Source organism: Pipra filicauda, unplaced genomic scaffold, assembly GCF_003945595.2.
Source record: "Pipra filicauda isolate LSUMZ 115617 unplaced genomic scaffold, ASM394559v2 scaffold38_size3968069_pilon, whole genome shotgun sequence".
NCBI classification, from domain to species: Eukaryota; Metazoa; Chordata; class Aves; order Passeriformes; family Pipridae; genus Pipra; species Pipra filicauda.
The window spans coordinates 1,765,661-1,837,749 of NW_024104520.1; the positions used below are offsets into that span (position 1 = coordinate 1,765,661).

The 72,089-nt window shown below is 38.7% G+C and overlaps 1 protein-coding gene across 1 annotated transcript; it reads right to left on the reverse strand.

Moving 5' to 3' along the window:
• Positions 1 to 7,242: 7,242 nt before the first annotated feature.
• NWD2 (NACHT and WD repeat domain containing 2) lies at positions 7,243 to 60,141 on the reverse strand. The gene is made up of 7 exons (XM_027746757.2): positions 59,618 to 60,141; positions 38,692 to 38,780; positions 33,487 to 33,603; positions 16,969 to 17,172; positions 15,331 to 15,475; positions 14,449 to 15,038; positions 7,243 to 12,882 (listed from the first exon to the last, which is right to left on the reverse strand). Exons 1-7 carry the CDS (start codon positions 59,766 to 59,768, stop codon positions 8,950 to 8,952), a joined length of 5,229 nt encoding a protein of 1,742 aa, XP_027602558.2. The 5' UTR covers positions 59,769 to 60,141; the 3' UTR covers positions 7,243 to 8,949.
• Positions 60,142 to 72,089: the final 11,948 nt, after the last annotated feature.

Sequence of the window (72,089 nt, forward strand, 5' to 3'; positions counted from 1 at the left end):
AGATTTGAATTGGCTTTTGACCAATGCTTGTCTTAGCTCTGGTTTTGGGGTAAAGAGAAAATTATTCCAAACTCCTGGTAGCATTTTCATTTTTATGTTTACTTGACTTCTCCAAAATTCAAGAGAAAAGTTCTCCTTTAGGTTTCCAATTGTCTCAGTTTCCAGGAACTTCTCTCTTTTTTTTTGGTTATGAGCAGGAAGTATTTGATTTATGTGGATTCCCTATGAAACAACACTAGATTTAATTCTACATCGATGTGACAAAGCAAGAGAATAGGTTGGCTTGTTTCATTAGAAAAAAAGAAGAGCAGTACAAATTCCTTTACTAAATGTAAAATTGTGGGTATAAAAAACATCTGAACTACTAGTACTAGCTAGCAAACATCTCATTTATATTCCTTTCTTTAGGAAAGGAGTAAACGCTCCCCCTCATTCAATGGCCACCTTTCTGGTCACAGAGTAATAGTGTGCATTTTACCTTCCACCCTACAAAGCTTTACACTTTGTGTAATTAACATTCAACAAATTTAACTCCTGAGCTACTAAGAGCTGGTTTACCATGACACACCCAATTTGTACAAACATTTCTTAGAAGAAGCTGGCCATGGCAGGCTTTCTTGGTGTTTCAGGTGCAATGTTCCTCCTTGGTGAAAGCCTGTGGTTGGCTGTTTTTTGGGAGCTGGTGTGTTCCTCTCACTCCCCTGAGATTTAAATGTAGTTTAGCAAATAAGGCCCTTATCTACAAGAGTTTCTAAATAGATTTTTGTAAGTAATAAAAGTTCAGAGGTCAGTTATAGTAAATGCAGAAGAGTTCTTTAAAGTGTAGTGGCTTATTGCTACACTTCCCACCAGCACAGTTGTGAGTGACTCTATCAGGAGGCTGGTACAATTAGTTTGATAAAAAGACACTTGATGTCTCAGGCTGATCTAGGCTGATCATACTTGGGTCTTGGCCCTACTCAGCATAAGACCTATGTTTCAAGGTGGGCATTCTGAAAGTGAATGACAATTTTTTGAAGTACCACTGCTAAACTTGTTTGGACTCAAATTTATTTTAAATACTGGTAATGACAAAACTATTTTTTTTCCCCCAAAGAAAGTTAAGAGCTTGTTGAAGCAAGTTGCTTCAGGTATAATTATTCTCTACTTCTTTTAGTGTCTCCTAGCATTTTGTGTGAAGAAGAAAAAGAGATGTGTTTTATAGAATAAACTGCGAAAAAAATACATTGTCTGCAATCACCACCTAATCATTGTAGGAGCAAAACAATAAACACTGTTTTTGCTGCTTTTGTGCAGTGGGAATCCTTAGGGAGTGGAAATCTTATGATGCATTAGAGGTCTTTTAGTAAATTTGGATTCTGTAGCTCTATAGAATGTAGTCTTTAACTGAATTCCTATAAAGAGATTAAAATGCTGAGTATTTAAAACATTGTCTGAAAACAATTACAGTTTAAAGAAAAATCATGAGAAAAAGATCTTTGTGATGAAAATGCTAATGCTCTACACTGGAAAACTCCTTCAGCACTAGTAAAAAAAATGAACTCCTGCAATACTGCCAGCAATTGTCAGTGAATCTTAATCACTCCATGTGAAAACTGATGTGCTTTAATGCAATTTAAATTCTTGCTTTAAATAAAGTGATTTTAACTGTCTTTCCTCAAAGTCCATATTTTGTAATTTTTTCTCCTTTTATGGAGCACTGTAGTATTCCCCATCTGCCTTTCATTTGCTTTTGCAAGATTTTATTTTTAAATGTACCAAATTCTAGGAGGAGAGATCAGAAATCGTGTAAGTACAATGAGGAACTGAATCCATTAAAATACACTTTGATTTGAGTGACTGAAACAATGTGCAATTCATGGTAAAGTTAGAAGAGTTCTAAATCCCTTCGTTTCAGACATCAAAGACATATTAACTCCCCCTTTGCCCCACATACTCTAACACAACCCTTTCAATAACTAAGAAATCTTAAAAAATATTACTTTTTAAATAGAGTTGGCTTTAAAATTGTTTTTGTTTGGATTTCCACTGAGCCAACTCTGTTTCTGATTGTAAAAACAATACTACTCTACAACAGGTGGAACAAATGAGAACAGATATTTTCAGGATAAATCTCTTAGGGTATTTTGAAAGGTGCAAAAGAAATACAGTGCAAAATATGTCTTATAAACAGTTTCTCTAGAAAGCACAATGTTACAAGTTTAAAGGAAGAACTTTTCCTACCTGCAGGTTTTGTGTGGATCAGGAAGTGTAGCTTTTTCTGATTACAATCTTCCATGGCTTAGCTCGGCTTCTGCATTTGAATGTTAAATATGTAAGAATGCCTTGTTTAGCTTGGGAGTTTGCATGACCTCTTAATGAGACACTGTAGTTAGTGTCATTGGGTATTAAGGCATCATGTGACTGTAGATGAAAATAAAATCCTTCAAAGTTTGCATTTAATACTTCCTAGAATCTGTAACCCTTTACCTGCAGGCTGGATAAAAGCCTGATAGAGCTCACCATTTTAGGGTCAGGGTTAAAAAAAGGAGAAGTAGAAGAGCACGTGCCAAATAATTCCTTTCCTCGGAGGCAGTCACAACTACCACAACAAAGTCCGAGCCTGCCAGTGTATTCATGCTGCCATTTGCATATTCTTAAAATTAAATCTCCCCATATCACAAACAGTGCTGGAGGGATTTGGCAGCAAGTTCCTCTCTTACATGTTGGCTGGCAGTGTTTATTCCCCACTATTTTGGGTGATTCTCTACGGAGAAACTCAGCTCTAAGGTATATTTGCAGGCATCACATCACGTTTACCTGTGAAAGCTGCTGACTTTCCTGGAATCATTTTGATTCAAGTGTGGTGTTTCCAAAAGTGATACAGAAGGTATTCTACTGCCACAGCCCAGTTAAGAGAGTGTCCCCTGTGCAGGAGGAGAGATTTAACTTAAACATGCAACTGGGTCAGGTGTGACCTTTAATATGTATTGATGTACCTGGAAACTAAAAAAAGCCTCCCGTAAAGAACGGGCACTCAGATTGCGTCACCTGACTGCCTGTGTCACAGCCAGGGGGTGCCGATCAGGAATAACAGATCCTTCTTGATAGTACTTTGGAAATGTTCAGCTAAATCCCTTCTTTGTTACTTTTTTTTTTTTTTTTTTTTTTTTTTTGTGGTGTTAAGCCTCATGGAAGCAGTTGTAGGAGGTTTGGCTGCTATATTGAGTAGGTGTGCTGTTGTCACTCTAAATAATGCCAGATTTATGGTTGCCTCCCTGCTTTGCAGGGGTTGCATCCTTGCCTTCCCCAGAAGGATGGCATGCTTCCACTCATATCTGCTCTGAGCTGAAGCTGAGACTGTCAAACTCGTGTCAGCAGTGGGCTGGGGAAATCAGGCAGGTCCCGTGCCTGGGAGCAGAGACCCAGATACTCCGCCTGGCCCACCCTCCTACTGCAGGAGCCAGCACACATGGGGAGTGAAATGTCAGATGCCAGCAAAGAAATTAATAAAAGCTGCTTTGAGTATGGTTATTTTAAGTAGAGGGCTATGTCATAACGTAAAGACCAAGTATCATTTACAGGCTGTGAGCTGCAAAGCTCTGCAACAGCTCTTTGGCAAATTTTAAATTTTTTTCTCCTGCAAACAATTAGTGTTAGCTGAAAATGGACTTCAAGAGCCAGGAAGTTTCTTAGTACAAAACCATCACTAAACTCTCCAAAGGCTCTCTGGTCAGTAAGTGAAGAATTGTTAGGCTAACATATCCCCAAGCTGTGAGAGGAGGTGAGGGAGGTAGGAGATGCAAACAGTTTGGGGCTACCTCTGCAGCATGGAGTCTGATGCTGTGTGCAGCCTTGTGCACAGTGTGTGTTTGTACCTGGCTTACAGCCCTGCCACTCTGGAGCTAACCCCCATGGGCCAGCTTGGCTGTATTTTGCCTGTGGTATTTTGCCATTGCACTCGTGGCTGCTGGGCTAATGAGGTGGGCTAATAGGCTGAGAAATGTTCCAGTTGAAAAGCTGAGTCGTAAGACAGGAGGCCACTGGAAACAACCTCAGGGAGGCTGCCTCCCCTCTTCTCCTGATACTTGGCCTCCTTCTCAGAGGTTTTCAACGGCTACTGTATTTTTTGTTGTTCCTCAGACTGTTCATTCTCGTGATTTGTCGAACCTACATCCAGTATTTCTGCAATAGTAAAGTTCTGCCCCAGCCCCTGCAATCCCAAGTGTGCTGTGCTCCTGAAAGCTAACGTTTTCTATGAGTATGTGCAAACTGCTGGGATCTTTTTGGGATGATTGCCTGACAGGTTTTCACAGATGTGTTCTGCAGGAAATGATCACTTGTCTCACCAATCCATAGTCCTTGTTCAAAAACACGGGTGTGACAACATTTTTTTCAAAGGAAAAGTATTTGAGACATTCAGCCTGCAGAAATCCTCTTTTTCCTTTAATCTCATTCTTGTATCTATTTTGGCTGAAGTTTTCTGGAGAATGTTCCTGCTGAGATATAAGGCTACCTTGAAAAATTGCAGCCTAAAAGGTTAACTTTGTGACTTCATATACTATTGTCAACATGATATTAGTGGGACGTGCTGGGCAATTTACTAACAGGCAGTGGGATAACTTAGACAAATGGCAGCAAACCACCCTGTTCTGTTTTCATCTGTGCTACATGATGTCTGGATTTTTGCAATTTTGTGTATTTCACTTTAAATATGCTGAATAGATCTATTTCAGTCTAGAAGCTTTCTCACATCCACTGAAATGCACATGGAATCAGAGATTTATGGTAGAAAAGCAGGCAGATGATTTTATTTATACAGTATTGTGTGGTGAAAACTCTGACAGTGGGAACGTGAACAAAAATCCGTTTTTGTATATTCACTGCTGAGGCTGGAGAGGAGATCAGTGAGCTGCCAAAAGGGCAGGTGCTGCAGCTGGAGACTGTATCAAGGCTGGGAACATGTGAGGGGCTTTGCTGAGGATGGGGGCATCACTCACCCTGGTAAGCAAGAACTGCATGGGCCTGGGATGATGGGACAGTGGAGACAGGGAGAAGGGCTTGGTAGGGGCAGATTTTAAATGTCACTTTGGGAACCATCTGTGATTTCAAGAGCATGTTACGCTGGACTGGACATGTTGGGGGAACATTCCCTCACACTCTTCTGGTTATTGGCCTGGGTTTTCGAGTGAATTGAGCACTGTGTAGCTTGTCCTTGATAGTGAAAGGCCCTTTTTCACAGAGGGGTGGTGGTGCAAGCTTCCCCTTCTGGAGAAGCACATGATAAAATGCCTCAGCCTGCCTTGGGGAGGCTAGAAAGGCAAACCACAGGAGAAAATGTAGCTCACTACTCTCCCTGCACCCATGTGGTGACCCAGGAAGAGATATGAGTAATGTCCACAGCAGGGTACAAAAACTTGAAGGAGGTCATATTTGTAGCATAAAGGCTTTATAGGGATTCTTAGTAACAAATCCTTGCTAATGAAACCCTTCCAAAGGCCGTAGTCCATATTTGGCTGATTACATAATCAATTTTATGGTTATATGAAAAATAATGTGTAAAAAAGTAAGATGTCTTTGGTTTTATAATTAGGAGAAATAAAATTAGTCTGTCCTTTTCCAATATTAATAGTTATATTAAATCAGGTATTTTTTTAATCTTTAATCAACAAAATAAAACAATGCAGATTGTTGTTAATTGCCTAATAGTAGTGCCCCAAAGGACTGACTTTATGATGTATCATACAGACACACATATATAGTTTTTGACAAAGGGCAAACTCTCAGGATTTTAAGATGAAACAGTACACTCTGGATATGAACACTATTTTAGCAATCAATATTTGCTTTAAATTCTCTTTGCAAGATGGCTAAAATTTCTGTTTCCACAGGTAGAGGGCTTGAGTCTGCAGCATGGAGAAATCAGGGCGGGGGAGCCACTGAAACCTGAATGCCCCCTGAATGCAGAGTTTTCAAGGCTAAGTGTTAACTCACATTCTGATGTTATCTGATAATAATGTGAAAAAAAAGTCAAATGGCCACAGGCAGTTTGAAATGAAGTCACGGGCCGTGCATTCCCCAGCTGTGGTGCAAAGGAAATGACTGATAAAAATATTTTTTCTAGCTGACCTCCGGCTTACCTTTGTCTGCCAAAGAATTTCCGGCTAATTCCGCTTTAAAGCTTTCTTGCAGCTACAGCCTATTCCTAAAATCTTCTGTGTCAGAAAACATGGACCCCGTCTGAACCTGTTTACTGATGCACTTTATCTAAAAAACAAATGAAAGCTTTGTACTAAATATGCAAATAGTGCTCCTTAACAGAAAATAAATTGCTCTATTCCTATCTAGGGATAGAACAGCACTTGGCATTTGGATGGCTCATTATTGGAGAAACTACTTAGTCTCCGTACCTGTGGATAGACATACTTGGGGACAGATTTGTGAGGGGCTATGGAGCACTCACTCTTGCAGTAACAAGTATTTGGACACTGAGCAGCCTAATGCCATTCAGTAGCCTGTGCCTGCCTCTTAGGCACAGTGTGAGGAATCTGACCCCTGAGAAATTGATTCAGAAAGCTGGAAAGCTGAATGAGATAGGTTAGGCACATGATGTGATTCTTGGGGACGTCCGGTGAGGGACTAAGAGTTGGACTCGATGGTCTTTTGTGGGTCCCTTCGAACTCAGCATATTCTGTAGTTCTATTATTATTCTATACTTCATTGCCACCCAAAGTTAGCCACTCTCTTGGCAGATACGAGATGTATTTTACTCTTCCAAGATAATGAAAACACTAACTTTCCAATATTACACAGGTTATGCACAAGGAGTTCAAGGCTGAAATGTGTGTTATGCACTGCATTTGAAAGAAGGTGGAAGTTGTTTACCTTCAGGACAGGATCCTGCGAGCCGTGGTTCCCACAGGTCCATAGCTCCACAGGTCTGAAGAGAAGTGGGATTTCAGGTGCTCCTCTCTCTTCTGTGCTTTATCCTGGGTAGTTTACACAAGCCTTCATGTCTGTTGACTTGCATACCAGCAGTATGCAATCTAGTCATAAACACCACCTAAGCATGGTGGTTTTTTGGCAAATCTCATTGGGTTCTTTGAATGCTTGATTTAGTCAAGTGAAAGGGGAAAATACTGAAATTTTTCCTTATGAATATAGCCCTCAGAAATTATTTAAATACAGGCCAAAGGGAGCTGTGAAGGCCTTGTGTCCCTCTGCCAGAGTGAAATTTCCCTGAAATTAAGGGACACATACAAGTCTGCTTCCATAGTTTATTAGTACAAACAATGCATACACAAGACTGTATATTGTTTGAAGACTGCAATAGATTTCTAATTTAACAACTTTGTAACAAAATTTAACTAAATTTGACATTTATGAAAATATAAATCTCTGATTGGATAGGTTTTCCCAACAATACAAAGTTTACATAAAAACATTCAATATGATCTATTAGTTGCAAACAAGTTAGGAAAAGTCATTCAAGTCACTTAATATACTATATTGGCTTTTACACTGAACATTCACACACTACATTAAATTCTAGCTTAGCATTCATTTCTTGGAAATCTGTGACATGGGGTTCTGATTTTAAAAATAAAATTATTCTGTTTAAATAATTTGAAAATATATCCACAGATGTGCCATCTTTAAGATATGTAAGGGGGGGAAAATTTTCTTATCCTTTCAGATATTGTCCAATATATGTTTTTACTTGGGAAAATGTAAATTTTTTACAGCATTTGTAGTTATTTCACAATTTCTCCCTTGAAACGGTAAAACTGTACAAAAGGCTCAAAACAGTTCTAAAGCAGAAAGTGAAGCTTGTACATATGTGGAAGTAAGAAAAACCCATTACAAATTGGACCAGTAAAGGACCTTTGAACAGCCTTTATGTGTAGTGGAGGATTTCACCACATATACTAAGTGTCCCAGAGTGTTTGGTCATTTGATCTGTATTTATCATGGGAAAGAACAAAAATGATAGTAAGGCAAATGTTATAAGGATTAATATATGGCAGATCTGAAAACTATTAAGATTACTTTAGGGACATAGGAGATACTTTAGATTTTCTTACAACAAAACAGATAGCAACCTTTTAACATAAAGAAATTAATGTGTTTAACTGTTCATCTGTAACGCTCTTTGTCTTTGAAAAATTTTCATTATGACCTGACTAATACACACTATGAAGACGAAAAATTTCCCTAAACCAAAAATAAAACCCCAATCCCTATACTTCTTTTACAACTTAGGATTTTTTTCATTTTATCACAATACAGAAATCTGAAATCCCTGCATGCAGTTAAAAAAAAAAAGCTTTCAGTCCATTCATTAAGGTGAAACAAATACTTGTTGCCTCACATGGTGACATGTTTACAGCTGACTGGCACCTACTCCATTCAACCCAAAGAATAATCCCAATTAAAAAGAAAAATCAAAGTAAGCATTTTTAAAATGATGATGGAATGTATCAAGTGTTCCAGGTTGGCAGGTGACATCTTGTCATTGCACCATCAAGCAGAAAAACGCATTTTTGCAAGTGGTTATAAAGCCGACTGTTAGCTGTAGACCCATCTAGGTGACTTGGAATATAAAACAGTGGTCTGACTCTTCTCACCAATCATGTGGAGGTTTAGTTCTAGTTAAAACAGTCTGTCAGACCCAAATGTGATCACCTGACTTCTGTAATAGCATAACAATTTTGACAGTATTGCTAGAAATTTTTAATCAAGGCCCTGGTGAAATTCTGGACTGAACCTTGTATTCTGAAATTAAAAAAAAACCCTGCAGCCCATTTATATTTACTTTTATGTTTACATAAGTGTAAGACAGAAAAAACCCAGCTGGTCTGCCCTCTGCTGTTTCTATCTGTCTTCCAAGAAACACACTGATTTTTACATGAATTCAGAAAACATACCTATGCAAGTATACTATTCAGATAAGCTCATCCAGATGGTTAGTCAGTTGTCAGAGGCAAAACTGTGTCCTCTGCAATCTATGGCTGAGCACACTTTCTCATAGCAATAGTTGTGTTTTTTGGTTGGTGTTGCTTCACTCACCTCAGGCTCTATAACTGTAATGGGGCTATCCCTTGCAAATACTTCTGTTGATTCCCTCCAAATGCAGTCTGCAGCTGCTTTGAAGCTATAATTGTGACATTTTGGCCTAATCACTTGTGTTGTGTTATTGAAAATCTGACGGCTGTTTGAAGTAGCAATTTTGATTTTCAGTGCAGCATCAACTCGATCCACTACAGTGTAAGTACCTATACTTCCATCATCAAATCCAATAATAATGTTTAAATGTCTCTGTGAGAGTGTAAGAAAAGTGGGAGTTTTATAAAGAGAACAGGCACCAATGTTTTTGCCATCAGCCAGCCTCATTACAATTAAGCTGGAGACCGCACCATTATCATCATCTTCCTCACCACGACAACAAATGTATACAAGGTAGCGGCCATCACGAGACAGCCTCTGCCGCCAGATGACACCTGGAGCGTGAACCACACGGAGTTTTCCACTGTATAAATCAAGCACATTGATGTTCTCATCACCACGCGTTATAATTCCTAGCTTCCCATTTGGAGATATTTCAAAGTCTTCCAATTTTTTTAAGAAATTGGTAGGCAACTGCACACGCTTGCAGATGACTTCTTCTGTTAAGCTCCAGATATTCACGGTTTCAGTAGATGTTATAAATACGATAATATCTGGGCAGTCTGGTATCAACTTAATATCCACAATGCTTGCACCATCATCACAGCAAAACTTCTTTGTTATGCTGCCTGTCCAGAGACTGACAGCCAAGACTTTGTTCTTTGCCATTCCGACTACGAATGTATTTGCAGTTGTTATAAATGCATTCTGTAAGGCAACTAAAATATTGCAAACTCTATGTCCTGTGGACAGTCGCCACACTCTGGATGCATTTTGCTCACAGAGAGAGACTACAAATTGATCATTATGAGTAATCATTAGTTCTGAGATTTTCTGTCCATTAATGCGGAAGATATTTTCACCACTAACAGTGTGCCATACGTACTGGCTGCATTTGTCATCTGATGTAACCATTATCTCTCCAGAAGAGGTCAGCACGCAGTTTTCAACAATACCTTCATGCTTGAACACAGCTTCAATGAATCCGGTGCTGAAGTTCCACTTATGGACAGAATCTGATCCGTCTAATGTGTATATTAATTCACCTCTGGCTGGCAACACCAGCCTTTGGATAGGCTTGCCAGATTTGTCAATATTGGACATAGCAGTTATGATGTCTATATCCCAAATAGAAAGGACACCACTGGTGGATAAGGATAGCAGCATGTTATGATGATTTGATTTAATTAGCCTGACTATAGTTCCTGAGATTTCCTGTAAGCTTGCCATACACTGTCCAGTATCTCTTCTCCAAACAAAAATGGCTGAGGTATTTTCCATTGAAGCAATTATACAGTTGCTATTTTTGGACAACACGGCAGATATAAAACGCTCATTGTGTTTAGCTCTAAACTTTTCAGCCACCTTCCACACACGAGTGTCAAGAAGTTCAATGCTGAGAGCCTTACAAATTAAAATTGCACTTTGGTCTTCAGAAAGCTCTATGCTGACAACTTCACTGTCTTCCCTTCTGCAGTCAAAGTCATCTGTAAGCTGGGGACTTGCAATCTCCTCCATATTCCAAACAGAGAGGCTACCCTCATTGTCCACCATCACCATTTCTTGGGCTGTGTCCAGAATTAGAAGGAATTTCACAAACCCACTTGAAAATTCAGAGGTCACGGTGGTCAGCTTCTCTCCACTGCCCAAGTGAAAAATGGTTGCAGTGTTCAAATACTGTCCACAGAATGCATAAACTCCATCTGGAGAACACTGCACACAGGTCACTTCGTACCAGCAGTGGAAGTGATAGAGAGGCCAGCCGTAAAGCAGATCTATTACCGTAACATCTTTGCTGGCCTCCAGCCAAGCAAGTGCATGGTTGACTGATAATGTAAATCCATTTATAAAAGTGGAGCCCCCAATTCCACAATGTTTTGATCCCTTAATTTCCACCTCAGAGAGAAGACAGGAATTTATGTTATCATATATCAAAAGAGTGTTGTTCGTTGTAGCCACTACAAGATACTTTTCATCACTAGTGAGCTTCATCCCTAAGATAACGGACGGAGCTGTTGTAATTTGCCTTAGTAACTGGCGGGTCTCTACATCCCAAGTGCTAATGGAGCCATTTTCTAAAGCAGCAATAATTGTGCTGGGATTAAATGTAGGCAAAACCTCAGTGACATGCATGCAGCTGGATGACAATGGCAGGCGCTCAGGGCTGTAAGTGACATCCATGGAAGAATGCAAAGGGACGATAGAGCAGTACTTGGGTCCATCCTTGTCACATTCTAGGAGGAGATGTCGGAGTTTGGGCAATGAACTTACTACTGGGAGAAGCCTCTGCTGCAATTCAGCAGAGAGTGAACCTGGGTATTTTACTACTTTGAACTTTATACTGCGGAGGGTACTGGCCAGAAATTTCAGCTCCTTTTCTTGAGAGTAGGTGTAAGCCAGTTCTATGTCAGAAAGTGCTTTATCAAACTGCCCTATTCTAATCATGGTGTACAGCCAGCTGAAGTTCATAATGACTCCATACAGAAGATCATCAGTTCTTCCACATCTTGTCAAGTGATGAATAAGCTCCGTCATTTTTCTGTGATTGATAAAAAAGATATCAGGTTCTAATGGATTACACTGAAAGACCCATGGCTGATCTGGTGCCTGCCTGTCAAAAGCAGTCTGATCCATGCAATGCTTTTCATCCTCGTTCAGGCCTCTACTGTCATGGTCAGGACAGCCACTCAGATGTTGGTCATTGCTGTAAAAAGGTTTTCTTCGTCCACCAGACCAAACACCAAGGAAATACTCTGCCATGACTGTGTGCATTTCACGTAAGTCTTCTTCGTTGTGCAGGTACAATTTCTGGGCAATTAGTTGCAAGTGCCTATTTGCCCAAAGAAGCAGTGTTACATTTTTCACCTGTCGCTCTATTAAGTATCCTTGTAAGCCCTCCTTAAGCCTTGCAATATATATATATGGAATTCTCAATGGATTACTGTCTCTGACGCTCTCATTCAGTTCATACATAACACTGTTGTCAAGGGCTAAAATATCTTCCAGTTCCATTTCACTCAGGCCAGATCTGGACATAGTAATGTAGCCAAGTGCTCTTGACAATAGTCTTGATCCACACTTGTTTTCCAGTGACCAAAACAACTGCTCTATGCTTTCATGGACAGTGACACAGAGGGAGGACTCATCCACATCCTTGTGTGATCTCCAGTTCCTGACCTCTCTGAAGGTTAAGTTCACAAACATAGGCAGTGTGCACTTGGAGAATGCCTGATTGACATAGATTTGTTGCCCTGATGTTACTTTTCTTTTAACTCGCAGCAGTTGATGTTTCAGTACTTGACTACATGTCTTTCTGTCCCTTGCAGTCAATTCAATATAGTTGCTTTCTTCATGAATAAGGCACCTCAGTTTTTGCAAGATCCCATGCTTGTTTGGCAGTGTTGACAAAATTATCCGTACTGAGCGGGGAAGGTGAATGGGAAGCCACCAGAGCTTCCTACCATCATCACTATCTGTTAGCTGTTCTAGGGCATCAAATATTATAACCAGTGGCCTGTGAAATGAAGACTCATTCAAGAGATTTATGAACAAGTCCCGAAGGTCATGAATCTTTTTTGGGTAACTTTGTACGAGGCAACGGTAGTTGACTGCTAGTTGTTCACAAATGCTCTGAAGTATATTCTTCAGATCTGCACTTGTTTCAGTGGATCCCAAAAATCTTATAACTACCACAGGGTCAGAATCTGGTCCCATCTCTTCTTGCAACCAGGAATAGGCCTAGAATATAGAGCATAATTTAGTTATATCTCAGTGAAGCACAGTAACAGAGTTTATAAATAGTGATAGCCTGTATATAAATAAATCATTTAAAAATATTACTAGTTGAATAAAAATGCTTTCACTTGCAGAGTTCGAGGTGGGTTGATTTATGTGCACTGAATGAAATTCAAAGCATATATCATCTTTGTTTAGCATAGATAATATCTCAAAACACTAAGACTCAGATCCACAAAAAGTCTTATGTCAAAGGGGACATGACTAGAATGTAGTCCATGAATCCCAGGGTATTCTTGGCAAAATCTGTGTCACTTCAGAAAGTAAGTAGGTAGAGTGTCTTATAAATAAACTTCCTTAGACACTATGCAATGTCATCCTTGGTCAGCCTACCACCAGAACATGTTTAACACGGATTCCCAGCTGAATAAAAATGAATATCTCTAGAGGACAGGGATCAGAGTACAGGTTGCCCTTAACTAGCTGGTTACCTTAAACCCTGGCCCACAGAACTACACTCTGCCTTGGTGTATCTGTCTTTTTCTCTAAAACACTGCCACAAGGAGGAAAAAGTATCTGTCTTTTGGTTAGATCACTCTAAGCAAGTGAGGAATGTGGTTTTAAATCTTCCCTGTCTGTGGAGGCTAACAAGCTCAGTTCTTTTATTTGCCACATCTTTTCACCACACTTTATGTTATTACAATATTTTAAAAGAAAAGTATAAGCAGAGTCTCTAGGTTGACTTCTGTACTCAGATCTGAAAAAAGAGCTTAATTTGCAAATCCCAATTTCATATACACAACTAATGTCACTCTATAGGAAGTAGATACATTATAAACAGTACTGTTCCCTTCTCCATTTCTTTCTGCCTGATATGGCTGTTTCCTAGCCCACTATGCTAAATTCTCTGACCAGCCTGCGCAGAACTCAAAGTTGTGACTCCCAGTGAAGAATTAGGCTTAGAGATGCCAGCTTGGTCTTTTTCTGCATCTGGTCCCCCCTGGCACAAAGTGTTTCATTCATTTGCCTGTAGTAATCAGCTCAATGACTTAAACAGCATATGTCAGATAAATAAGTACAGGTATTTTTGGAGATTATTTCAGATAGATTTGTAGCAAGTGTATTAGACTAATTCTGGAATAATTTCTGATGAGAACATGAAATGGCATGACTTGGAAAGAAATACTGCATTTGCGTTTAAGACTAAAACCAGCACATGATGTTTAGATGGTTGCAGATTCATAGGACCTCAGTGGAACAAGAGGGAGAGATCATTCTACAATACACATTGTTAATTAAAAATATATTGATTCCTATTAGGCTTCTAAGAGCTCTGTTAACCTTTTTTTGTTTTGGCTAAGCACATGATACAGATATGTTATTATCGGAAGGTAACTATTTTTCTGCATATGTGTACAAAAATATGCTGAATATACCTTTTATTATTTTTATTTTATATATTGAGGGCTGATATCTGATCTGTTGACAAAAGGAAGAATGAAAACAAAGTTGGCCTTTACACACAGTAATACTCCCAACATGACATTATTATGTAAGGTATTTATTTACCTTCTTTGCCGCTTCAGCTAATAGAAGAGTCTTCCCTGTGCATGGTCCTCCATATATGATAAGAGGGTTAATGTGTCCTATTTTGCTAGGTAAAACATACTTGTGAACTATGTTTAATGCCTCACATCTATATTCATAAAAAGTGGAGTACGTTTTACACAGCGATGAGTGTTGAAGAACTTCATCATACAGTGTATCTGTCTCCGTGTCAAAATTCTGCTGCACTGTAGCTTGGATTATATCAATCATGTCTTCATAGAACTGTTTACCAAGTCCTTCAATGTAATGGTTCTCCACTTCTTGGGAGTAGCCCAGTTTCATGTCACAGTGAGTGACGGATGTGTACACTCTCAGATTGGACGATGCGACAATGGTAGGAATGAATTCGTCCCTGAGCTTGATTAGTTTCTCATGGGCTTCAGGATCTCGTAGAAACTTCCCTGCTGTATGTACCACATCCATGTATTTTCCCATCTCTGGAATTTTAACGAAGCGCTCAATGTTGGCAATTTTCCGAATGTAGCAAACACACTTCTTTAGGAAAGCTGGTGTTTGTTTACCCAAAGCAAAATCAAGTTCATCTTCAATAGCTGAGGATGAAAAGAACACAGAGTCTCTGTTAACTTTTCTTTATAAACATGCCCTACCCCCAACAGGCAGACTCTTAAATGATTGCATCTGTTTGTAAAAAACTAAAAAAATGAAAAATTTGCTGGGTCCTTTTCTATGGGTTTTAGTCTCAAGCAAACATAACAAACCTTTTTTCCCCCCTCTCTTTAATTATATGAGAAATGCCAACAGAAATATATCTTCATGTTTGAGAAAAGGTTGACAGAAAAGACAATAAATGGATAACATAGAAATTGTTAGTGGGAACTTTACCAGAGGAAAGATATCTCTTTGCTTGGCTATGTTTCATTTTTCCTTTCTCATACAGCAATTTCACAGCAGTCTTAAAAATCTTCTTAATCTCTTCTGATATATCTTGCCATTTGTTCTCATTCATAGAGTTTGGAGAAGATTCCATCTTTTAAAAATATCCACAGTTAAACAGTAGGTATAATACACACATCTACAACTTCAGAAAGTAACAGTCTAATATTCAAGGTCAAAAATAACATAGTAACAGAGAAACACATACACTGAAAAAAATAAATAAGGGTTAAACTTTTTATACTGAAGGTGATCATAATGTAGCTACTTGGAGTATTTTGTGAATTCCTAGTGTAGGCAGTTAACGCAATATTTTTCAAGAATAAGGCCAATAATACCTTTATAGAAAGAGGATTTTGAAAACCAAGCCTGAAATAAAAAAGCCACAGTAATACTGCTAAAATTATCACTCCTTTAATGAGAAGTAATAATGGTAATAATTTAAACTCGAATATTAGCTAGCATATTTTAAAAATACAAGATCATATGTGACATTACTTTCATTCATTCATTGCTATAGTAACAGTAATCTTACTGTCATCAGAGAGGAACTCTAATATAAATTCACTAATCCTTTCAGATGGTATCTTGCAAATGCCATGATGGAGGTTTCTCTAAGGCAGTTGGGCTTTACTTACTACAGATGAAATCTTTAAGGGGTCTCCAGTTTTCCTGGAGGGTGTAACAGGAAAAAGAACAACCTCCAGGACAAGCTCTTTCTTGACATATTAACAGCTGTGTATATTTTATTCCTTTCTGTAAGTTTATGAGATGTAAGTCTGTGTTACATCTTTAAGTTATGTTACATCTATGCCACACCTTTAAGTTACAGCTTTAAGTTATGAACATTTTTTTATCTAGTCCTATGTATCAGTAGTTTGAAGAAAGGTATAAAAGATTAATAAAAACTCCCAAACCAATAGTACAGTATGCATTCAAAGTGAAGTGAAAACTCCTTTAAGGACTTCATTTTTTGTACACTAAAATCTATCCTTTGTTATATTGGATGTGTAGGAGGATAGAATTGAGCCCTGATAATATACAGCTTTTGTTGTCATCAGTTAAAGGCAAATGCCTGTTTTAAAAATAATAATTAACAGTGTTCCAAAATCTTATACTACAGTTAAGAAGTTAAAAGTATGACACCTAACTCAAGACATGCTAAGCACTTATTAGAGAGTTTTCTTCTATGGGGATAGAAGGGAAAATTCCTCTGCAAGTCCTGTTCATTGAAATCTAGCAAAAGCACAATACTAAGTAGAAGAGCCTGAGCTTTCCCTGTTACAACATCAGGGAAGGAAAGAGAAATCTGGACAGCTGTCTCACTAGCCCCAGTAGGTCATGGATGACAACAGTCCCCTTCCTCTAGCTGTTATCAGAGAGCACATCAACGCAGGAGTCAAGTTCCTTGGTGTTTTGCGACTGCTCCCTTCACCATGCATGGGAAAGGAGCATCACAGCAACAGTTGCTCAGGTGTGGACAGCACTGTAGAAGCCAATTCAGAGACAGCAGCAAGTGCCTGGCCTTGGGGACTCCCTGGCACTAACTGACAGAGAAGAATGTCGTTGAGCGGGTGACTGACTTACCGTATTCTGGTAGTTCTTCAGCATTTCAGATTTTGGTCTGAGGTAATATGCTGGTGGCACTGCATTCTCATCCCTGCAGTACCACTCTTCTAAAATCCTTGTCTCTAGCTTGGCCTCTACAGCAGCATCCAGGATCATTTCAAATTCTGACGATTCAACTTCCCCTGGTATTCGTATGTTCCCATACTTCTCTCCCAATAGGCCCTATGTATTTACAGGAAAGTAGGGATTAAATTTTTCTTTTTCGTTATGCAAAAAAAGCCTCCTTGGGGTCTGAATGTCATAAAAATAAGTCTAATAGTAGTTAATGACTTTGAAATTACTAGGAAGGGAAACAAATACTGTGTGAGATGAATTACTGTAAAGGGTACTGTATTGAACTGTATCTTACATGACCTGGTAAAATTTCAAGTAGATGTATTGTCTTTCATATTATTAACTGGTAATAAAAATACAAAGGCATTCAAAAGAATTAATTAAAAAATATCCAACATACTTAGCACAGTGTTGACTCATGTACTACTGAGTTCCATTAGTCACAGGTAGAGATTAATCTCACATGAAAAAGCAAATGTCAAAATACTTTTCTGTGGACAAAGGATAAGTATGCATGCCTTTATTCTTATAAAAGTTCATGTTCTGTTTGATGAAAATTCACATGATGTTATGCACAGTTCATATTGGTGCTATTAAAGATGTGGCTTATACCAGCAATACTAAGGATCAATGTTGCAGAACCATGAGCTACTTTGCTGTTTTATATTCCTTTGTTGTCTTTGCCCTGGTAGCTGTTCATTGAAGAACAGTGGGGCAAGAAAAGACAAAATACTGAGTAGAAATGGATCAAACCCCATTTTAGTACTTAAATGCGTATCTTTTGTATAAAGGTAAAGGTTTGTGGAAGTCAGTTTTTAAACTGTGGCACAGGAGATATTTCACTTTCAAAAATGAGGAATAAAATGGTGGTTATGGTATTCTAAATACTCTTTTTTGAATTTATTTATGTAGTTTACTATCCATAAATATTCTATAAAATATGATTGTAATGTCCTGGACTTTATAGTGTTATAGGAAATTACTGCAATCTTTCATCAATTTTTTTCAAATTTGTGATCATCAGATCAATTCTGCATTATATACTTGGTCCACAAGTCAGTGAGAATTCTTACTTCATTTATAATGGGATTTTTGAAAATTCCTTCCCAATTTTAAATGTATTCAGTAAAGATCTTCAGTTAATGAGGAGGACTTCATGCAGAGAGAAACCAACAGTATCAACATTTTGATTCGAATCAGAAAGATCTCTTAGTAAAGTAATGCTAATGCAAATACAGTAGTACCCTAAAGATGTAAATGACCTTGTTTGTAAATAATAATATCTAAATATTCATTATTTTTAAACCACTCATCATAATGAGAAGCTGTTTTAAACTCTTCCAGCTGAAGATCAGCCTGAAAATCAATAACTGATGATGATGAAGCCTGCTTCACTGATTATAAAAGCATGAAGCAGCAGACCACTTTTCTGAACTCAGTTATGTTGGCAGAAGATACTTCAGTGGCTTACCAAGCCAGATGCTGCAGCCTCAGAGCACAGACATCAGAGCAGTGCATGAACATTTCCTAAACTCTTTTGGGGAAAACCACGTCAGTTAACTCAGACCACACTTCATATTGTGTAAACTAACCTGGCTTAGTTTTGCCTGGAGCAGATTAGGAAGAACTCATATGAACTACCAAGCTGGCTTTGATGGCAAGAAGTTGGCATCCTTCAACAGAGGAGCCGTGACAAAGAGCTGGTGGGCAGGAAAAAGTCAGTGTCTGTCCACTGCTTAGGATAAGTGAAGGAACGTAGGAATTGTGATAGCTCATATAGCCAGGTTCCAGTTTCTGACAGGTCACAGCACTTGAGTTCTTCAAGAGGCTTCTCCAAAAGAGAGGGATTAGGGGAAAGTTGGGTTTGCCTGACTGCCCATTCAGATCCCACAGCAGTTTGATTCAGGGTGCACATCAAGGAGTCAAGAGATTGTAGCAAATTTGTTCAGTAACTAGAATTATATAAATTATCCAATATTTTTATAATCTGAATTTATTTTTTCTATCATTCTAACTAGTAGCTCCCCTCATAGAGAGAACTATGTTGCTTCACATAATGAGATAGCTGGGGAAAATTTTGAAGCTTTTACTGTTCTGATCTATTCATAGAGACCTATAATTTTTGAATTCTGAAGCTGCAGAGGTTAAACAAAATATAATATTATTTTCCTTCATTCAACTGAGGTTAATAACTCTTATTATGATGAATTGGAAAACCTTTTAACATTCATGTTGAGGTAGAATTCTCATAAAATTTCTCTCAGAGAAGCTTTTACCTTACATAGAAATTATTACTGAGAGTTCACTAGGCTACACTTTTTCTGAATTTAAGTCCAGTGGATTCAATAGACAGTTGCCTGAGCAAAGATCAATAGCTGGGCCCTTCATTAACAATACTAAAATGTTAACATTAATATGTCTGATTTTAATGTACTACATTAAATTAACTACGTTTGTTTTAGAATTATTCTGTGTACTTTTCTGCTTCTCTGATATGGTTTGTGCTGTTCTCTCTCCACTGTACTATAGGCAAATAACAATCAGTATTACTTTAAAATTGAAAGACAGATTTTTTTCTTTCGTCTGTCACTGCAAAAGACATTATGTAAATAATCTCATATTAGGGATCATCCTACTGACTACTTGAGCAAAACACAATAAAAATGAACTTTGATATGATCCAGCAAATCCTAAATACTGTACTGAGCAGGTCATTTAGAGCAAGGCAATCTCAGGCACTGCAGTGATAAAAGTCAGCTGAGGTTTTGGTATTAGTATTGGACTCTATGTAGCCATCTGAAGAATATTTTGGTAGAAAATGTTATGTTGTAGAAAGTCTTCATGTAGTCACTCCTGTGCTTTCTGATAATTTCAGACTAGCCTCAATCTACAGCCCAGTTTTACTGGCCCTTTAACTGAGGTATTGAAACACAACTCCTTTTCATTTTTCTGGAGAGGATTGAAGTAACTGACACTGTTTTTCTAAAGGACTGTGGTATCATACCCCAGGCTGGAAGCAGGAGGCATGCTGAGTAAGTGTAGCTGTTTTCTACGGAGAAACTGATTCTTGAATGCTGGGTTACACCACATAAACACACCAGGTTCCTGAGGAACAGTCCCTAGATGCACTGCAAGTTTTCCAGTTGCAGTGGCATTGGTAAAGAAAAAAAAGACTAAGGAGTATAAACAGATTATATGCATTTGCTGTAATTTTAAAAGACTATTTGTTTGTAGGGTTACATGACAGCCTTAGGATGGGTGCATTTGCATGCACAGGCTGTGAAAACTACACCTTCCCCTGTTAGACACAAAGGTGAGGGTTGGAAGTAACTCCTTCTCTTTTGGTATCATTATGGTTACGTTTATATCTGTCTGTATAAGTGTAGTCTATCAGGGTACCACAAAACCACTCAAACCTTAAAGGCCTAAATGAGAAGATCTGAATTGCGCTTTTTCTCCAGGGTCTTCAGTGTCTGAACTGCATCCATGCCAGAGGCTTACAGCAGCCTCTGAAAATATCTGCTCTATCTTCATTTCCCTATAGTTTCAAGTAAATGCAGATTTCTTCTTAGAAAAATAAAGAAAAATGAAGCAACAGGATTGAAAGAAAATACAATTTCTCACAATCTTCATGTTGTTTCATATTAAGTCTACAAATAAAAATTACCATTATTTCAGCCCTCTATGAAAAATATTATAGTACTCTACAGTAAGAACCTAAAACTTCAATTTGTGATAATAACATTGCAGCATTTTGATGATTATTATAGGAAATTATTTTTAAAGGGAACAGTAATGTTTACACTGTGTTCATTATCAAGAGACAGTTTTATATGCAGATTCGTGAATCAAAATCTCCCACCTGATGAGTCATTTTCCTTTAATAGTAAAACATAAATTAAAGATTCATTAGATTGAAGGTGATTGAACTGTATAAATCTACCAGGCTGACAAACATGTATAAAACCCTCAGCAACCATATGTGTCTAACAAAACTTTGCAGAATTAACACAGAGCAATCCAAGCCTTGCTAGCTTTCATAGAATCACAGAATCATAGAATGGTTTGGGTTGGAAGGAACCTTAAAGACCATCTACTTTCAAGCTCCCTGCCATAGGCAGGGACACCTTCCACTAGACCAGGTTGCTCAGAGCTCAGCCAACATGGCCTCCAACACTTCCAGGGGTGTTTTGTTAAGCCTGAGGCTGAAGTCACTATTAAATGAAGGTTAAAAAACTACTGTTTAGATCAAGATGGGAAATATTTTTCACTCTATTATTCTTGGTGTGGAAAGATATTAAAATTATAGGCATAGTCACAATAATGGTCAAAAGGAGAAAACACAGATTAGGATTAGATTTTGAGATATGAAAGATTCACAATGCTTCAGTTCAGACATCATCACTAAAATGTTCATAAACCCTAATACTAGACCTTATATTAAAACAGAACAAATTGAAATTCTAAATATGCTCAATTCCAACTAAGATATTTAGTGGTAATTTTAATAACAAACAAGCTGTCCAATAACAGCAAGTTATATTAATTACTGGTTTTGCCAACACAGGAAAGATCTGATCCAATGACCTTTTGCTGGGCATAATGGAATCAGTCCTATTTCTCAGTCTTTGTGAAGTTCCACATGCAACACTGAAGTCCTCTCTGCCTTTTCTCAGAGCAGTCCTGGATTGCCAGCTTTTTGAAGAATAAGCATTCGAGAAAGCATCTTTGAAGGAATTAAATCTAACCACAATTAATTTTTTAATTGTATGCCCAGATCTAAGCACCCCTTTAACAATTTGGTTTTGAAAGATCCATGTTTTTGCAAGATCCATGAGGGATTAGGAAGTATTATTGTCCCTATGTGACACAGGAATTAAGTGCAGGGAATTAAGCCTGAGCAGGGACTCAGAGCTGGGACAGGTATGCAATAGTTAGGTAAAACCAGGTAGTGGAAGCTGTTGTTCCTGATTATCAGCCCTGTCCTTCTTACTGAAACTGCTCGCTACTGAACCAGAAAAGCCTTGCCCTCTTGTGATGAGGTCCTGAGCGACTTATATTTCAGCCTACTAAATTAATGTAAGCTTAAACTAAGATGACTTATTCAAAGTAGAACAGCTCCATTAGGAGAAAGGGTATCTCACATTATTGAAGATGTGTTGAATGCTTCACACTCTGGCCTGAAAATTGTAGGGATTTAAGTGCTTTTAAAATACTGTGGAGTATTAAGTTCATCTGTTGCCAGGGGTTGGTAACTGCTGGTCTTACTGATGTTCCATCCCCAAGAAAACTGTGGATTGCAGTCTGTTATCATGTCACCCCTCACCAGGAGGCAAGAAAACTGGTGAGGAGCAGAATGTATCTAGCAGGCCATCATCTATAGCAAAAAAGGTAATAAGGGAGCACAGCCATGAAGAAAGGGGCCTGTTTCAAAATCTCTCCTCAACTGAAAGGAGGACAAGTCTGTCGTCACCAGGTATAAACCCTACTCATAAGGCTTCTGGGCATGAATGATGGGGTAACAGTAGCGTCCTGCTAGTGCAGCTCCTTTCTGTACAAGAAATTGCATAGTATTATACAAGTAACTGAATATTAATTGGAGCAGGAACATGAACTTTATCTTTCCATAGTTTTCATGAGTGCCCTAAACAAGGGCTACAAAGTGAATGAATCTTCTGGATCCCTCTCTCTTCTGTGGTCACTTGCTCTTCATTGCCTTCTGTGAATCCTGGGGTTAGAGACCTAAGTCCTGCTTCCTTAGCCTGCACTTCTAGGCTTCTTTCCTTTTGTAGTAAAATGTTTCTTATGATATAAACCTTTTTTTTCCTCTTTAAAGCCATGTATTTCAGTCAAATAGCCATTTTGCTCAGAGAAATGTGTTTTTTTTCTCTACTGCTTACTGTGATGTTCATACATGTGTTAGCTGATAAAAAGTGTGTTAGCTGATAAAAAGTATGTTAGTCTGTAGTGGATCAGACTTCTATAGACAAAAGAGATACATAAAGAAAAAAACACAAGTAAATGATTGACACTTCTACTTAACACCAGGCTTAAAACATATCAGATAATCAGATGCCAATACCCATCAATTTCTTTCAATTGCTCTATATGTATGTATGAAGAATTACTTCAGCATAACTACAAGAAATGCTTCACTGTTTTCAAACCTTACTTTTTACATGCATAGTGGCTACATTATATGTCTTCTCTTTCATATTAAATTTGGAGGTGGTAAGACAGTGCACTGCTTGTGTGAGCCTGCCTAAGTAGCACATTAAAGCCAAGGAAGGCACTCAGAATTGTAACATGTAGGCATGTTTACCTTGTCTGCAGAAATGGGGGCTTAAATGACATAACCAAATATACAGGTAAACCACATCTTGAAAGTCTGAAACAAATGGTCAGGGGACCAGTTTTTAAGGGCCTTTTATTTAATATCCCATTCAAAGAAATTTAGTACAACTCTAGGTCCTTTAGGTTTCTTGCCAGTATATTGTAACTCCATTTTAACAGTGTCCTATAGAAATTATGTATGTGATACAAGATGTGCAGGTGCAGCCAGAGCATTCTGGTGAAAAAAAAAAAGAAAATCAAAATAACAGGACTAGCTGGAACTCTCTTTCACAGAAATAAATATGATTTGAATTGAAACAAACAATTTACTACCAAAACTAATAGAAAAACATATCCTATATTATAATTTTTTATAACTTAAGGGAACAATAGTCAACTCATCTCAAATTCAAAGCAAAAATGCTAATGGCTAAACAACAACAGTGAATCATCTAAACTAAAACCCAGAAAAGTATATTTACTTAAATTTAGTTTCAATACACTAAATAAGTTCAGTAAGGAAAAAAAAAGTGAATTTATTTAAAATCTCAATGGAATATATTTATGTTAAGTGCTTCTTAGGGCAAACTCTAAGCCATTAAATTGAGCTGTACTGAAAACTGAAACCAAGATGAAGAAAGCTATAATAAAATTCTTAATCTAAACCAAGTTTTAGGAAGCTGGAGTTCCAGAGTGCCCAAGAGATGACCTGAAAATAGCTGCCTCTGCTCCTTTTTTTGTACTTCTAGCTGCAATGCGGTACAGTGTAACGACCTCACAATACAAGCACAGAGGGAATATTACTGAAATAAATAAATACATTTGACTGCTTTTCTTGTCTATCAAAGGAAAAAAGTTATGTTGCATCGGTATTAAAACTCCCCAAAATACCACCATTAGAAATAAAAAAAAAATATGAAAAAAGGACAAAAATGTAATCTGTGATTTCTGGGATTTACAGATCAAAGTGCCTTCAGAATAGCATTTTTCTTCTCCTGCCAACAGTTGTAAGGCAGTGCAGCTTAGCAGACAGAATGTTAGAGCTGCTGCAGATCTCTTAAATCTTCTTTCCACTTTTACTGCTTCTTAGTATGGAAACTGGTTGATGCTTTTGCCACTGCCTCAGACTGTCTATCTATAAAATGAGGCTAATGATAGCTTGCAAAATAACCATTTTATTTTAAGTATTTCTATTTTGAAAGATCTTGTGTATTTATGTATCAGCAGAGATGGAACTGTTACTTTACATTGTTTGTCCTGTTTAGTTTTTAAAGGAAAAATGATACCATAGAACAGTATCAAACACTTTCATTTGCTTTTCCTCCATACCTAGGTCATAATAACGGTGTCCATACCTCAATCCTTTGGTTGAAGCCTATGAGTAAAAAGATTTAATTTTAGAACTACAGCTGACTGTATAAAACATAAGAAATACAGGTTTTAATTGAGATTATTGAAGTGAATAGGAAGTTGAAGGCATAAAAGGCATTTCTGATCTGAGAAATACATTGTTTTTCCACCTGCTGGGATATATATTTATGTTCCTTGGCTTGAGGAATACTGCAGTACGTTGTTTCACAGAGCCATGCCCTAATTTCTCTCTTCCTTTTTTATCTGGAGGCACTGCAGAAGTACCCTGGGGGGGTGATATGAGTTTCAGAAACTGGAGACGGGTCTTGGTTTCAGTTCCATGAAAAACAAAAAGGGCTGTTGAACTCCTTGTAAGAAAACTGACTGGAATTAGGACTGGAAGGGTAAGGTGCAAGTGCTGAAGTCTTTTGCTGTGAATACTGTTCCTAAGATATAAGAAGAAAATGATGGTGGAGTTTCTTGATGCTTGACCTGTCTTTCAGAAAATTAAAGAGAGCAGCCAAATCTAGCTGTAAATGTACCACTTCCCTCAACTCTGAACTTCACCCACAGTGCAGTATTTTTAAATCTCAAAGCTTTTCTCTAGTGGTAGGGAGATATGAAATAACGATGAGTAATATTTCAAGACATAGTGGGTAGGAGCTTAACAGTCCCCCTTACAGAGGGAATGTGTTTCCTCAGAAGAAATTCATGACCTGCTTCCCTGATACACTTTGCTTCATCAGAACTCTCCTTTTTCCTGGCTGAGAAAATACCAGTGGTCTTCCTCCACTTTCTTCCTGCCTTCTACATGATCATGAAGCACCAGTTTAGCTAATTTTGTTGCTGGCTCTCTGACCAGCCTAAGCACAGATGCAGGTGAGAAAACCAGGCAAAAAGAATACAATTAGGGAAGAGATCTGTGAATAAAAGTAGGGTACAGGAAGGATTGGAGAAGATTTTGCCTACCTCTGCCTAGAGGTTTGAGCTGCTCACTCACTCTGATTCTCCTCCAAACAAATGCATTATTCTCACTTTGCTCTGTTTTTGAAATTGTGTGGGAGATTTCTTGACAGGCATGTACATTTTTCCTTTCACATAAAGCTCAGGTCCTTGTAGGTAATTCCTACTGCAGTCCAGATTTCTGTCAACTCTCTGACAGGTCCCGTAACACTTTACAACAGTAGAAATGGGTAGAAAAACAAACCACAAGGGTTAGGTTTAATAAAAGACTGTAGCACATATCCCACACTAAAGCCAGTAACCTTCTCTGTGGAAATCACTACCCTGCCTACAGCAAGTGGGAAACATACCTTTCTTGGAAACAGCAAGGAGACAAATATTGTCTTTTAGAGGAGGGCATGGTGGTGTAACCTCCTCTGCTTTGTAAAATAATCACAACACTCATCCAAGCTATAAGGAACTGTGAAAGGGTTTGAAACCCTGCGTTGCACGTCAGAGGTGAAGTGTGGCTAATGGAAAAAAGCTTCTTCTAGTATTGCAGTTTAATATGCCTTACTGAGCATCCAGGGACACAGGTGTCATGGAGGCAGAAAGGAAGAAGATAACTCTGAGCCTATCACTGTAGTCAGCTGGGAGGCCAGGGCACTGGCTTCTGGACATCGAACCCCAGGGTTAAATGCATTCTTACTGCCCTCTTTGGTATGCTTCCTATGCAAGTGGCCATATCTTTACTTCCTGGGAAATATGATCTTGCTAGTATTTATCAGAAAGGCTGTTTAGTTTCTAAATTTCCATTTTGGGATGGTATTTATGTGACAAATGATGAGATAAAGTTGAGCATGGCAAAAAGGGCTGAATCAGACACTTAAGGGATTGACAGAGATACATTTAGTCTGTAGTAACCTCCAAAGCTGCAGCAGCTGTGGAGGGGTTTTTAGGACTGCAAAACCTATATAAATCCCACTGTAAGCACATACATACACTCTTTATTGGAAATAGACCTATATATTTATGCTTTTTTTTCAACATAATTAAGCTGTTTTTCTCACTAACATACGGAGCTGCTATGAAGGTATTAGAAAGTGTTAATTATGAGTATTATTAGAGGGAGAGATCGCTGATAGTATAATGGAATTTTTAACACCCCTCCAGATTTTAGGAATACTGAAGCTATTTATAAGATGACATGACATTTCACTGCAAATTTCTTTTTTCTATTTCTTTTTCCCTTCTTATTAAAGCTAAACAGATTGGTATTTATTGAGTCTACAAATGAAAACTGATTTTGTAATTAAATGTCAAGAAAATGATTTCACAACTTACATAGAATAATGCAGTTACTGGGAGCCTGATATGACCCATGACTGTGTAGTGTGCACCTAAAAACACCATTAATAATTGTTTTATGTACAACATAAATGAAGGCCCAAAGGCAAATTTTTAGTATAAGTGACATTAGTTCTAGGAGATTATAACACACCCAGAATTTAGACTTTATCACAGTATGCAAAACAAGTACCAGAACATAACATCAACTCTGTTTTGCAAGTACATGTGGAATGGCCTAGATTATTTATTTTGACTAGTTCCTTGATTTTGAGGATTTTTATTTAAGATTTTTGTATCCTTATGTGCTCATTGTAACAAAACATTATTTTTTCCAAGCTAGCAGGCATTGGCTTTAGGGCTTGTGTTTTGGGTCAGTTGGTGGCTGGTACTCTCTTAAACTTATCAATCTAGTCCTTCGAAGATGAAAAGAAATTATTAGAAAATTCCTTGCATGAGAAGAGTATAATTTTCCTTTCCCTACAATGCTAGCAGTATGATGGCCTAGTAAAGTTAAGACTGATGCAGAATTATTAGTCCCTTTTAAATGTTCTTAAATGATTTGCATGCATTCCCTACTTTTCACATGCTTGGAGGGAAAGAACTCTTTTTACTGTTTATTAAATTATAAATTTGGAGAAGGATAAAAAGTACAGTTGCACGACAAAAAGAACTAATTTCTATGAAAAGAAGCTAATAATCTAAACTGCAATAACAATTAAGGAAAGAATGCAAAAATGTGGAAAGGATCTTCAAAGAAGCTGAACTGAAGGAAAAAGACTACAGCAATCACTGTGATAACAGAGATAAAAGCTTTCCTTGTCTCCATAAACCAAACCCCTTAGGCACTTGACAAAGGTTACAGCTTATCAAAACCAGCATTACTTAAAGTGTTCAGAGTGTCAACAATCTTTACAGTCATTTCACATCACCAAACCTAGGTCTGTTATCAACCTGTTAACCAAAGGATCTCTGAAGTGGATCTCTGTAAAAGGGAAGGCGTGTACTCTAGAAGCAAGCAACAGTATTAATATCTCTCTTTGAACTAACCAAATGCCTGCTAAATACTGTAAAGTATGCTGTTTCTTTACATAGAAGTAGCACTGCAAGGTTTAGAATCCCCTCCACCCTCCTCACTTCTGTAGAATAGCTGATGTTTGATCTACCGTTTCATTTGTAGGGCAGATGGTTACATCTAGATGATTACAATACTACCTCAGAAGATGGTTTGGTAAAGCTCTTGAGGGTCAAGAGACACTAAATCTCATAAATGTCATGCAGCCTATTTTCTCCTCTACAAATAATAAAGAATGATGGAAACATGACTTCACGTTAATCTTGTTTTCGCTAATATGGTCATTCATATTAAACATAATACTTAATCTTTCTGGAACGCAGCACCAAAAAATATATTTCTGTCAAGAAAAAGAAGTACAGTGACTTAGCAGAAAATATGTGCACTCTTCTGGTTGAAAATGAAAGCTATTTTAAGACTACATAAAAAAACATGCAGTTTCTATGTTCCATGGAAAAGCTGTCTGATGAATCTTGTACCTATTTTCAATAGGCCACGTTTAAAAAATGGGTAAGTATTTTAGATTTAGAGAATCAGAGATGATTCACAGGAAGATACATTCCCATCCTTAAAGCAAATGAAGGAAATCACTTACAATAGCTTAATCATATAATATCCCCCCATCCTTGATTTCACTTTCTGTGTATATCCGTTGTTCAGAGACAGACTACACTGAAAGGAATAGACACCCTTTAGCTCTTAGTCTGGAGGCTGTGAAAGAAGACCAAAGCTTGCTGAGGGGAAAGTTGCATATTATGACTTTAAAATTTATCACTTTATTTGCTTTGAAGGGCTTCAAAAAATAGGCAAAGCTCTACTTTGACATTCACAGAAAAATCTTTCCTCTTGCCCAAGTCCACATAAATCAGGATTATTGTCTGCAGACATATACTTTACTCCAGATCAATGCCAACAAGTCCTATGGAGCCATTCCTGATATGCTGTATGAACACAAACCCACTTATGTTAGATGGAGTCCTCATTTGGATGGGTTTTGAATCAGATGACGAATGAGAATAAAATTCATAATTTGATACTTCTTTCTTGGAAGAGCTGGACTGTTGTACCATGTCTGGCTCCAGCTATTTCTCCCCATTCACTTGAAAACTACATACAGAACTGCTTCCTTGAGGAAAATTAAATACTGAATTGCCCAAGCACAGGGAACTTCGGTTGAATTTCCAAAAAGCAGTGGGTGCTTAGCATTCCCCCTAATGTTTTAGTATACACCCATTTGACTGAATTTAGCCTCCCTAACTTAAATTTTGTGGCAATTTTCCCAGGAAAGCAAAAGCAAAATATAATTCATGCATTCCAGAACCCATATATATTTAGTTTTCACATTAGGAATAAATCCTAGAGTAATACCAGGACTGAGATGGGAGTTGAGGACATTCAGCAGAGCTGGAGTAATATAATTTGGAATTTTCTCTGAGCTGGAATGCACTCAAAATTAATTATCAACCATTTGTACTAAGCAGAGAGAGTGTAGCAGTGTACTTAATGGAATGATTAAAGCATCCATTATATAGTAGGAACAAAAAGATACAGACAGTAAAAAACATTTCACTCCTCAATTTACCATACTTCCTCTTCAACTTCAAGGTGATTTAAGGACATGACAAATATTGCAAGTTGCTAATACTCTTTGAAAATTCTACGGGAACCCCAAATTTATAATGCTAGGTCTTTAGCTCTGTGAAAGTGGAGTTTTATGCTTCCCTAGGGTCTGTTCAGGAAGGGATGCATGTGCTGCTCTTGAATTCAGTCCTGTCCATCGCTATCTTCTGCCCTTGCCTTGGACTGAGAATGGGGAAAAGAGCTTTTAGGCATCCACAGTTGGTCTGTGGTAAGCAGAGCTTCAGAAATACACTGTGGGATATCTCAGCAACCCAGTGAAAATGCAAGGGATGATGCAGGAGCTCAAGTTGTTTAGATGTGGAAATTCTTGAGGACGTGGGGAGACCCATTGCAAAATATTTGGTGTTTCTCATATTTCTAAGTGGTCATCTTCAAAGGTCAGCCCTATTCTCCATTAGCAAACAAAGAAGATTATTGGTTATAGATACCATTACCAGGTTCCTTAATGCTGAAATTAACAAGCTGACAATAATTTGAGAGGGATAATGTAAATTACAATAAATTAATGTAAAATAGCTGTTCAGAGTAGGTAGAAAAAGTTTTTATTATTCTTTGGACCAGGTGATTTGAATGATGGGTGGAGAGAATCTCTAAGGTTTGTAAAATCCCAAACATATTTAATTGAGCAAACCTTTACAGGTAACAGACTACCATTTCATTTCCATTTCTACTTTTAATTTTACAGTCTTCCAGGAGACAGTCATGCAAGGACAGCAGTTCAGGCAAAGACTGTGTGGTGCCACACAGATGGAAGAGAGCACCCACGTGTTATAACTTGCAGGGTGTGTTTTAAGAGAAGTGCAGAGAAGCCTGACAGTTTTCTCATCTGTACTAAGGCCTTAACAACAGCAGGTCAGTACTAGAGTATTAGTTAGGGAGTATCAGTAAAAGGGAAATAAACTTATTCTGCAAACAATTACTATAGACTAATGACACCCTAAATACCTCATGGCCTTAACTGAAATCAAGCACTGTATTTGAGTTCCTAAATTAGCAGTCTAATGTCTCCTTGTTGTTAAAGGAAAAACAGTTATCCAGAAGATGACTCAGGTATTACTGGAGGTATCTGTATGTTCCTATTTATTGTAAAAGATGTCAAGACTAGATCTGTAATAGATTAATCCTGTTCACGATCAGTGCTAGTTGTGGGATCATAACATAACCTTTATTGTCTCTCTAACATCCTGTCTGTGTTGCCATCTCTTACAAATTCACTAGGAAACATAACGTAACAAAATGTAAAAGTTCCAGTGATGCACTGAATGCATTTTTTCCTTTGGTATCATTGTGCAATGCAGAGTTTATAAAGTTCACAATTTAATAAATACACTGCATTTTAATCTCTCCATGTAGATTCCAGAGAAAACTAGTATAATTTCTGCATAAAATTTGTATGATAAGTATTTTCCCCACAGAAATAGTACCTTTCCCCTCATAAATGGATCTCAATAAATTACTCTGTAAATCAAAAATAGCATGGTATATATTTACCTATAGTAAAGGCTATGAGTATTTAAATGATCACATATAATAGGGACTGATTTTGCACAGCAGAAAAAACCCCAAACAAAAACACCAACCTAACAAAAAGCCTCAATTTAAGCAAAAAACCAAACAATTCCCCTCTCCCTTAATTGAATCAAATGTTAATAGAGCTCAGGCAGCAGGTAAGAGGGGGACTATACATTCTCAAAGACAGTGTTCACAGCAAATTATTTACGCCTTTTTTTCAGAACTGCTTTCTCCTTTGTGTTTATGAATATGTGTTAATTTAGATTTTGTTGCTTCATATCTGCAGAAAAGCTGGGGACTTCCAACGTAGGCACTGCACTAATTTAAGAACTGAATTTTGTTTTCTCTCCATCTGATATCACAATGCAGACACAAAGTGCCATAAAGAAACACTTTCTAAAATCAATCCATACCTAGTAGTTAATTCTGAATAGTCCAATTTAATCCCAGATCTGTGTCTCAATTCAAAAAGCGGTAATTGATAAGTACAAAAAAATACCCAGCTGAATGGAAGCAGCACATTTTATAGAACTTTCTCAAGAAATGGGAAGTTGCCCAAAGCCTGCAGTGCCAAAGTCAGTTTTTAATTATGTTACTATAAATTAAAACTAATTACGCCTTGTTGGAGTAGAATCATTTTCAATTTGTGCTGTAAATGAAATAAACCCCATCTCACTACGGTACAGCAGGGCAAAAAACAAATGTGCATAAACTGATTTCTGTAGTTTTGCCAGTCATTGGGAGAGCTATTACTTTGGCCCATACTCGGAAAATGTGAAATAAATATTGAAATCGTTGGCTCACTGCAACCTCTTTGCTAACTGTTTTGTTCTGTTTAAAAATTCTGATTTGGCTTGATTTCTTTCCTTAGTAACAATATCAGGCAGGCAGTTCTTAAAAGCTTCAAGATTCTGAGCTGCTAAAATATGCAGCAATAGTTCATGACAAGGTTTCCTTCACTGTGAAAGATTTTACAACATCCATATCTAAGGACACTGGGTTCTGCTACAGGAAAAACGCCATGCCTTTCTGTTCCAACTTTGGTTTTTTTCATCAAGGGAAGATAAAAAGTAGAAAAATAAACCCAGAAAACTAAATTTAGTCACATAAGATGAAAGACACCCAGCCTCTCTAGAGATCTGGGCCAGTGTGTGCTTGTGAAAAACAGTGTCACAACAGCATCAAACCCATTCAGTACTCCAAGTGCTGGGCTCTTACGGTCAAGCTGAGGACAGCTCTTGTTCCCCAGGCCTCTGAAGCTAAATAACAAAGTGAGACAAGCAGGTGAATGAATGAGAGCCAGAGAGATCTTTTTAAGGGTGTGATAAAAGTACAGAATGACACATGCTACAGCTTGCTCTTTGTCTAATCTTTGGCATGGAGAGACGTGATCTCCAGCCTTCATAGCAGGCAGTGTTCTGTATCCCTTCCAACCCCAAGGGATTCTGTGGTTTCAGTTCACTAAATCTTTAACATTCTTCCCTTAAAAAAAATAATCAAGGACTTGCAGGTGTTTTTCAGAACTCTTCTCTGTCTTATTATGACAAGTCTAAGGATTACAGATCACTTAGCTACGTTTAGGTAGAAGAGGAGAAAAATACCTTTTCTAAATTATTTTCTTAGCAAATGTATTATAGAAAATAAAATTTGGAATAGCAAAGGCATGGCCTTAAGATTGTTTTGCCATGAAGTCTAACAAGGGACCATGGAGAGAACAATCAGTTGTATATCAGTATATCACAGACTCAGTCTCCTCAGGTTGTCACTGACCTCCAGTCTTTTCACTCGCTAATACCTGATATCCTAACTTGTTGTGGGTTTATGACCCAAAACAGCAAATGCTTATCAGAGCAGACAGTTCTTTGCTGCTGCTGGTTTTTTGTTGTCTTTTTAGGCCAGCCGATAGTGCATGTGTGAGAAGTACCAAGAATTAATTAATTGTGGCCTCCTTAAACAAGTTGTCCACAATTCTGTTGTGACAGTAGTACATACTCCTCTTGTTATGGGGACCGATCATAAAAGATCCTTCCTTCCTCTCCACTAATACTGAGTAATCACTGTTAATCTACAAAGCTGTATAGGGAAACATTTGGATGCAGCAGAGCAAGGAATATAAAATATTTTAGAAAGAAGAAAATCATGCATTTGTTACTGAATCATGCATGTTAGGATAGATAACATTATATTTTTTTTGTAAAGTAAAACATTATTTTTATACCCACAACAAAACATGGACCTGCAGAACTTTTCAAGCAGTCTTCTAACAGCTTCATACGAGTCTTTTGCAGCTCTGGACTGTCCCACTCATCTGCTTCAACTCCCCAGTATAAGTCTATGACCTGGAAAATAGTATGCAACATAGTTACTTATCATATGCTCTTGCTACTGATCAAATTAAAAATTAGCTTTGTCAACATTCCATACCCTGCTAAGCATTCCTCTGCAGTGCAGTAAAAACCAATGAGGTCTATATCCAGTCTTTACACAGACTGGCAGGGTTTTCTCAGGTTAATGACAATTCAAGCCTCTCACCTTCCCTCCCAGATAGTCCCTCCTGGGACAGTGTCTCATTTAATAGTCATATTTTTGTGCAAAGATTAGCATGACGAGATCTTGATTTGATGTAGTTTTTATTTGCTACTAGATTGCATATAACAGATAGGCAAGAATAATGACAAAAACATTGAAAAAAATCCTAGCGCCATGAAAATTAATGGGAGTTTCATTGTGGATCACAGTCAAGACCACGACTTGACACCCTGTGTCACTTGTATCCACAGGATACAAACTCATCCTGTGCATGTGGCTCAAAAGAAATAATAGGTATTGTTCTATAATATTATACTTCCTTTGTTAGTTGATCCTTGTACTTTGGAAGCAGAGATTGTATAAATATAAAGTGGCAGACAGATTGCTGTCCAGACTTTTGTCTGTAGCTACTGACTCAGTTTTCTGATGCTAATTAGTTGGAAACAAACTCCTGGGAGAAATTGGAATATGGATGTTAAATTTATTTGAAGAAATTAAGTGATGAAATGTGATTTCACTACACATTTTAACTAAAAGGCTGAATTTTCACTCTGGGAAATCGATTTTAAAAGAATAGGGATCATATGTATGAGTTTCTTTTGGTACAAAAGTTATGGCACGTGCTACTACTCTTTTCATTTAAGCTACTATTGGTTCTTAACATCTTGTATATAACTTGAACAAAAACAATGAAGTCCAAATGGACAGTTTAAAAAAGCAATCAAAATTGCATTAAGACATGAATATATTACAATATTATTTATTGCCATATTGATTGTACTGTGGAAGCACTCTGATGTTTCTATAAGTAACAGAATGATAAAACTAGCTGTTGTCTACACAGATTATAACATCAGCCTGAAGACCTAATATAAGAATGAATAATGAGTTGATGTAAAAGTAATATTCATCAGTTTCAAGCTGGTTAATCTTCTTGGAATTACACCAATAAATACCAAGGTTTAAGACCAAATCCTACACCTATTTATGCCTATGCGTAATTTCACTGTCAACTGTCTCACTGGTTATTTCTGCCAGAAAAGTTTGGGATGCTCCTCAGTGTTTGCTGGAGCAGACACACTGTTGCTAAACACAAGAGGTAGTGTCTTGTGTGACTGATGACGAGTGAAAAAATCCAAGGTATGGAATGCATTGTAGCTTACACTGCCAAGAAAATACACTCGATATCTTTATCTTTTACAGAAACTGTGTTCCAAAATTTTGCTGGAACATGCATTTTCTATGGTACAAAACTGCATTTCAAACAGCCTTCCTATTCCCATCATTTGCACTGATTTATTTTTCTTTCTCTTTTAGTCTCATTAGGAAAAATATGTTCCTTTCTTCCTCTTTCCTTTCTGTAATTTATCAATAAAACTTTATTATTGACCTTCACATTGAATTCATCTGTCTGATTAATTGCATGATGTATGATAAAGCTAAAATGTGGCAGTCATAAAATCCTTTGCATACAGATCTTAGCATACTGTCAAAAATATGTGAATTACTGGTTGAAATAATTTATTGTGTGGCTCAAGTTCTTCTGAAACATAAAGGCAATTTTTATTTTAATTAACTGTTCAGAAATCATGTTAATTCTGTAAACACGAAGAGGAAACTCCCTGCAATATCAGATATTGTAGGGGCTCAGCAGCTGCGTTCTGTGTGTTATTTTTATGGGGTAACACAATTTTGGCACATAGTATCTTAATGTGTTACAATTTTGCCCTGCAAAAGCAAATATTTTACCCATAAAACCTCTGAAGACACCAAGAAATTCAAAATTAAAGTCTCATCAGTTATTCTTTATACTAAATAAAACGAATAGGATTTACAAAATTAAAGAAACGGAACAAGGAGACAACTATATCTGATGTTGAAGCATATTTTAACTTACATTTGAAAAAATGGTATGACAAAAATGCACTCTAACTTTCAGAAAGGCTGCCAAGGTGATACGACAACCAGTGCCCTGTGCAAGAGCTACTTGCACACAGTGGACTGACACTGGTCTAGTTCAATTCCACAATAGTCATCTAACAGAGTTTTTGTTCATAATTCAGTGTTTTATTTTGCTTACTTTAGCTTTTGTCCTACCAGTCTTACAGTTTCACAGATTTTTCTGAGGAGACGAAATAATTTTATCTTTATCACTTCCAAGAGCTTAAAAAAGGCAGTAAAAAATTTAATTCATGACAAATTCCACTTTCCTTCTAGCATATATATCTCCTGGTGAAAATTATTTGAAACAGTTAATTGTCCTGAAGAAGAAAAGAGTATGCTGCTAACTAACTATGGTTAATTATCTTCCCAAAATTTTCAATTACAACCACTTTCTTTAACCTCTCCATCCTCTCCTATAAAAATACTGTGTTTCAGGTCAAAACCACCATGCACTCTGGAAATCTTTTACTCAGATTGCTTCCTTTCTGTCTTCACCAATACCTATTTTTTCCAGAAATATTTTCTGATTCAATGAAAAGTCCATTGAGCAAACAAATTCATAGTATGATTGAATACAGTCAGTTATGCTTCCACACATGTGGTGATTATGTTCTCCCACCAAATTGACGATCACATGCTTTGCAACAACTAAAACACTTTTGAGCGCACCCAGATGACTCACTGAAAGCTGGAGTAATGCATGTACTCAAATGCATTTAATTTGGGTCATGATTTATCAGGTAGAGGGTGTCCTGAATAGTGCATTTTGTGGTAGTGACACACAAGGTAGTTCTCGTTTGGTCAGCAGAAGATTACATATCAGCATGAAAAGTTATGTGTTCTGCTCTGTGCCGAGAAATATAAATTTATCCCTTTATCTGAAAAGTACATAATACTTTGTTGATGCCACTGCACTAAAAACTGTAGTCTTGATTTTTCATGCTAACCTCAGAAACTCAGCTTATCAGGATTGGCATAGGCAAAAAAAATATGTTTTGCTAAAGTCTACCTCAGAGCCTCTTTCAAAAAGCTTTACTATTTTCCCTTGGTAATTTTTGTACATTTTCCTACTTTGCTTCCACAGAAATGTGATAGCTTTCTAGCTGTTTTCAGAACTATGTCTCTCATATCACATAAAGATGTGTCTCATCTTTCAGATGAGAAAGATGTGTCTCATCTTTCAGAGCTGTCTCTCATATCACATAAAGATGCTCCTGGTGTTGAAACTATATAATAAAATAATTTGCTTCCATGAATATCAACTACAGTAAACTTAACTATTCGTCCCCTAGAGACCACATTACAATCTGTTTGAAGAAAGACATGCTTCCTCTCACAAAGAACTCAGTGGATTACGATCTACTTGGAAGAGACATTTCCTTCCTGTCATTGAGATGTCTCCTCAAAGATGACTGAGAAATAAAGGGTTGATATTTTTCCATGACTATCACATAGTAGTAATACGAGAAAAATATTATTTAAATATCTTTTGCCATTCCTTTCATGTACTACTGCAGCTGGGACTTCCCAATCAGCTGATGAGCTAGGACCTTCAGATGAAATTCTTTTATAGCCATAATCAAAAATCACTATGGAATTTACCACCACGCAGATTCAGCAACTTCACTGTGACTCAGGGAATTAAAACCAAATATCCTAATTTAAGAACTTGTTATTTTGATTAAAAACCAGCTGCATGCGCATCAGGAATAATACACTGGGAGGAACAGGATGTTGCATAAAAGGCATTAATTGTTTCCAAGTAAGCTACACTCTGGAGAGATGAGTTAGGGGTGGGGTCACTAAGGATGTGAGAGGAAGGCTTGAGGATGTATAGCCATAATTTTTGGAGAACAACATTTTTAGAACATTGTAAGCTTTATTTGTTTCTCTTAGCAGAGAGCCAGTTTCAGGCCTGCTGACATATAAGGGATTGTGAATTAGGATATAATTGACTTAAAGTACCAGTGACTTTAACAGTAATGCCAAACACACATGTTTTAAGTCTTTATTACCAGTTGGCTCTTGCCAACGATGTGTACGGGTCTATGTCTCTCATAATACAAAGGAAAATATGAACTGACTGAAGCAATGGGAATGTTACAATTGACACTAAAGGAAGCAAATTCCATAGTATATAATCACAATAGAAATGTTCCTCAATTCATTTTGGTAATCCAGTTTGTGTATTCACCTAGTTAAATTATTTTCCACATTACAGTGGAACTTAAGTATGGTTTCCAGAAGTACAACACTAATTCAGATGTAAAATGATTTCTTCTTATATACTTTGAATATCTAAAATAGAGGTAGTTTCATTAAGTTTCTAAAGCTAAGGCCATCAGTTTCTTGCCATATTACTTTTACTACCAATGCAATGTTACATTGTAAAACTGTATGTTTTCATCTATACAGAATTTACCCCAAATCTGCTCGTAAAATAATTTAAGTACATCAAAGGCTGAGAGAGATAGGCCTGTTTAGCCTCTAAAAGAGATGAATGAGAGGGGATCTTATCCAAGTATACAGATATCTTAAAGGTGGGTGTCAAGAGGATGGAGCCAGGCTCTTCTTGGTTGTGCCAAGCAATAATAGGACAAGAGGCAACAGGCAGAAACTGATACACAGGAAATTCCATTTGTATATAAACAAGAACTTCTTTCTGTGACTGTGACAGAGCACTGGAAGAGATTGCCCAGAGAGGTTATGGAATCTCCTTCTTTGGAGATATTCAAACCCATCTGGAGGCAATCCTGTACAACCTGCTTTAGCAGGGGGGTTGGACTAGATGACCTCCAGTGGTCCATTCCAACCCCAACCATTCTGCATGTGATTCTGTGAAATAAAGTTTTTGAAACTTTTTATTTTTTCAGTGATATTTAAAAAGGTTATCTGTTCTAACTAGATTTAATATCAGGAAAAACTAATGCAAGATTCAACACAACAAAACCTACCTGAAATTCCAGGCCATAGTTTTCCCTGCAGAATTCTCTCAGTTTAGGATACACATGTTCTCTTAGGGCGCCCCTTTCTGCTATTGTATCTGTGTTGGGGAAAAAGATGTTATTAACAATATTTATATAAACTCTGTTCTTTTAGTCAGGCTTACAGATTTATCCCATAAGAAAGAGCCCTTAACACATACACACAGAGAGTGCTTTGGAAATCAAGTGCTGGGATTTATTCCCCAAATTGTACATTGTACAAACACATGGAAGCGTTTGCATGTGCAACAACACATGTAAAAACACATGTGTGTTTGTATTTGGCAAAATTGTGCTTCATACATATCTTGTATTGCAGCCTATTTCAATACAGTGAAGCTGAATTAATATCGTAATTCAGCAGTCAGAATTTCTTTATCAGTTTGACTTCTATTTAATTTTCAGAAAGCTGAGTTTTACAAATAAGGAATACCATAGAACAAAGAGATATACCAAAGATGAAAGAGATCTCAATACTTAGAAATAAACTGATAAAATGAATTAATTATATTGTTTCAAACACTATCACTTTCTTCACCCTCTTTAATCCACTAGTATCTTAAAAACATTTATCATTAATAACATAATTTACAGGATCTTATGGCCCAGGTGATTCCTCCTATAATACTAAATGCACAGTTCTGATATCACATTACTCTTACCATGCAAAATGACGTGTTTTGATAATGAAGTACAATATGGCAATGACACCAAAATTTTTATCAAGTTCTGTCTAAGTTAATCTAAACACATTTATGTAAAGCATATCACTCACACATACTGTCAAATGTGAAGTGAATTTGGTTAGTAATGAAATCTGGTGTAGATAATAAATTTTGTTCTTTTTCACAATAAGACTAAGATATGTCATGGATTTTGCTAAATTGTAATCAGTGTCAACTGAGTTGAGATCAAAAAGGGATGGTACTGTTGCTAAGTTATTTTCAAAAGTAAACCACAACTGTTGTAAACCCCTAGCTTTGAGTGCCATGTGATGAAAAATGAAGTGTTAACTTATGAATGATGAAGAATATCTGAAACAAAACAATAGATTAAAACTGATTTGACATTTCTCATATTGTTGCAAATGAGAGACATGTATGCAAATCTAACAGTGCTTTAGAGCCACAATCACAGACACAGCTGATATATCTAAGTCAAAGGTCTGTTCGTAGAATCATGGCCACACATTTATAATGGTTTTTATTTTGAAAAATTCTAGGAGATGGTGAAAACTGTAATTCATTGATTTATTACAACAGTGTAATAATATCCTTCTTACTATTTAAGTATACCTTTAAAATATTACACAAATGTGTGGGATAATTACCATTTATTTTCATAAACAGAAAGCAATCCAGAACACCTCCAGAGAATTATTTCTTGTGAAATTTTCATTAAGGTAAAAAAGGCTATACCACAAAGGCTGAAAAGTACAGTCAGGATTTTAATTCAATTTATCTGAATTACAGCAGTTCTTCCTTCACAAACTTTTGATGGAGAAAAAAGTCAAAGATGTAGTAGTTTCCATAAAACATCCTCTGTAAGTAAGAGAATATAATATTATGTATTTGTGACTTTATGTTTTAGAATGTACTAACTATGCTTATGTGTTCTGAAGACAATGGTCCAAGAAGCATTGTCAAGTCCTTCCTCCATCACAAGCTTTCTGTTGGACTGCCTGCACGCCACTCAAGGCAAGATTCTAAATCTGAAGTGCAGAGCTTTTCTAATCCAACTTGAACACTGCAAGTAAGAGCCCCTGCTCTGTGCTACACTTGGATGAGTGTGGCCTCACTTCCCCTCTTCTCATTTCCTCTCAGGAGGTTATTACACTCCTCTTCTTGACACTGAAGAGGCTGCACTAAGAGTGCTGTGCCCAGCACATCCAAATCAGGAGGATGGGGACAAAACTGGAGAGCCTACTGAGATAGAAGCCAAAAGCATGTGGCCTACAAGGAGAGATTGGGGAATTTGGTATGTTTAGACCAGTGAAGACTGTAAGAGCGGTCTAATCACAGCCTATAACTACTTCTAAGGCATTTACAAAGATGATGGAACCAAGCTCTTTGTGCCAGTGTCAGAGAGTACAACAAAAGCAACAGCAACATATTACAGCTTGGGAAGTTCAGGTTGGACACTAGGAGAAGCTACTGTGTCCTTGGAGTTCTTCAAGACTCAAATACACAAGTTCATGGTTGACAGAGTTTCTGTTGACAGCACTTCAAGAGGAAAGTTAGTCACAGAATCACAGAATATGCTGAGTTTGAAGGGACTCACAAGGATCATTGAGTCCAATTCCTGGCCCTTGTACAGTGCCTGGGAAGATTTTTGCTACTGTCTGGGCTAGTGGGAGCAAAACTGTAGAGTAAAATAGCTGGTGCCAAGGACATAATGTCCGTGACATATGTTTTTCAGGGGATTTTACTTTGGATTGAGCTCAACCCTTACAAACATTTAGAGTGCATTAGGTGAGTTCCTGGAGTTATCTTCCTGTTTTTCATCTGAAAGGAACCCAATGCATGCACGCCAAGACCACTCTGTGATGTGAGTCAAAGTATATTAGACAGTGATGATCAAGAGATTCACCTCATCTCCAGATCTGGATGAATACAGACATACTCTATAAATATTTAGGAATGGGGTGAAAAAACCAGCATGCTCAGCCCAGAACTGCCTGTGTACTAACATAAGGAAACAGAGGGATGGATGGGTCTCTCCCTCCTTAGGATCCACAGTCATTAATTTTCTCTCATACTTTAGTGCCTAAGTCGACCTTTTCTTGCAGAATGTAGTATACAGCTAACAAGGCCAATTAGCTAGAGGGTTGCATGGTGCCAATACAGCAATATTATTTTGGCTCCAAAGCCACAACTTTTCTCAGTGCTATTTTAGAGTCACTTTACTGCACAGTGTTGCTGTACCTTGTGATAAAAGCTATCTATGTAGTTGGCTTCATTTGAAATACTTCACTTTTTTAAACTTCACAGTAGCTGAGACCCTTAGATCAGTCAGTGATAGACGACTATATATTCTATACTTTGCCTCAACAGAGGTTAATTTTGGCATGCAAGTCTGTGAAAACACAGTGTGTCATATCTTCATGATTAAGTAGGATAAACTGTTAAAACCAACTTGTAGTAACTTACTACTCACTTACTGAGGTAAACCAAAATGATTCATGCCTTTTTAAAGGGAAATCAATCATGACTAAAAATCATTATTAAGGAGGCAACAATGCAGAGTTATTATTTGCAGTTACTTAAATGTGACAGTAGACTGAACAGTATTAATAGGGATCTAAAACAGGCTAAGGTGCAGGAACCAAAAAAAAAGGAAGTATTGAAAAAAAAAGCAGAATTTAAGAGGACACATGATTAAATGATAAATGAAAAATATTTTGCCTGAGGTTTACAACAGATAAAACCATATTCTGCTACTTTCCTTTTATGCCCATAGGATTTATACTGCAGAACCATGCTAGCTCTAGTTTTAGAACATGGTGCTGTTCCCTGAAGCATAATGTGTAGAGTCTTGTTCAGAAAATGAAACAACACACTGCAAGAGTAGTGCTACATTTGTAATATCTTACAAATGAAATAGATAAAACATTCCTTCAACTAGAACTGTGTTCTAGATACGACACTCAGCATACCCATCCTGTGTTTTTATTCCTACCTTCATTATCTAATGGAATTTGAGTCTGGTGTTTATATTAAAAATTTTAAAAAATTCCTGTATTTGTAATAGATTGTGAAACTTTAAGGAAACAGAAGTGCATATAGTTAAGATGAACTATGGTAATTAGTATGGATGGCAGATAAGCTGCTTTAATTAGATATAATCTAACTTGATTTAAAGTGACAGCAAATCTGTGAAGCTGGCAGTTCCTAACAACAAAAATGTCACACAGGCAAATTCCACCTTCCAGGCTGCTGCTGCAGATGAATGGATTAACTAAATTACATTCTTCTAGCAGTCCAAAAGAGACAGTAGTTGTGAGATGAGCCTTCTACACCTCCTAATGTTAATTGTGAAACTCAGAAATACAAATGATAGTCCACAATAAACTATGGGAATGAAATTACATCTGCAAAAACATAAGACAAAACTTAAAAAAACCCCAACTCCAAACTTCTTTCCAGCATTCAAATGAAACCAAAACCCAACAGTCCTGTGCAAGACAGTGACTTGCTGAACACACATCTTCCATACAAGAGTTAACTCTTGTTGCCTCCTAAGCCATTCCATAACCACACTGTCCTGCCCACCCCTACACTTTAAGATGACTGAGAATGTCAGTGCAGCCCTCCTTCTCCTGATACTCCCCAGTGTAATGCTGAGGATGAACTGAATTAGTCACACATGCATCTACCTCCTTTCTGCTGTTTAAACATGACTGTGTGCAGTGTGATTTCTGAAGGCTTGTAGCTCAGTCCAATCAATGCCAGTTTCCATCAGAGTACGCCACGGCACTGCTTCTCAGCATGAACTATTTCCATGCCAAAATCTGACCTTCAAACCCTTCTGCTATTAAAGTCACTTATTTTAACAGAGAAAGTACATTTTACATTCTTGTGTTAGTAAATAGATGATATGTATTTATAAAGGGTTTTCAAACATTAATCTCTGGGATAAAATACGTCATGGAACATAGCCTTGTTGAAGAAAATTTCAAAATGAATATGCAAATGAACTGAAAGAGTTATCACGTAAGCCTGATGGAAATTGCTCATTTTCAAGCACCAGTTATTCTGTCCTAAGACCAAATATTTCATCTTCTTGCTGGTAGTTGTGCCGGTCTGAGTTCAGCCACAGTGGTTGCGATGGCTGTTTTCACGTACATGGGCTGCAGTCACACAACTCTTACTCAATCTAGGCTTGATGCAGCTAAACAGGAGGTTGCTCAGCCTCATTCACCTATCCTGTGTTGTGCAGGGGGTGCCCATGTGGGGACTATGAGCCCCACTTGATCACTTTCAAGGGAGCAGCACATTCAAGTTGACAGTCTGTTCACAGAAATGTAACCTGAGTAACCTTTCCCATGCATGACGCACGCTAAGGCCCTCAAGCAGAGGAAAATCCTAAGCAGGGAGGGTGTTTGCCCTGCCACTGTTTGACTGACAGAGGAACACTGCATTATCCAGCTTGGGGGAGCCAGCAGAAAAATTGCTGACTGACATAACAAGTTGAGGCAGGCAGCTGAACCTGAAAGAACCCAGGCAGAAAAAGAAGCAGAAGAAGAAAAAAAAGCTGCCCTTGCAGCTGTTCAAGGCATTGTAGAAATGAATGTCATATGGGGTCACAGAGCTGCCTACAGGTTTCATCTCCAGTTTGTCACCCAAGAAAGAGCAGCTCCTTGTATTCACAGCAAAAACAATTTCTGTATCACCCCCTCCATTTTGGTGTTCTTGTCATTTGCAGTAGTGGGTCAGGACAGACACTTGCTGGGGGTCTTCTCATCACTTCTTTCAACCTAATTCTCTGTTAGCATAGTGTCCTGCAAAAATTCACACCAGTATGTTTATTAACACGGGTCGAGCACAGAGGGTAATAGTGGTGACCTGTCATTTGTGGGGTTCCACAGGGCTCCATCTCAGGCCCTGCGCTCTTCCATATCTTCATAAATGACTTTGGATGCAGGACTGGAAGAAATACTAAGCAAGTCTGCAGATGCCACAAAACTGGGAGGAGCTGTTGACTCCCTCGAAGGCAGGGAGGCCCTGCAGAGACTCCTCAACAAATGAGAGGACTGGGCAATCACCAACCATATGAAGTTCAACAAGGGGAGGTGCTGGATTCTGCACCTGGGATGGGACCATCTGGGATGTTTGTACAGACTGAGGAATAAGATGCTGGAAAGCAGTACCTTAGAAAGGGACCTGGGGGTCCTGGTCGATGGCAAGTTGAATATGAGTCAGCAGTGCCCTGGCAGCCAGGAGGGCCAACTGTGTCCTGGGGGGCATCAGGCAAAGCATCACCAGATGGGCAGGGGAGGGGATTGTCCTGCTCTGCTCTGCACTTGTACGGCGTCACCTTGAATACTGTGTGCAGTTTTAGGCACCACAATATAAGAAAGGTATTCAGCTATTAGAGAATGTCCAAAGGAGGGCAATGAAGATGGTGAAGGGCCTTGAGGGGAAGCCATATGAGGAGCAGCTGAGATTGCTTGGTCTGTTCAGCCTGGAGAAGAGGAGGAGACCTCATTGCAGTTACAATTTCCTTGTGAGAGGAAGAAGAGGGGCAGGCACTGATCTCTTCTCTGTGGTGACCAGTGACAGGGCCCAAGGGAATGGCAGAATTTGCATCAGAGGAGGTTTAGGTCAGATATTGGAAAAAAGTTCTTCACCCAGAGGGTGACTGGACACTGGAAGAGGCTCCCCAGGGAAGTGGTCACAGCATCAAGACTGACAGAATTCAAGAAGCATCTGGACGATCCTCTCAGGCACATGGTGTGACCCTTGGGGATGGTCCTGTGCAGGGCTAAGGGTTGGACTCGATGATCCTTGTGGGTCCCTTCCAACTCAGCATATTCTGTGATAATGCTGGAGTCTCTTCTGCAACTATGGAAGCCCTGGATGAGCAGAGAAGTTCTGATCTAGTCCCGAATGCATGTCCACTAAGATACCTAGCTATTTGCTTTCTCTAAGTATTGTAAATGCTTAGATTTGATGGAAGGGTAGGACAGATTCTTGCCATAGGATTTTTTAAAATGCATTGCAATATTAAAAAATGTGGATATTTTATAACCATTGTCTATTAAGTGCAGTGAGAATTTCTACACTTTAATTATCTAAGGTTAAAAATTACTTAGCAGCAGTACCAAGTAAGGAAGCCTCTTAATGCTAGTATGTTCTTGACTCATATGATTTTCAACTGAATTATTCCTTTTAAGCTGCCTTTTTTACTAATAATGCACAAGAACATTGTGTATTACCTGTGCTACCAAAAACTTTGATTACTAGTAGGTAAAAAATGTCCCTAAATATTATGGAAACCTTATCTCTGAAAATAATACCATAATAATAAGTAATCTGCATTTCTATAGTGCTTTTCATCTGAGACTCGCAGAGTGCTTTGCAATGAGTTTGAATCATGCAGCAGGTAAGAAAGGGAAAAAAGACTTGAGCTCCAAAGTACCCTTGCCTTCCCAGAAAATTAACTCCATAGACACTGTTGGTTTTTTTTCCCTTGGAGTTTCAGTGACTAGAGAGCATTAGAATAAACACCCAAAGCTTCCCAAGATGAGGTAGACTGGGAATGGGAACAGGTTGATCTGGATCACTTCTCCCAGTGTCCCCTCCCCAAACAACACTGCTAACTTTCACGTCTCTACTGGCTCTCTAGAAGGCAAATGAGAAACTGGACAGATTGATGACCACTCATTAATTAAGCTAAACAACATAATTGACTGTAACCCTCCAAATAAATTCTGAGTAGCAAAACACCGCAACATTACTGTGATGTATGTACACATCTGTGTGCCCCCACTCCGCCTCACGGTGGGAGCTCTCTTACAAGATGTGCAGAAAGTCTACGTGTCTCATTTCTTAAAAAAACATAAATACAACAGTGGACTGAGCATTTCAGCCCAGACGAATGGTTGCTTACCACGAAAGGCAGACAAAATAATGAAAAATAATATTAAAATAGTAAGGAATTCTGAGATGTGTCTCTCAATTGGGAAGAAACAACAGGATGTGACTACAAATTTGTGTTCTACACCAGAACATTTAACAAACACTTTTTCAAAACAAAACTCATAACTATCTGAGGCAGGATTCAAAATTTAGGGTGTAATTTTAAGTCTAAAACTTCTAGTTGCATCAATTACCTCTTCTTTTTTAGCCCCAAATCAAACAATACCTGATTTAAAATGAGGTATAATTTTAAAACCTATTTCTCTGAAATGTTCCCTACTGTCAGTTCAGTAAGATGACAAATTTAAAACAAGGCATATACAATACACACACAAACATATACAATATGTATTTTCTTTTAAAATTGTAATGTTTTTACAATTATAATGGCCAGATTTCACAGTGTCATCTTATAAAACACCCTGCATCTTGACTATAAATACGATTAACCGGTGCCACCTATTGGTTTAACAGTAACACCCAAACAATCTAAAAAAAAAAAAGAGTTGACTAGTAAAATCAGAAGGGTCAAGACCCATGTTAAAATACAGAATTTGGGGGAAACAACAGTATTGAAATAATATGACAGAAGGGAAAAGTGGTTCCTGTATTCAAATATCAAGCTTTAAATTGTCATTATTCACATGATTGTCTTCTCAATTTAAAGCAAATGTTGGTTTCTGAGAGTTCTATTATGTGTGCAGTATGCTTACATGAAAAAATTTGGGAGTCTGATCCAAAAGTCTGTGAAGTTAATGGAAAGATCTGCTAATCTCAGCAGATTTTAAATCAAGTTCTATATTCGTGGCACATATTGAAACCGCTACCTTTTGATCCTTACTGACTTCCACAGAGTTTAGGTGAAATCCTTCAATCCATAAATAAATCGATCAGTAAATAAACAGTATGGACACATTAAATCTAGTGGTTATGGCGTAGGTGAAGACTGAAGCAGAATTTTTTCTCATAATGTGTCCTAATTAACTAACCTTTGGGAACACAGCACCCTTACAGGTAGGTGTTCTAAAATAAAAGAAGAATTAGGTTGACCTGGAATCCTTTCCCAATCCTGCAAATGGTCCCTAGACTGCAGCTAGGGTACCTAGGCATCCTTGTGTCCCTTGACTGTAGTTTGTGGCAAACACTGCAAATGCAAATGCATCTGCATGCAAATGGCAAGCAACAGCAGGAGCTTTAGTGGCACCATGGGCTGAAGGCAGAATCTCTAAGGGGGGAGAATTTTGCACTCTACAAACTGCACAAGTGGAAGAACGCAACAAAGTCTAATTCTTTCAGTTAATAAAGCAAGCTAACAAAAGCTCCTGGAAACATGACAATTTGCAAACAATTGCTGTCATACAATTAAATGATGTGACAGGAGGAACTGAAGACACAGCACATCCAGAAACACAAAATTTAAGTCTGAAAATTATCTCTGCAGAACACCAAAGCTTATTACAACTAAGCACCGGAAAACAACAAGGCCTGCAAGGACAAGAATTTGCAACTATGATCAAAACTAATATGAAAGAAAAACTTCTTGTGAAATCTGAAGGAGGAATTCTGAATGAGCTGTGCAAAAATGAATAACAGAAGACAGAAAAAGGGCCAGTGCAGTAACAAAGTTATGTGCAAAAATCCTACTAATTTATTAAGAGGTGTCAGCTCACACTTCAAAAAATTATGGAATTTCCTAGAAAGCAGAAAAAAGGCTGTACAACAATGGAAAATACTTTTAACATCTCAGTTTTGTGTACTGCAGTAGTTTACTACTCTTCTCCTGACATCCCCAGAGCAAAGAGAAAACAACCAGGGTATGTTACTAAAGCACTTGAGGTAACGAGGCTGTGGCAATCAATAAAGCAAAGGGATGTCACAGACATGTGGTCTCCTAACAAGTTGCTGATTCAAGTGCTAGAAGTGAATGTAGTATGTTGTAGGCTTTGAGAAGGCATAAAGCAGAGGTGAGCCACAAAAAAACACGAGAAAGCCAGTCTCATAAAAGCACACATGTATTTCACAATACAGGCCAGCGGAGGCCTATTAAATACACTTCATTCTGAAGAAATTCCAATAAACACTCCCATGTGACTTCGCATCTGGCAGTGCCGCAAAACTATGGAAGAGCTCTGCAAGCACTGTTGGCTCCCCAGTGAAGTTGCCTTTCCCTTCTCTAGACGTTCTACTTAAGTTCACAAGTCACCAAGTTCTAATTCAGGCGGTATTCCTCCTTAAGCTTGGTGGACTGTAGCCACAGTTTGGGTCACTTCAAAACTGCTGGTCAGTTGGGCTAGCTGGAAAAGCATGACTGATAAATGCAGCCTACTCTATGGGCTTCAAGTGAAAGATTTGAAGACTTTTATGCCAGAAGATGACAAAAGTCTTGAACTTGACGCTTTTGGGTGTACAGAGATGCCCACAGAAGAAGTGAGAGGTGCTGCTTGCTATCAGTGCATTAAGTTTGCATCGATACAGTAGGAGTTTTCCTTGAAACAGATTATTTTTTCTTGATGCTAAATGGACAGTACTATTAAATAACATCACTGCACAGTCAGAATAGCTCTTGGCTGCTGTAGAAACTGTTATCAAAGATGGAGACATTAAATGACAACCCTAGCAAAGGAGAGCAGCTGCAAGAGGGCATTAAGCCCAGAACAATGAGGCTACATGAGGGAGGGATGCCAGAAACTGAACTACATCTTGCTTAAAGAAGAGAATCTCAACTGATTTCTTTACAGGACTACTTCACTTACAGACAAACAATTTCTGCCTAGCTATTACCACCCACTTACAGGCCCTGTGGTACAACAGTTTATAAAACTGAGAATTCCAGGTAGGGTTTGTGCTAAAGCTCACTGAATGTGGCCAAATAATTCACAAAACTGGCTTGTTTTGATGGTTTATGTAATATCTGAGAGGTAAACAGTGATTGACATGTAAAGGAATAGAGATTTATCATACCTCTGTTCTCCCTTACCCTTCCCAATTCTAATGATTCATCTAAGCGTTATTTTTAGTGAAGATTATATAATCCAGTTGAAAAGGCCATTCTTAATAAATTCTAAAATGTATCTGTTTTTATCAGTCAAATATTTTTCTGATGCCTTGATGTTACTAGGTAGTGTTTTCTTGCTCCAGGTTTTATTTATTTCTTCTGCTTGCTAATCACATTTTGTTGATTATATGTAAAGGTAACTAATTTGCAGTTTAACAATCTTGGGGAGTTAGCAATTGAAAAAGCACAACACATGTTCTAATCTCTTGCTTCATTTGAGACACAGATGTAGTTGAAACAAGTAAGTTTAATTTCTCACAAATATCTTTCACAAGTGTGATACAGAAAATAATATTTAAAGATCTTCCAGAACTGGCATACCAATGTAATCAATTGGTGACTGAACTACAGGCTGCCTCCCAGATTAGTGCTTTCGAATTACTTTGGCCATCTTCCTCAACTCTTTGCTCTTATTTTCATGATAATAATACCAATGACAATATCTTTAAAGGAGGATAAAGACCTTTTATGATGCTATACTCTCAGTGGAAGTGTAGAAGCTGACTGAAAGTGTGGACTTGACTTTATTTCCATTTCTTGCACTGCCAGACACTATCAGTCTTTACAAGTGCCTGCAAAGTTATTTGTCCCTTGGCCACATAGATAAAAAGTCATCTTTTGCCTTCCACACATATATGCGGTTAAACACAACTGAATCCATAACTGGGATCTAATCTATTTTATTTGAAATTACTCTGAATTTACAGAATGACTATGAGGAGCTGACTGTGGCATTAACATTGGAACAATATACCACCAATGGAATTGCTTAATAGAATTATATAGAATTATATATATATATACATGGTATAATAGAAAGTGTAAAATAGAACATTTTTAATTAAAACAGGTGGAGTGTAAGGAGATAATTTGCATTTTTATCTCTGTTTTTTAAAAAAAGGAAGGAATAAACAATGACCTGTGTCTTTTGAGAAGTGTTTTAAATTCACTGACTGACATTAAACAAAATCGCCAGGTAAATATGAGAAATCATGTAAATGAGTCTCCTCCTTCCACTCATAAATAAACCACCAAAGAAAAAGATGTAACATGAGCTGTAACATTAAACATTTCACAAATGCCTCATTTCCAGAAAAGCTTCACCTGAAACCAGCAGACCACTGGCAGGACATACATCCATGGTAAAATAATCTTTATGGGCGTTTATTGCTTTATATATCCTACCTTTTGCATGAATGCACAGATGGAGTTCCTGACACGGTAAAAGGATGAGGAGGCAGAAACTGGATTTGAGAAATTTATGAATAATTACATACACAGTTACTGAAAGTTACTGAAACTCATTCTAAGCAAGGAAATTTTTAGGAAATTTTTTATTTTTGGTCCTTTTTATTGACTAATGAGCTTATTGTGTGTCTATGCATGCTGCTGTAAGCACTACTGTCGGGCTATGGAAGACATACCACAGCACTATGCTGTACAGTCTGCTTTCCTGGGTACTTTCTTGACTGGTTTGGAGACAGGTCATGAAGAGCTAAATAATCTGTCAGGAATGGCACATGTATGTTTGCTCCTGCTTCAGGCAGGTGGACAGATATGAAGGCCTCAAGAGGTCCCTTACAGCCTCCTGGTCTGTGATTTGCACAACAATAAATGACTAATTAAATAGCGGTCTAAGGTCCCTTGGACCTCTGTTATAGCCACACATACCCGCTTTAAATGGCACATCATATAACTCACTAGCACTCATTCTGCTAACCACAGATTGATTAATTCATTATTCCATGTTGTAAATGGCTTGCATTTCAAAGTAAATCATCATCGAAAATTGCTAGTGTCTTGATGCACCTAATTAGGGATCACATAAACAGAAATGCTTCAATAACTTGCTTCAAGAGCATTGCATAATTCTTCATCACTTTTAAATGTAATACAATACACATATAGGTAAATCAAGACCATTATCTAACAATAATATGATTCTATAATTTTAATAGTATTTTCTAGTAACCACTCCTAAAAAGATCAACACTTACTGCTCACTACATTTTGAGTGATCAGAAATATTATGGGAAGTAAAATGAAGGAGAAAAATAGGAATTTTCTTCTGAACATATTACTTTGTCTTGTCAGAACAGTGCAAGCTCTGAATCTAGCCACCAGGACTATTTAACAAAATACTTTCCCTCTGATCTTCTTTTCTTGAATTTGTAGGGCCTTTATTAAACAACAGTATGTACAAAACTTAAAAATATTAAGTCCTTCATTTCAAGAAAATCACTTACAAAGTGGTCATATGTGATTAATGTTATGTTTAATTATGACAGTAAAGCAAGATCCTCTAGATGTGTCATGCTGGCATAGTTAGGTGTGGAAAATTCTCGATAATAAAATAACCCTTAGATTAGAGTCCTGCATGCCACACTGGATTCCTTTAGATTAGACTCCATACTTTAGGCTCCTTAGATTATTAAACACTGTCATTTCCTTATTTATTTCTCATTATGGCTCCATTTTAATAATCCCATAGAAATAAGGACATTCAGGTACCTAGACCTTCACAGTTAAGCTCTCTATATACAGATAGACAAAAATGGATCATCACAATGATGGTTTTGGATAAAGTTATTCTTTCAGGGAGATCTGCTTTTAGGTACCCTTTCTCCATAGATATTTCCACTTTTGGTTTTTGAGATCTCTTCTTTGGCTAAATACACATAGTCTTGTTCATAAAGAATTCCCACTGAAGTTCACAGGATCAGGCTTTTCACCGGGAAATAATCTACCTCAAGATTTGGAAAGGCTGCTACAAGTACCAAGAATACTGACTAATTAGTAAAGCAACTAGACAAATTCATGGAAGCAAAGGACTTCACAGGTTTATTAAGCACAAAGAGATAATCTTCATCGTTTTGTTGTGATTTATTATTCTTTCATCATACATCTGAAATTGCTAGGGTCAAAGGAGGAGTATTGGGCTCCTTTGGTCTAACTCACTAAGTCTGATGTTATTGCATTTGCTTCTCATTTGTCTTGTATGTAACAGCTGACGTGCATAACTCTGTAAGTATGGATAACTCTTCTCATCTTATAACCATCACATGGTTATTCAATGGCTTTCAATCATTTAAAAGTAATCTTAATACAAGATCTTAAACTCTGAAACTATTTTCTTTACGTTCAGATTTTGTACAAGAATGACTGTAGCTGCTCAGGCACAAGCGTCCTGTCTCCAACAGCGGGCAATAGCAGCTGCTTATAGAGGGAGTTTAAGACCCGTTTAGAGACAGAGCAGGCATTTAATTATGGTGGTCATGAGACCAGAGTTGCGTATGTTCCTTGCCCAGCACAGCAGCATGCACATGGCACTCTGCGCTGACTCGGGCCTTCCTACTCTTTACCTTGCTACACCGCTTGTTTTCAGCTACCTGTGATTGAGCCCCACTCCCCTTTTGACTAAAGATTTTGTAAGTAAAAACCTTTCTCTCTGATACAACCCTTATATTAACAGGAGTAGTGTCAGGCCAGTGGAGTTATTTTAGAGTAGCGTTGACACAACCATTATTAAATTGGGTTCTCTAATTCTGTCTATTATTATCCTTCCTTAATTAAAATTCCAGTAAGGGGATAAAGCAGTTGCTTTGAACAGCACTGCCTATATTAAAAACTGCCAGATTACTCTGTATTCCATACACGTGACTATCTATGATATTATATTTATAGCTACCACCTTCAATATATTAAAACCTTAAATTACTGGTAGCTAAATATTACTAATGTATTATTTCTGCAGCCTGAAAGGATATGTCATCACAAAATACTCTTTCAGCAGATGAAAATTCAAAGAAATTTCAACTGTTTCAGATGAAAAGAATTGCCACGCGGGCACTGCCCTCATATTTTGGATTAGAAGTTTAGTAACTTCTTGATCTGAAGTTTTCTTTATGTGATATATATTTTAAAATTCTCCAAACAAAATTTGAAGTATAATGTGAGATTTTCCCTTGCGTGTTCACAACTCTGTGGATACAGGCCCACATAGTCATGTACGTAAGTTTCTTAAGAGGAATTATTTCGCCGCATATGCTCAGAGATAAGACGCCAAGTCAGGTACCCTTTGTACTGCACTGCTCTTACTGATTACACAAATCCCGCCACTGAATACACGTGGCCTCCTTGAAACAGTGTTGCAAATCCTCTTTAATTTTCTGCACAGCAGAGTGTTGCTCAGCTGAGAGGTCATCCTGCTGCCCTTGATCAGGCAGGAAAGAAGCTCCCCTCTGTTGATAGGGGAAGGCACCAGAATGCTGCCTGCACGGTGCTGCCTCTCATTTCAAAGGTCTCATACCTTGCTGAGGGAACAATTCACAATAAGGACCTGATTCAATACTGCTGCTGTCCATCATCTAATATATTATTTGAGAAGTTAATATCACATGGAATTGCACACTTGTTTCACTGTCCCTCACTGTATTTAGAAACTGTGTCAAGTGTACAGGGGCAAGAAGCTCCTCTTTGTCACTCAAAGAAAGCCACTTCCCCCAAGAATGAGGCACTCTCCAGTGTCCTATGTACATCTTGACTGATAGGTATTTCTAGTTTTTAAAAAAAAGGATGCATGCATATACATATATATGTTTGTATATATACATACACTACAATATATGGAGCCAGTCTAGCACATGCAAATACATCTGAAGAAAAACAGTATTTGCCAAGTTAGAAAGAAAAAAACCCCAAATTGTAGGTTCTGCTTTGTTTTAATACTATTTCTTCAATTCTAAGAAAAAGCAGTCATAGAAACTAAGCTGCAGGTGCATACAACCCTGAATGTTTACAGGTTTACCTGTGGATAAAATCTAAATTCCTCTGTAAAGCTTTTGCTTTTACAATAGCATTCAACAAAACCTAGGCTGTTCTTCAGTAACGCTAGAAGTACAACCTTGAGTGTTGCCCTTTGAACATAAATACTCAGTCGGCACAAGAGAACTGAGAACTAACAGCAAGTTTGAATATAGTCTCTGACGGCGTGGCTTGAGTTTCACACATTCATTTATACAATTTTACAGTTTATAATTTTATATAATTTGTGTACATGTGTGCATATGTTTGTATAGGCACTGTAGACACATAAAATTATAGAAAATTACAATCTTAACATTTTAAATATTAAAAAACAATGGTCATGTTGTTAAAAAATTTAAGTGCTTTTTTAAAAAGTAGATAGTGTGAATACCTAATCCAAATTTTTGGAGCTTACAACTCCAGGTGTTGCTTAGCAGGAAGGTGACTGGATTTCAGGTATTTTTGCTTATTTCTAAATATCAAGAAGAAACCACAAAACCAACAAACTACATAGCTTGCTCCTTTGCTAAAAAAAACCCCACCCCATATATCTGGATCATAGTCTCATCCCCAGATGCACATTCTACCTTTTGAGTACATGAATGAACAATTTTGTTGAAAATTAAGCAAAAGTTCTCAATGTTTCCACTTGAAACATTTGGTACATTTAGAGTAAATCCTTAGCCCAGTCCACAGGCTTCATAAGCAAAGGACCCACATGAAGAATAGGGGAACATGAAGAGCAGGTTTTTTTCATACAGATTATCAACAGTTTTTCAAGTTTATCTGCTTGACAGAATAAACTTCAATCCAATTCAGTCTTCACCCTAGCCCAAAACAGTACTTTCTCCTAATAGGAACAAAGGCTTGAGGACCTCCTTAGAAGAAAAACATCTTGTACTGGTTCTGCTTGAGGTCTACTCGCCCTGACTTGCAAAAAAAAGTTAAAACCTACATGAGACTTGGTCATACAGTCTAAGGAGAGTCAGATCTTGCTGAACCACACCAACAGCACATTTGTTCCACAGCACAAGACAAAGAGAAACCTTCACACAAAGACAGAAGTGCTGAAAATGGTAGGTTTCTTTCCAACTTAACAAACTGTTGGTAACTCTAACTTCTGGGCCTCCTGAAATAAGATGCATTTCAAATTAAGGTCCACACCAAACTTGGGTACTCAAACCATGTTTCTCCCCCAAACTCTGAGATACTTTATCTCTAAAACTACTGAACTGCTTTGATTTTAAACACTACTGTGATGTGCGTCACACAAAACCATAAATAGGTACAAAATTAGGTAACCAGAACTAACACTTAGCATAAAAAAAGTCCTGGAGTTATTTGTCTCCACATCTCTGCAACACCTCCTTTGCAATTTCATACACTTGAACATCTGTGGTTTTCTTTAGCTAACGAATAAATTCCACTCAGATTATATAAAATTGTCTTTATAAAAAGATCTTCATGTAATGTATCCAAGTAGGGACACCATATGGTATTTTGGGCCTGGTCAGAATGGACTGTAATTAACTAAGTATTATTCTGACTTTTGAATATTTTACCTCATTACCATTTCCTCAATTATATATTTTATTTAAAGGTAAAAAATTTCAGGTAAAAATAATATAATAGACCTGGAACATACTGAGAATGCAAGATTATACCTTTCTCTTATCACATATGGCAATAACCCTGTAATTAAAACAATCATAACTCTTCAACTGTTATGAGTTATCCACCATCATGTTCTAAACTACATGCACTAAACTACAAATTCACATAACTTTTTTTTGTTTCACATGTACATCAACATGGATAAAAATACACGTAATTCCTGAAAAGCAGCCTACAACAACAGGTCCAAATAAAAAGATTGGACCCATTTCCACAATCATTATTTAATCTTTTTTTTAGTCAGCAAAACTAACTGCTGGTGAGAATTTTGTTTTGTGTATCATGAGAAAATATGTAAATAGGCATCAAACATTTGTACTTTATTAGAGTCAAGTGTTTTTCAAATTAATACAATGTTCTGGATGATGCATGCCAATGGACATAAACTAAGGTGATAATAAATCAAGAAAACACAGTCATTCAATAGCGTAAGAAAAGGAAATTTCACTCCGGCAATTTATGGGGAAGCTAGTGAAGTTCCAGCTCTACAGGTTAGTTTTATGCTGTGCTTTTACATTGAGGTCATTGAAGTGACGATAATATCAGTGGTATCTTCTGTTAGAATAAGATTTTCATTTTATATTTCTACATGTACATAGGACTTCATACGTTAGATTGCTAATCGTGCCAAAACTGGTAGCTGGTTTTATGGTTTTGAAAAATGGGTACGGGAAGCACAGAAACCATGAGGAATTAAAAGGGCACTTAAAACAAAGCTTGTTCATGAACTCATCACAATTGTTTCTGTTTGTACAACAGAAATGTTTTAATAGGCTAAAAAATGGCTAAAAAATATTAACTGTCAAAATCCAGTAAAAGCAATCTGGGGTTGGAACTTAGGAAGTACGTAGAGGTGCCGCACAGAGGAAACTGTGCAGTATGTAACTGAAATAATGGATGGAAAAGGGATAATCCTTACCATGTGAAGTGATAGGTGCAACCCTGTTTACACTTTGAGATAAGGCTGGCTAACACCACATATGTCAGAACACACTCAAATGCTATATAAAGGCATTATCATCCTGTCTTTAGTGGAACCACCCGTGTGTGGGATTTGGCTTTATGCACATCCCTTGTCAGTGAATTCATTTGTTTCTACTAAATTACTAAGGCATCTTCAGAAATAAAACTTAAAGAGCTTAACTAATCACGGCAATAACAAGACTTTAAGTCAAACTAGCAAAGGTCTAATTTCCCCACTTTCAGAAGAACCAACAGGATCTAAAATTATCAGTTTTGGCTGCACTTTCTGATTCACTGGATTTCACTTTCAAGACAAATTTCTAACTCCAGTTAAGGCACCTGTTTCAAACAGAGCTCATAATATTGCTTATATCACCACATAACTTCTAAAAGTGAACTGTGCAACTCAAATAATTTTCTCTTTGAAGTGTTGACAGGAATCACTGGAATGCTCTGAACCTATAAAGGGCTGATATCACAGCTCCATATAATGGGACCATATGTAAGTTTATACTTGTATTTCATATGAACTATATGTTAATGGCAGGCATCTATACAGGCACTCTTGAGTAGCAGAGAAACTGCCATTGACTGCTGTTACAATCCACAGTTTTCCACATGGAATAGTAAATTACAAACTTATTACAATCAAATGAATATGACTTACTTTCCTTATCACTTTGAAACAATAAAAATATCTTAAGAAAACCAATAGTTTAAAGCAAAATCTTCAACTTCTCCTAGCCAAAATGCATATTCCAAATATGGCTGATTGCTTGTATCTACTGAAATGTGAAAACAGGCTTATTTGTATCTAAATAATAAAACAACTTCCATGTTTCTAAAGATCCAGGCATTTTCATTATATGAAGATGGATTAACTGATATCAACAATTTGAGCAAGACAATACTGTTAACTACTAGGGGAAAATACAGTTTCATTAATCTACAAAATTTCCTCTAGAAAACAAGACTGCAAATGGAAGCAATTTTGCTCCTGCTACCCATGCTCACTGTCTCCACTTGTTGTTCAGTTTTTAGGGATTTCTGTTGAAGAAATTTTTCAAATAACCACTTCCTAGTTACATAATAAAAACAGAATATATTTCAAGTCCTACTAAAGTATTTTTGCAAAGAACAGACCAGACACTGATTACCAGAGTTCTCCCATATACACTTATTAAACTGAAATAATTCAAGAAAACTAGTTTTAGGTTTGTACACTTTCAGTGGTAGATAAAGTTTTCTTGTGACTGCTAGTAGGATTAATCCCTAAGCTTCTCTGACACCACAGTTCAAGTCTATCTCTGGGAGTGTGGGGACTCACTGTCCTTTTCAGGGATGCTCTGCATCAAGAAAAACAGGTATAAACTGTACTGATATGCTGAAAATTAACAAGAGGCCTTGGTCATGCAAATATATATTGTAGTTTGGGGCTTGAATGTAATATGTTCTAAAAATCCACAATAGTTTTCTTTCAGAGCCAAATAAACTTTTTTTTCCAGTAATCACTATTTATATATTTCTTTGCTGAAACGGCAACAATAAACTGCAAACATCATGCCCCCCTTAAGAATATAATCTTTTTAAACAAACAGGGATGTTGAATATCAGAGCTGAGAGTTTCCTTGTGTCAAAAGCAAGAAGCGCTGGAGGTGTGGAAATTCTTCAGAGCAGCACTATGCACATTTTTTTTGCTTGTGAGCACTATTTCTCATAGTCCTGTAAGTACTGGTGCCAAGACAATTTTCACTTAAAAATTCAAACTGTTTTGTTATTTCAGGCATGATTTTCAGATCTCTGATGTTTGCATAAAAGGTGACAGTATTGTTGATTTAGAAGCGTTGGGGGGGAAGGCGGTGGGTGGTGGTGTGAAAGATAATCGTGAATACAGCGGGCTCATTTTTTACAGACAAGAAACGTCATAAGTGTGAATGCCTAATTTATTATTTCCGTGCTTCAAGTGGGAATATGCTTCAGCAACTCCAATCTTACAAGTGGGAATGACACCTCCTGAATGTATGCAAATTCCTCGAATCAAAGGGTAATTTAAAAAATAGGCTTTAAGTAGCAGGATGCCTAATTAACTCAGATACCGGGTATGCGACCCCGACTTTAAGCAGCTAAAACTGCAGATTTCAGTGAATGCTTCCTTGGAAGCGGAGTATAGCCGGGATCAAAGGATCACACTAGCTGTAGCCTCAGCCGGCTGAGACCTGCTTTCATTGTGCTATTAAATCAATCGGAAACTCTAATCAGACTCCCCAGGAGAACTCTTCAATACACCCCCCCTGAAAAGCCTCCCCTTCGGTAGAAGGCAGCCCGTTTCCATGTCCCTGGTCCTCCCCCGTGTCCTACAGTTTCGACAGCGCAAAAATGAGAGGACACGCCGCGCACCGATGCCTTTCAGGCGTGTCATATATGGACATAAAACTTCAGGAGCGGAGTACACGGGCGCCTCCGAACCCGAACACCAACACCCCTCACACGGCAGGGACAGCCGCGCCCAGCGCGCCCGCCCCACACCCGCGCGGCCGCCGCGCCCCGCACCGCCCGCCCCCGACCCGTCCCGTCCCGCCGCCCCACACCGCGCCCTGGCGCCCCTCGGGGCTGGCTGCGGAGAGGGGCAGGAGCCGGGCTCGCCCACGCCGCGGCCCCTGAGCGAGGGTGCCCGGGAGCCGCGGCCGCGCCCGGGGAGCGGCGCGGGCGCTGCGGGCGGCAGGGGGAGCTGCGGGGCGGGCGCGGCGGCCGCGGTTACCTTCGGGGTTGGCGCTGATGAAGACGCGGACGCTCCTGCCGCTCGGCGCCAGGTGGGACGGCAGCGCCGAGAGGTTGCCGGAGAACGCCGCCCGCCGCAGCGCCGCGTCCCGCGGGCAGGGCAGCCTGCCGCCCGCCCCGGCCGGCCACATCCCGCCGCGCTGCAGGGCGAGGCGCCGGCTTAGGGCAGCCCCCGCACCGCCGCGGCGGCGCCAGCGGCTCCTGCTACCGGCTGGCCGGCAGCGGCCATACGGATCCTCCGGCTGCCCGGGGCCGCCGCCTGCCTGCGCGGCGGCGGCGGGGCTGGGGCTGTGGCCGGGGCTGTGGCCGCCGCCCGGCGACGGAGCGCGGGGGCAGCGGGGAGACGAGGTGCCGTCCGCCCCCCGCGCCGCTCCCCTGCGGCCGCCGGCGGCGAGGAGGGCGCGGGAAGAAAGTTTGCGGCGGAGCGGTGCCGGGCGCGGCGGAGGCGGCGGCGGGACGGCGGCCCCGCGGCGGCAGCAGCAGCCGGACCCCCAGCGCCGCCCGGCCCCGGGCGCGGCCCCGGAGCAGCGGGAGGCTGAGCGCCGGGAGCGCGGTGTGGCCGGCGAGTCCCTCCGGTTCCCCCTCCACCTGCCAGGGTTTGAGGTGTCCAAAGCGGGGACGTCTCTGGTGAGGCTGACGGCGCCTTCGCTCCTCCGAGTGTGTCACAGCCCCGCGATCGGATTTTTATAGGAAAACTGCTGCCGGCTTATCCTTTGGGCTCGGAAGAGTTCAGAGCCCTTGTTGTGTTGCGTTCCGTAATCTCCTGCACAGGAGTCCCACCTGCTCAGATACAAAAGAGAGATGCTCTTGCTGCTTTTTTCTTTCCTTTGTTTTTAATCAGTTATTTATTTATCGGAATAAATGAAAAGCTGCGGTTTGAAGAATGAAAGAGGCAGGAAGCAGCGAGCCACGCCGCCGGCGGGATGCGGTCCCTTTGCAGCAGTCAGTGGCGGGGCATCCCGTCGGGCAGCGCCGATGAAATATTTAGGAGGGCGGCGGGGTCGGGCGGCGGCGCGGTGCGGTGCTGCGCGGTGCTGCGGCCCCAACCCCAGCGGGCGGCGGGCCTTCGGCGAGCCGCGGAGTTTAGAAACCTCCCCGGGAGGGGCGGGCAGGCAGGCAGGGACCTGGCAGCACGGTGGAGAGGAGGGGCTGGAGGGGCAGGGGAGGGGTGGGCACGGGGCCGCAGCCAGCCTGATGGGTCTGTTGGCCGTGGGAATCCTTCCTGGGAGGAGGATGCAGCCTTCGACAGAGAGATCTGCAGGTGTTTGAAAGGCTGGAGAGAAAAGTCCATCCATAGATACGCGGGCGATATCTATATATTCATGTGCTGTAACTGATAAAATGCTGGTTTATGTATTTCCACATGTATGGTACACTATGTATAATGTATATAAAACAACCTTATTGTGTTTTTATACACAGTATTTAGGAGCCGAGATCTTCCTCTCACCTCCCCGCTTTTCGGTACTCGGTTGTGTTACCCTCCCTGTGGTCCCAGCCGGACGAGTTGCTTGCTGTGGCAGCAGTAAGGGACCCTGAGCTGGCTTTCACCGAGGTAATGCTACTAAAGTAGGCAAAAGCAAACTGTTCAGCTCGTTTCAGAAATGAAGGTGACAGCAAGATGGGTTCCTTAAGTACTACTGAGCAGATTTTTGAGAAAAATTCCAATTTCTTAAAGAAATAAGGCATATGCAGAATTGCATCCGTGTGTATTTGCATATAAGGGAATAATTTTGCTGCTGTTTGCTTGCTGTTGTTTTATTAGTTCTGCACCGCATAAGTTTTGGGCTGATTTCAACCAAATGAAACAGAGGGGCAAATTTTGAGATATTAGTTCTCAAAGAAAGAACATTCCTCTAAGTTCTGTGAACATAGCTGGGCAGGAGAAAATATGCTTATGTGCAAAGAGGAAAAATATGCAGCATATATTTCAACCATTAATGTTGAAATGTCAGCGTTGAACAGAGGGCTTGTGGGACTGTTGGGACCTGAATGTACAGGAATTGGAAAAATCCAACTTTCAATAAAAATACATATTTCTGTAGGATTCAGCAATGTACAATAAGGAACAAATCTCACTTGAAGCCTGTCATGGTAGACATGCATATTTCTCTTCTCTGTGGATTCTCTGGTGCTCTGTTAAGACAAGCCTGAAGCTTTGGTATAATTCGGTTAAAAAATCTGATAGTCAGGAGATGCAATTCTGTAGGAAATAAGGCTTCATGCATGTCGTTGCCTACAAAACTATTGGTCTTATCTGCACTTCCTTTACCCTTTGTGTAGCCAATGTGCTTAGGTGTGCCTTTTTCTGGCTTGTGTCACTAACAGGTAATTTCTCTAATTCAGAGCTGAAAAGCAGCTCCTTGAGGCTGCAGACAGTTAATGAGTGCATGAAGGAAATGATTTATAGTGTGGGCTGAGTTATGTCTTACGTACTTTGCTGGCACTAACTCTCAGCTGGGCTATCTCCTTTGTTTCTTCTGCATAAATTACTAGGCAGCTCTTAAATAGGAATTTGTTTGTGGAAGCACCTCCTGGTAAGGATGCAGAGACTCTCACTTCACATTGCTGCTGCCTTAGTGTTATTGTCACTTTCTCAGACAGCTTCTTTGGAAGATGAGGCTCATTGATCTACCCCTTTACCATTCCAGCCATAATGCAGTAGGTTTTTTAAGATTCATTTTGGCAGTCATTTTCACTAAGTTGAAAACTTGACTTTGAATAATTTGAATTCTTTTGGAATTTTGTTTTTGACAGCATTGACAAAAACGTCAGCTTTTAACTGAATATATTGTTTCACGAACCCAATCTGAATGAAATGGGACCAGGCATATCACATCCAGCTGTTCCCCCTGTCTCTTGGTTGCCTGGCTGATACGGTGCTGGTGGCAGGCATCGCTGCACTGCATATGAAGCAGGTGGTTTGTGCAGCTTGCAGGCTGCCAGTGTGCAGTTCAGAACCTGTGCTGATCTGTATTACTATTTTGATCTGTACACTGGATTGCTTTTATGCATGACTCAGCTTCCTGTCAAAGTAGCTGCCACCTCTATGAAAGCTGAACTGGACAGATGCCTTAGAGTAGTAATCTCTTCAGCTGTCCAGCTTCAATCTGCTTGTGTTTAGGGCTCAGTGTCCCCAGCTTTAGTGCCTGTGAATATAAAATGCTGGGAATGAAGTACAGTGAGGCTGAAATGGAGAGGATAAAGAAATGACTGCAGAGAAAACTAATTTATTGCTTTACCTGAGACTTATCAGTATGAAAGCACTCTGGGTTAACTCAGTTTGGAGATTAGTTGGTAGTTTTTCTTAAATTAAAAAATTATTTTGTTAATTCAACAAGAAGAAAAACAATATAAAAATATGTAAACCAAAATAAAAATAATAAATAGGGTACTTCTGTGTTCATTATAAGCATACATCAAAATTATCCTCTTTTATATTGAATAACAGGTTTTTTTAATTGTTCACTTAGGAAAATGTACACTTTAGAAGGGATATTTTAGAATCAGTGTCTGTATGTGAGTCGCAAACTAGTTATGTGGAAGCCACCTGGACAGAGATTCTCATCCTGTAGAAGACTGCAGAGCATTGCCTGAAGGCATGATCTCCAAACTTTTTACCTTAACTTGACTCTACTTGGAGAAGATCTGTAGTATCTGTCATTAAAGTTAATGCAAGAAGTATCCTTGTGCCAAACAGGAGAACAAACAGATCTAAAATTCTGCAAGTGACTTCATATAAACATGGCTTGATACTGAAAAACACTAAATCAGCAAAGTGGCAGGGAATCTTTGTGCATATGCTCTTGGTGTATGTTCTTTCCCTTTCAACTGAATGTTTATTGGTTTATCACTCTGTCCTTATTTGCTCCATGTTCAGATATATTTAAATGAAGCTACAGAATGCATCCCTTGGGAAAACACGAGTAAACGCAAGTTATTCCTGATGGCCTGATCCTGCTGTAATTCAAACAGAGTAGTGCTTTATTTCTTAAGCAGTACCACAGGAAATGGCAATATATTGAAGGTAGGCAGTACAGTTCAGTAGTCCTGATCCAAATCCATGGAGATCAATAAAAAATACAAAAGCAAAGGGTTTGAAATTTACAACCAGCTTTTTGAGGCATATCATTCTGAGTCAAGTTGTGTAAATGAGCATTATAGATCAGTTCTGATAGTTTGAAGAACTTGGGAAGTCACCTGAGTGATATGCTGTAGGCAATGTTGTGATACAAACTGAACTCTGAGAAACAAATTTGTTCTGTCTGCAAGCTAAATTTATGCACTTATTCATATGTGTTTTAATACTTTAATACATATTGTGAGGTATGCGAAAGCACTTGGTAGTGGTGTAATTTCAGTCTCTACTGTGATCAGTAGAGACATGCTCAGTACTTCTATTGAAGGCATACCTGAAGCTGGCACTTCCTACACCAAGTACATGTCAGGGTCATAGTAGCTGAGGGGCGGTTTTTATATCTTTCAGGTAAAGTGTTTTGCCCTGCACTAAAATACAGCCACTGAGGTATGAACTAGGTACTTAAAATACCCATCAGTTCTCCTCAAATTTTTAGAGCCTAGTCTGCCAGGGGCTGCATGTTCAGCCTTCCCATTGTCTTCGCTCCAAAATGGTAGCTATTTGAAGGAGTTGGGAAGGCAAAGTTTTAAGATCAGGTCAAAAATCAAAGTTTAAGGGTCAGCAAGTTGAACAGTGTCTCCCTTCTCATGTAGAAATTATAAGATTCCTGATGGAATACTAACTCAAAGCTGAGTGTTACTTTACTGCTCCCTAGTAAGCTGGCCCAGTTTTATGAGCAGGCAAAGCAGGCAGTTGCCTAGAGCGACAGACAAAAGGAGGCAATAAAATCCCATTTTAAGCAAGAAAGAGACCCTGTGACTCTGTGCCTGTTTGTGCCGGTTTAATGAGGACTCGGTGCATTCTCCAGGCATCATTTGCCTCAAGATGCTGATGTGCTGAGACTGAGCAAGCTCCTTACCACAGGAACAGTGGCCATGGTCCTGTTGTTTGAACATCCCATCTGTTTGTTCTTATCTCTGCTTCAACTTGCTGCTGCTGAAACCGAGTGGAGAAACTACGTGCTCCTTTTCTGCTCCTTTTTCTTGAGAGTGCTACATTACTTTTGCCAAGATGGTTGGATTGGCAGGAGAGCAGGGACAGATGTGCTGAGACTAGAGAGCTTGCAGAATTCATGCTTCACTAAAAAAAGAACCCTTTATTATTATCCTTGCAAATTAGGAATGACAGGCTACTGAGACTTACTGAGTTTATATTTATGTCAAGAAACTGATTGCAAGAAATAAGATGTCTTAGCGAATCTTACACGGGTACTAGGTTGCTATAAGGACCTTTTACAGCCATTTCAGGGCTCAGTTAATGCTGCTTGATGAAGATTTCCACTATCCACACAGTTTTGAGTGCTAAAAATGTTTCCTTCCTTCTCCACTGCTTTGTGCTCTGATACCTCTAGACTTTTTGCATGAATCTCTTCCGTGCTGTGAATAGATTGCTGTATCAGGCTTTACTAATAGATAGACTGGGTGGAGACTCCAGTATCACTGACAACATGGTAACAAACTGTAACAGAGAACCTGTCTGGAGTGACATTCGTTTTGCCCTACTGCCCTTCAGAGGAGCTGCTTGGAGCAGCAGAGTTTTATGAGCCAACTGCAGGGTCTGGGATACACTGTAGTGGTTTGTGTTATGTTCACAGTTAGGTTTATTGTGTCATCCAAAGGCATTGTCTTGAAAAAGACAATCTAGTCTCATCATAAGTAATAAGAATTTGGAAAGCATATTACATTTCATTAGACTTTGCAACTTTAGTTTCACTGTGTCACATTAGAAGGAGATTTATGGGAGGCAGATAATCCCACATTGGCCCAGTGTAATTTTCTTACACTTTCTCTGAAACACCTACATTACTACAGCCAAAAGAGAATGCTAAACTTGGGTCTCATAAAACAAGTTTGAGTTTCTGTGTTTTTTAGTCCAGGAATATGTTTTTCTTGTGGGTAATCCTGTATATAAAATTCTGGTAACTTCTCCATGTTCTCTGCACAATTTTGTATTTTTTTTTTTTTTTCCATTGTGCAATTTTGCTTTTGAATATAGAGTAATGTGTTAGGTTTTCAAATCACTTCACTTACGCAAGTGCTAAGGAGGGGACTCCAGCCTAGAATATGATTACCAAATATGGAGGCATAATAAAATTCTAGTTTTCAGGAGCTGCCAAGCAATGTGATTATGCGCTTGTACAATATACAGATTAATTTATATTTCAAGGAAAAAAAAGAAGTTAATACCTGGTTAGGTTTGTACCTTTATAAGCACAGCTGTACCTAATTTCCACATCCAAATTCCAGTTACTTTATTCTAAAACTTGCCCCACTGGGAACCTGTGTTAATGCCTGGAATGACAATGGTCTGGAAATCAGAGGTCTGCACCCTGTTTTTACTTGTTTGTTTTTTTTTTTTTTTTTTGTTTTGGTATGAGTTGTGTTTTCTTTGAAATGGAGTAAGGCAAACATAGCCTTTTCTCTTAAAATGTTGTAAGTGCCTACACCACATCTTTATTTCATGTTGCATTTGATTGAAGGGTTCTTCAGAGCTAATGATGAAAGCAAGGAATTGGTTTTTGTGTGTATTGGTTTCTACTGGAAGCTTAAAAGAAGCCTGTTTAATTCATGCAGAATTAGTGTTCTCCTGCACACATACATAGATGTACACTCCCAAGGATGTGTGTATACACACATGTACACACTCAAAAGAAACACAAGGACATATGGTTAACTAAAGTCAGATGGAGTATGCAGTAATAAGATTTCCATGTTAGTAATTCAAATTTGCCCATATACCTCTAAATTTTGTCCTGTTGCACATTATAGCAATCTTTAATTAACTGACCCAGTATTCTATTTTACAGTCCCTTTTCATAACTCGGTGCAGACAAGAGGTGTGTTCATCTAATGAACAGTTTTCAACTGTTAATCAGGGTGTGTTTGTTGGCATGCTTGCAGCTCACCATTCAGACCCTTTTAGAAGCAGTCATTTTCTTCTGAAGTCTTCCATATGATTTCTTAAGGTAGTAAGTATATAAGCACTTCCAACACACAAGGCAGAGAAAATTTCATTATTGATGCAAACTTGTTCCATTGAAGCACAGGAAGTTAAACACCTAAAATATCAATTATTTGGATGCCCTCTATGAGGTACCAAGGACTGCATTTTTTTCAAAGTAACTGGTATTAGATACTAAGTATGAGACACGATTTTTATCAGCTTTGGTTGTAGCTGAGAGTGTTCAGTGTTTTCATGTTTCAACCTTAGGACTTCTAAGGCAGGTCCCCGGACAATGAAGAACCTAGAATTAATGACCATCCTGAAAATTTAAATGAATTAATTAGCATCATAGAAAATCTGGAGTGGAAGCTGGGATGAAATGTAATTCCCTCCCTCTCTGGTGCAATATTCACTTTCTTAGCCATAAAATGATTTTTTCTTTTTCTGTAGTTCCTTGCCTCGTTCCTGTGCCTCCTAACCTCAGCTAAAAATTAATGTGTAATCTGCTTTATTTTATGGTCCTGCATCATCCTTAAATGTTACCTGTAGTTAAAATAAAATAGGCAAAATAAACTCCCAAGTGTTTTTAATTTATTCAGTAAGCCATATTTTTTCCTCCCCCCCCCCCCCCCCCGCCTCCTGCTTATCCTTATCTCTTTGGCCAACCACTCATTCTTGGCTCATCTATGCCTGTGCTTTCTAGGGTTCATGACTTTGCTCAGCTGTTTTGAACTTCCCTTCTCCTCAGTTCCCCCTTTTACTTCATTCCTCCCTTTCCCCTCTGACTGCTCTTCTCCCTTCCACCCTGCTGCTCCCTGACAGACACTTCTGAGGAAGGGAACTTTAGTCTTTAAGAATATATACTGATAGTGGTGACAAACATGGTAAAGTCCCATATGATGAGAACATTTCAGATGGACCTAAAGGCTTCTGGGTCTAGAGGTTGCTTATGGCAGCAAAGAAAACACATGTTGCATTCCCTTTCAGGAAATGCAATCCAAGTAAATTCTGGAAAGTAAAGGAGGAGAAGGGACAGAAGGCTGAGATGTTTCTCTGAGAGTCTATCCATGTTTCTGTGGAACTGCTTTTACATAGATTATTGTGGCAAGGAATCTTAGAATCATATCTGAAACAGAAATTAGGAAGAGACTGAACCTAGGGATTGTGTACATATCTGCAGCTGAGTTAAGAGACACTCATCTGCTGATCATAGTTTCATGAGTGTTTTCTACTTCTAAGTGAACTATACTTGCTGCACAAGTGGCTAGTGAATTTTAAATGCGTGAGTCAAAATATTCATGTTACAAGGTTGCTGATGAATAAAGCTTAACAACCTGATTGGACATCTGTGTCTCTGTGTATATGTTTATTTGTGCACATTACATGGAAAATATATCACTGCTCTCTGATGTGTTTGTGCTAATAGAAAATGAAGCCATTTACACTCCACTGTTAATGTGATTTTATGGGATTTATTAACATGGCAATGTCAATTTTAGACATTTTATTTTAGACATATGAAGACCTGGGGGAGTGGGATTAAAATAACCACATTAGTTTCTCTTCTTAGTGCTAAGAAAGAAAGAAAAAAAACCCCAAACCCATAAAACTTGCTAAGCTTTGTTTTACCTCCAGGGGTTCTGGAAAAGCAGCTGTCACTTTTTCAAGTCTTACTTAGTACATACTATCATTTTTCATCTGGCTCCTGAATTGATACTGCAGCTGTGCTGGGGGAAAAGGAAGCTTCTGCCTTCCAAGTCCAGAACAATATACTTAATCTTGGAGACAAGCACTGAGAGCAAATAGGAATGTCTTTACATAAGTCTGATTGTTCTGCCACAGAAATGGAATCATAGATATGCCATGTTGCAGTTGTACAGTGCTGTACAACTGAAGTGTTGTGAAGGCCCTTAGGCATCCTTAGTATAAAACACATTTACTGAGGAATCATCATCATAGGGTGAATTTTAATTCAAAATAGTCTTTATCCACAAATAAAATATTGGCAGTTAATCATATTTGCTAAGCCATTTAAATAATTCAGCAACTCTCTTTCATGAGTTATGCATTGCTTATTGTAGAGAATGACATCAGTCTGCCCTTTCATCACTGTAGGTATGTATAGACCAGCAGAGGCAAAAATAGAATCATAGAATCACCAAGGTTGGAAGAGACCTTTAAGATCATCGAGTCCAACTGTCCACCCAGCCCTGCCACTGTAGCCCCTAAATCCCTAAACCACATTACCCAGTGCCAGATTCAGACACGTCTTAAACACCTCCAGGGATGGTGACTCCATCACCTCCCTGGGCAACCTATTCCACTGTCTGATTACCCTAACAGTGAAAGAAGTTTTTCTCATATCTAACCTGAATATCCTATGTCTCAGCTAAAGGCTATTTCCTCTTGTCCTCTCACTGCAGGCAGGGTAGAAGAGATCGGTCCCCACCTCACTACAACCTCCTTTCAGGTAGTTGTAGAGAGCGATGAGGTCCCCTTGAGACCCCCTTCTCAAGACTAAACAAACCCAGCTCCCTCAGCCTTCCTCGTAAGACATGCTTTGTCTTAAGAGGAACAGCTAAAATATTTCAGGGCTCCTAGGTATTAAGGGCTCCCAGTCATTGAGGGTTGCTGTCAGGGTGAGATCACACACCAGCCTCCTTTCTGCATTGCCTTTATTGGGAAGAAAACCTGCTGGGAGCAGCAGCAGGCACCAGACAGAGAGACAAATGCCCCAACACTTACTGGCTGCTTACTCCAGGCACCAGCCTCTGACTCAGTCTTTGCCAAGTACTCTGTGAGCAGGTAAGTGTGCTGAACGTGCCATTTGATATTTCCTATCAGCTGAGCTGCCTGATGAGTGCAGTCACTCCTTTTTTAGTTTTCTTGTGTAAGAGAGTTGGTGGATGGTCTTCCAAGAGACATAGTTTTCTCTTGTCTGGATGCCAACTGAAACCAGTTGGACAGCTTTAAATCTACAAAAACAACTATATAAAGGCTTTGCTTTAAGGTGCCCAACTACCCACAAAAAAATCTAAAAATAATAAATTCCCTCTTGTTCAGAAATAGAGCTTGTTCTCCCAGTAGGAGTGTGTGAACTTGCTTTATTGGCTTTTTGGAAGCTGCCTTCTATTGACAGAAGTGAGGCCTGGAGATGCAAAGTGACAATTCAGGTATGTTTGGGGAAGTCAAACCCAAATTTTTCAGTCTCAATTTAGGTGCCTGAAACTGAAGGTCTGTTTTTACTCTTTTTCTGTCAAAAAAAAAAAAAAAGGAATCAAAGCAATTGAGAACATTATATCATTCCCCCATCTGGTTTGCTCCCCCCCTCCCCTTCCCTCCTCTCAGTTCATTTGTTCATGAAAGTACACAAAAACATGAGAGCTGAGGAAAAGTGTCTTCCTCTGGGGACCTGAGTAGTCACACCTGGTGATTTCAGTAGGAGATAGAGCACAGCTAGAGCTGGGAGGAAGCACAAAGAGTTAAACAAATGGCTGAATCTGAATCAAGATGACGATTCCCTCCAGGCCAGGTGGGGTGTCCAGATCTGCTTCAAGCATATTTACCCCATAAATTCTCATGCCTACAGTAATTTTGTGGTTTTGTAGTGTATGCAGGCTTCAGTTTGTTAGTGGGTATTGAAAAATGTGTTATGGTGTGTTATAATATGTAACTAAATAAAATGCATTTCCTTTAGGTTTTCTTTGGCCCAAATATATGTTATGTGTTCTCTTCAACTCACTGAGGGAGCTGTCTACTGAATGAGGTATGGTCAAGGTGTCAGGATTTTAACTCTGAGGCCTGTCAACATTTCCTGTGCAATGACTAAGCAAGTCAGTTAGGACTAGATTATGGCGTGAGGTACCTTTATATGATAAAGAAGGATGCACGCTCTTCTGAGATGGAGAACAAAGAGATTTATTTGAATTCGGCGCTTCCCTTTATACCCTGATATCATTGTGACCTTCTTAATCAGTAGGGTTATCCATTTAGACGCATGCTCCCTTGGGCTTCTCTGTCCCGGTATGTCCTCCGTACCTTGGACATGCCTCCTACACTAGATCTTCTGAGAAACTGAAGGATATAACTCCAGGTGATCATGATGCATCTTTGGTTGCTGCCGAATCCTTAGTACCATAATTGCTAATTTAGGTCACTCAGGCTTATAGCTTCTGAGAACCTCATTCCTCAGAAAATAATTCTTCCTATGGATGTGCAGGAGCCAGGGAATCATAGCTGCACCTGATGACTGAACAGGTTTAGCAGTAAGTTTGCATTTGTCATTTCCTCATTGGTAAGCTGTGAGGGGGCTAAGATACAAGCTGTAGCATCTCCTCCTCTCACAGAAATGCTGAAAGTATTAGAAATCGTGAGATAAACATAAGCAAAAGACGACAAGACCCTCCAGGCATCACTGGATGTTCATTACAGATTTCAGTCATTGTGATCCCTAAAAAGAAAGAACTTAATTTAAAAAATTGAAACAGTCTAATTTACCAAATCAGGATTTGGCTGGGACAGTGGACTTAAATCTGCTAGTCTTGAGGGCATTACTTTTGTTACTGTCATAACACAAGTGGATAAGATGTTATCTAACTTTTCACCTGGAAAATAGCATTTCAATCCATGTTCTGTGCTAAATTCAACTCCTGGTATTGAATCAGCGAGAGCAGATAGGCGTTACAAGTTACCATGGCACCTCCTTGGTGATTTCCACTTCTTGGTTCCCTTGAGCAGCAGTGTCTTTTATATGAATACTGAATCTTTCATGACACTCCTTCCTAGAATGGTGTGCTTGTATTAAGTGTTCCTTTTTCTATTTTTGTTTTCAGGTATAACACTGAAACTGAGTTTTTAAAATTGAACATTTTTCTTTGATAACACAAACTTTATGTGTGAAAAGTTAGGAGCTCAGACCAGGTGCTGGAACTATTTACATTACTGGGTCTATCTGCCTCGGCAGCGCTGTGGCAAGCAATATGGTTGCAGTTAAGTGGTATTTGGGGAAACCAGCAGCACAGAGGTTTCTGACATAAGGGTTACCTGTATTTAGGAATGGATTAAAGTTTCATTCTTCATATTAAGTGTGTCAGAGAGGTCACTTGCTGCTCTCCAGAGGAGACAGGAAGCTGAGCTGTTCAGAAGATAAAGGCACACAGAAGGCCAAATAATCTCTTGAGCAAATAACAGGCTGTGCCTTCACAGTGCAGTGATATCATGGTTGTTCAGCGAAAACAGCCCTGAAAATGTCTGATATTGGTAAAGTCTCAGACTTTAATCTCACGAGTTTATTACTCACAAACTTATTTAGGTAACCCAGTGAAATGTATAAAGCTGTTTACTTCTGTATTCTTAAGGGCTTTTGTGACAT

Bases quoted from the DNA above. Each gene is read 5' to 3' on its own strand.
- NWD2 (XM_027746757.2), bottom strand. From the start codon at position 59,768: ATGTGGCCGGCCGGGGCGGGCGGCAGGCTGCCCTGCCCGCGGGACGCG. The intron at 38,781-59,617 runs GTAACCGCGGCC...TCCCCAACACAG, and splicing joins CATCAGCGCCAACCCCGAAG to ATACAATAGCAGAAAGGGGC. The intron at 12,883-14,448 runs GTAAATAAATAC...TCTATATTCTAG, and splicing joins TAGCTGAAGCGGCAAAGAAG to GCCTATTCCTGGTTGCAAGA.